Source organism: Ochotona princeps, chromosome 3, assembly GCF_030435755.1.
Source record: "Ochotona princeps isolate mOchPri1 chromosome 3, mOchPri1.hap1, whole genome shotgun sequence".
Classification (NCBI taxonomy): Eukaryota; Metazoa; Chordata; class Mammalia; order Lagomorpha; family Ochotonidae; genus Ochotona; species Ochotona princeps.
In genome coordinates this window covers 48,469,250-48,541,338 of record NC_080834.1, presented here as the reverse complement: position 1 = coordinate 48,541,338, position 72,089 = coordinate 48,469,250, and the positions used below count along the sequence as shown (strand labels likewise).

Genomic DNA, 72,089 nt, shown 5'->3' with positions numbered 1-72,089 from the left:
TTAGTGGTCTCTAAACTTTTGTGAACTTATGTTTAGAGCTGTTCAAAATGGATCACTTTTTGTTTCATAGTGGCCAACGTAAAACATTCAAGAAGAAAATGAAAACAAGAAACTGAAAGTGTTTTGGATCTTGTTTGGTGGTGCAGAGGGAAAGGATTTGAATAGATCTGCAATCCTAGTAGAATGCATGTTGTTTTATGCTAAAATATTTGCAGTTTTGCAATTGGATAAAAGCACTAAAGTTGAAATTTGATTGTATGTCACCAAGTGACAGAATTGATGTAGAGGCAATTCCTTGCCTTGTAGAACAGAAGATAAAATTGGTAATTCTGTCAGTGAGAATTAATAACCAAAGATTTCAGAGGCCTGCTATTATAAAAGCTGTCATTAATTACAAGAATCTTATTATACAAGTGGAATTATAGTAATCAGAGCAAAGTCAACTAGCCACAAATAGCTGGAATACATATTCAGTATGCTTTCCTTATGATTATTCCTTAAAATTCTTTGGAACATTTTCTTTAATTCTTGATGGTTTTCTCGGTGTTTTATTAGCTGTGGATTTATGAATTGAATACTGAAGAAAATATTGTGCTATGAATCAATCTTTGATAAGATACAGAATTTACTAACAAACATACTTTGTGTATATATTGGAGCAAAAATAAGAGTAATGTATTTCCTAGACACTTGGTAGTTGAAGGAGAAGGATACTATTCAACTGATACATGTCATCTTTTGATGCCTCATGGACCCACAAACTTCCGTCTTGTATTGTGTTTGTCCAGAGGGAGGGTTCTCCATTTTGTTTGTTCTTTTGTGTCATAGACCTATCTATTATTCTGATAAAAACCAAAGGTCTTCTTTGTGTAATTATAATGCACATGAATCATACGATGTAATATTTAAAATTTCAAAGAAAAAAATAATATAAAACTTGAAAATATATTGAAAATTTATTTATTATACGGTAATAAATGTGCTTTTTCTTTTGCATATACTTCATTTTCTTCTTAACCTTTTTTTGTCATTATTTCTGGATTTCCATGATACAGCTCTGTAGTCATAGGACTCCTCCAATTTCCTCCCTAACCTCTCTCTGCTTTTTCCCCTCCCACTTTTTCCCCGATGTTATCACGATAGCATTGTGCTTTAAAACTCTTGTAAGGTTAACAATCTGCTATTTAACTTTGAATAAGCATGTCCATGAGCACTGTTCTGATAACATAGCTTTGAAGCAGTGAGAAGAGTAAATCATGTTGTGAGACAACAGCTACAAAAAAGGACACATTTTGGGGAGAAAAAAAGATCTTCTTGTAGTCTAGTCATTTTACGGAGCTGAAAGAGGGAGTCTAATTTAAGATCTATTAATTTTGCTATGATCATAATTGTAAATTGCTCTAAAAGACTAAATTAAATCATCTCCTAGCATTTTCTTTTTTTATTATTTTTTTATTTTTTTTATTTTTATTGGAAAGATATACAGAGAGGAGGAGAGACAGTGAGAAAGATCTACCATCCGATGATTCACTCCCCAAGTGACCCCAACGGCCAATGCTATGCCGATCCGAAGCCAGGAGCCAGGAACTTCTTCCAGGTCTCCCACATGGGTGCAGGGTCCCAAGGTTCTGGGCTGTCCTCAACTGCTTTCCCAGGCCACAAGCAGGGAGCTGGATGGGAAGTGTGGCTGCTGGGATTAGAACTGGCACCCATATGGGATCCAGGTGCGTTCAAGGCAAGGACTTTTAGCCACTAGGCCACTGTGTGGGGCCCTCCTAGCATTTTCTAACTAATGTTTTCACATTTAACTTCCATGTCTTTTTATCCATTTATTGGTAATCTTAAACATTTACACTGACAAAATAGGATGTAAATAAATATAAAAACAGTATATGAAGCAAACATTTTCTTTCGGTAAACATCATGTAAGTATTTCTAAATGAAGGTGTTTACCTAGTAATCTCCATTGGTAATTCCTGTGCTTTTTGTAATCGCTGAGATGATCCCGAAAGGATTAGAATGACTGTCTTTGGAAAAGGAACAAATTACCAGTTTAAGGTGAAATTTGGGCCTGGTTTTAAGGATTGAATGGAACTTCAGAAGTCCACCTAAGGAAGTGGAATTCATTTTTTAAAAAGATTTATTTATTATTTTTATTACAAAGTCAGATATACAGAGAGGAGAGACAGAGAGGAAGATCTTCTGTCCGGTGATTCACTCCCCAAGTGACCCCAACGGTCGGTGCTGCACCGATCTGAAGTTGGGAACCAGGAACCTCTCCCGGGCCTCCCACGCAGGTGCAGGGTCCTCGACTGCTTTCCCAGGCCCCAAGCAGGGAGCTGGATGGGAAGTGGAGCTGCCGGGATTAGAACCGGCGCCCATTTGGGATCGCGGTGCGTTCAAGCCCAGGACTTAAGCCGCTAGGCCACTGTGCTGGGCCCAGGAAATGGAATTCTAAAGAACATTGTGAACTAGGGAATTGTAGTTTGGGAAGTGACAATATCCTAGGATGACTGACTATAGCACAGAAACCATGAAGGGGGAACAGAATGAGATTCAAGTCTGAAAACAGTGTGAAAGATTGATATCATAGGCAGTGTTATTCTGCCAAGGTATTAGCACTTACATACACTGTTATTGCAGCTGTCATCATCACCACCAATGTAACTTGATGATGTCGTGGAAGGGACAAGAGAAGAAAGAGAGCACATAAAAGGAGATGAGTGGTTAATCAGATGAGTTATATTTGGAAAAACATGCAATTAGGGCAGACATTTAGTGTGCTGGTTAATTTGCTGCGGAGAAAGCCCACATTCTGCATTGGAGTGCCTGGAATTGAGTCCAGGATTTGTTCCCATTCCAGCTGCTCACCGAAGTGCTTTCTAGGAATCACAAAGTGACAGTGTGCTTGAGTCTCAGCCACCCACACGGGAGATGCAGATAGAGTTCCAGGCTTCCAGGAGTCTGAGGAACGAACCAGATAGGAAGATATTCCTGGAAGATATTCCGTCTGATGGTTCACTCCCCAAGTGGTGCTGGAGCTGAGCCAATCCAAAGCCAGGAGCCAGGAGCCGCTTCTGGGTCTCCCAAGCAGGTGCAGGGTCCCAAAGCTTTGGGCTGTCCTCGACTGCTTTCCCAGGTCACAAGCAGGGAGCTGGATGGGAAGTGGGGTCGGGATTACAACCACTCCCATATGGGATCCTGGCACGTTAAAGGTGAGGACTTTACCTGCTGCGCTATTGTGCCAGGACCGAGGATATAAATCTAAAACAAGGAGCAGCCAGGGTTTGAGCCATATGTCTCCTTAGAACTACTTGAGAAACATGGATAAATTCAATTAAGAAACGTCTGTCAAGCAGTACATAAATCAATTTTGAGTCACCTAGAAAGGCATCTCCACTGAGCAATCAAGACTTTCTCATACTCACATCTTTTTTTTCTTTTTAAGATTTAATTTTTATTACAAAGTCAGATATACAGGGAGGAGGAGAGACAGAGAGGAAGATCTTCTGTTCTGTGCAATGATGCACTCCCCAAGTGACCCCAACGGCCAGTGCAACGCTGATCCGATGCCAGGAGCCAGGAATATCCTCCAGGTCTCCCACACGGGTGCAGGGTCCCAAGGCTTTGGGCCATCCTCGACTGCTTTCCTGGGCCACAAGCAGGGAGCTGGATGGGAAGAGTGGCTGCCGGGATTAGAACCGGCGCCCATATGGGATCCCGGTGCATTCGAGGCGAGGACTTTAGCCACTAAACCACCATGCCGGGCCCCAGCACCACATCTTTTTTATTAGTAGCAGTAGCAGTAGTAGTATTTAAGTAAATGATAGATGAGAACAAAAAAAATCAAAAATTTTGATGAATGTTTTATAAAACATGTTTTCACAGACATGATTAAAGCAAGACTTTATTCTCTTTTGTGTATTTATTTTGTTTTTAACTAATGGCAAATGTGTCATTATCTACAACTTTACTTAAATATTGAGTTATTTGAGACCTCTACTAGAAAATGCCTAATAAATCAAAATTGGTGTCTAATTCTCTTCTTAAACCAATCAGTAGGAAGGCAAATAGTATTATCACTAAGATTATGATTCTCTTCCTAGAGTAAGAACGTGATTTAGCTCATTGGGATATTTAGTTATATGTGGGAGTAGTTAGTGATTAACTAACAATATTAAAAAAAAAAAAAAACAGGAACTTCTTTGACAGGCTTGAACTAAAGTGACCTGCGTTGCCATGTGGCAGTCAAAGCCACTGCCTGTGTGGCATTCCATGTAGCTGCAACACTTCCTATCCAGCTCCCCGCTTGTGGTATGGGAAAAGCAGTAGAAGGTGGTGCAAGTCCCGGGTCCCCTGCCATGCCCATGGGAAACCTAGATGAAACTCCTGGCTTCAGGCTGTCTCAGTTCTGATGGTGCAGCCGTCTGGGCAGTGAATAAGTGGATGGATTTTTCTCTTTCCAAGTCTAATCATCTCTCTCCCTGCAACTCTGACCTTTGAGATAAACAAATCCTAAGAAAGGAATAATAGATTTCTGAGAATAAAACTAATATTTTGATGATCTGATGAAGAAAATAATATCAACAAAATGTTTTCTATGTATTTAAACAATTATTATTGCATCACATTCAATAATGCTCCTCCTATCTGACTAAGTAGCTTTTAAAGGATTATATCCTCAATGTTCTAATTTCGGACTTGCATAAATTATCATTAAAATTTTTCTCATATAAAAATTGAAAAATTGGGATAAATAAAAATAGCATAAATAAAAATTGGAATAGTTTAATGTATTTGTGTGATATTTTATGTATTAAAAATATAAGCTCTCAAGCAAGGACATCATTTATTTTTTCCACTAATAAATGTCTAGTGCCTGAAATGATGATTCACACACAGCAGGGTCTCAATAGACAACTGTGTGATGATTAAACAGAGAAAAACATTTCATCATCTTTATTTAGAACAAAAATGTATTTATTTACAAGATGGAAGCGAGAGAACAAAGGAGAGAGACAGCAAGGGAGTACGAGAGCCTAGCGGCTGAAGCCTTGCCTTACCCTAGTACCAAGATCCCATATGGACACCAGTTCATGCCCAGCTGCTCCACTTCCCTTCCAGCTCCCTGCTTGTGGCCTGAGAGGGAAGCAGACGATAGCTCAAAGCCTTGGGACCCTGCATCCACACGAGAGACCTGGAAGAAGCTCCTGGCTCCTGGCTTCGGTCAGCCTCAGCTCTGGATGTTGCCACCACTTGGGGTGTGAATCAGCAGAGGGAGAACATTTCTTTCTGTCTCTCCTATCTGTAAATCTGATTCTCCAATGAAAAAAATAAATAAATAAATTTTTAAAAGGGAGAGAAAGAAAGAGAAAGCAAGAGTGAGAGAGCAAGAAAGCGATCTATTTTCTGGTTTACTGTCCAAATGACTGCAATGGCTGGTGTTGAACCAGATTAAATGAAAGAGGCTAGAATTCTATCTGACTCTCCTGGTGGGTGCCATGAGTTCAGCCACAGGTCACATTCCTCTGCCTTCCCAGGTGTATTGGCAGGGAGCTTGACAGAAAGAAGCACAACTGTTAGGATTTGAACCTATGATCCGATAAGAAATGCCATTATCCCAGGCTAGGACTTGACACACTGAGACGTGCTTTAACCTCATTCTGTCACCTTCATCGTGATTCTTACACTTTGCTGCAAATGGAATTCTCCAGAAACATTGTATTTTGATTACTAGGCATTTAATTTTTCTCTGATTCCACTAGCCCATTTTACAGCGCTTTTTTTTGTCATTGCTGCTGTTTAATACATGTAATCTTCTCTTTTGTCTTTCAATTTCACCCAAAACTGTGGATTCCGTCATATGGGCTTCATGAGTCCCTTCTTGGATTTCCTGTACAATTTGTTTTGAGTGGATAAAAATATGCTCTTATTGGCAGCCAACTCTCTGAACTCCACCTTCTAAGAAATGTCCACACATCACAGTACTTGTTTTAAAATTTGATGCATTTATTTTCCTAACCTTTTTTTTATAGTTCTATCCCTTGAGGAAGCAGATTTAATTTCATCAACTTGTAATTGCTTTCTCAAGGTTTTCTTATATTGTTAGAAGTCCATCTAATTTTTTTTCCTTTTGGCAAGAATCATGTCTGTTGTCTTCCCTGGGAAATTTTTTCCCAGATCCCAAAAAATCACAACCTGGGACCTCATCGCTTCAGGACAGCCCTCTCATGAGTAGTGTGATTAGATGCAAGCCTGCAGATGTTTTTCTATCTTTATATAAAATTGCTTTAAGTCTACTAAAGAAAACATCAACAACCTTTTTTTCCTGGCATGACAGTTTACTTCAACAGCATCAAAAATTTATGGGAAGAAAAATTAAACAAATTAATTTACTGGGAAATATATTGAACATCATGCATGCTTTCAGAATATGCATTTTCCATAGAGTAGACATACCACAGTTTCCTTATCCATTCTACTTTTGGCAGGTCTCTGGGTTCTTTCCTTGACTTCAATATTATGGATTGTGTTGTTATAAATATAGCATTGCAGGCCACTTTCTTGTGTACAGATTTCATTACATTTGGATATATTCCCAGGAATGGAGCAGTTGGATCATATGGCTAGATAAATGTTCAGTTATATGATCATTCCCATATTGTCCTCCATAGTGGCTGCACTAGTCTACATTTGCACCAACAGTAGAATAAGTACCTTTTTGCCTACAACCATGCCAGCAGCTGTTGTAAGTAGATTTCTGAATGTGGTCTTTCTTACTGGGATTAGCTGGAACCTCAATGTGGTTTTATTTTTATTTACCTAGTATCTAGGGAGCCTGAGAATTTCTCATTACTTATTTGAATTTATTCTTTTGAAAATTGTCTGGTCATTCCTTTTGCTTATCTTTCTTTTTTGTTCTTATTTTATTTTGACAGTCTTTACATAGTTGATTAGGTCACCAAGGGTCAAGGGCTGCAGGAAAGTGAGTAAGACTGTTATTTCCACATTATTATTATTACTATTTCTGTATTTGGGGTAAGTGGGGAGATAAAGGGAGAAGCCCCACCCAGCCTCCCACCCTTCCCAGGTCCTCGATGTGTGTCACGCTCCAAGGGTCCTGCTCAAGTGGCTTTGATAGTTCAGCAGTTCTGAATTGTTGCCAGTCTTGCCATTCCAAGCATGACAAAATCGCTCCAGAATCCACTGGCTTACATGATTTACCGTAGAATCTCCCTTTGCCCAGATTTTCACTGCTAATACAAAGCTGAGGTAGTTGATTGATTTGTTCTGTCCTCCGTCCTCTCTTCTGGTATCACGTGTGTACTCTGCAGGTTCTGATAGTTTGTGTAGGCATCAACTATGTGCTGGGTTGACACTTTTCTTTGTAAGCACTTTTCTTGTGTAAGCTCCCACTGGTTTGTGTAAGGGGCAGGTGTGTGCTGGGCAGATCAGGTTGGACTGCAACACCCATTGGTTCATGTGGAAGACAGGGCTGGGAACAGAACTGACGCAGCAACTGCAACCACCAGCATATGCATAATCTTTGCTTATTTTTAACACAGTTCTTCATTTTCTGTTAATTGAGGTTCTGAAGCTGTTTGTAAATCCTGGATATTAGTTCCCTATCTGCTGTGTAGTTTGCGAAAATTTTCTGCCTTTCTGTTGGTTACTTCTTTCCTTTGCTATATAGACACTTCTTAGTTTGATGTAGTCCCATTTGTCTACTTTGGTTTTGTCTGCCTTTGTTTTTTGATGATTTTTCTAAGTTTATATTATCTGATATTAGAATGACTACAGCAGATCTCTTTTTTTCTGTCACCCTGGTTTGTCTTTTTTGATCCCTTCACTTTCAGTTTCCATGTATTTATATTGGTGAAATGTGTTTTCTATAGGCAACAGATAAATGGGTCAGATAAAAAGCAGATGCTAATCTGTCTTTTGATTGATGAGCTTAAGCCATTTGTGTTTAGAGTTAATTTCAACAGCTCAGGCTCTGTAATTTTAGCATTATTTTTTACATTGTTTGATTTAGTCTTTTCCTTTTTTTTTTTTTTTTTTTTTTTTTTTGGTTATTGTTGCTGTGGAGATGTTCTGCACTTTTTTCGTCTTTGAATTCAGTATGTGTCTTTCTTTTTTCCTGTCTGTAGCTGGTAGATGTGAAGCTTTCCAGTTTTAATTTGTTTTGGAAGTGTTTCATCTCATTTCAAATACAGGTGAAAACATTGCTGGGTGTGTTATTGTGGGCTCTTTTTCCTTCAGGTTCTGAAATATGTCACTATTCTCTTGTGGCTGGGCCTGTGGCATTTCTTCTGAGAGGCCGTCTGTGAATAACTGAAGCTCCTCTATAAACTTTGAAATTTGTTACATGAAAATGAAGTATGTTTTCTTTATGTTCAACTGGGGAGAGCTTGATTATGATGAGCTGTGGTGATGATTATTTGTGGTCAAGTTTATTGAAGTAACCTCATTCATGTCACCTATTCCCCTTCTTTGGTTCTTGGTCATTGCAATTCAGACTTACAGACTATTTTTCTTGGGGTTGATTTTTAAACTGTGGCATTCACAAGTCCACAGATCAACTTTACTGATTCTGCTCAGTGCCTGGTTCTCTGTTTGTGTCACATACGCCACTTTATCCAGTGAGTTTCCAGGGCTCCCATGCTGCCCTCCTGCCCACAGCCTCTGCAGCTGGGGCACTTGGGTCATACCTTGTCACCCTCTGTGATCCTGTGTCATGGCACAATGTTTTCTGCTGAGACTTTCTCCTGCTCACAGTTACAGCAGTATCTGATATTACAGAGACCCCAGCTAAGTACTGTCAGCAGTGCCTGTCTCTGTAGGTACTACATGTATTTTATTTCTTGTTTTCTTCTTGGAATTTGCTAGCACCTAGATCTGGGGTGCAAACCAGACATATTTTGGATGGAACCCATGGGATGCCAGGTCATTATTCTTTTCCTGATGGGACCAGCAAAATGTGTTGAGCCAGATATAGATTCTTTGCAGGATTAGTGTATGCACAGTTTTCCGTTATTTTCCAGGTGTTTTGTTGAAGTTTCAAAATGGTGCCTGATATGCCATTTGGGGTTGGGGTGTAAATCTGCTCCCACACTCAGTTGCATTACATTTATAACATATTTTTCATGTGTTCTTAGCGTATACATTTATCCTGGATTTATGAAGATATTAAATTCAAAATAATCATGGAATGCTTTCCTTTAACTAAGCTGCTGCCTGTGGGGCATTTTAATAGTATCTGAATAACTGATCTGGGACCATCAGACAATCCTGATGAACTGCATTCTTCAATGATTACATCAGAATAATTTACATAGTTATATGACTATTTCATCACAAATGGGTAAGATCCAGGCTCTGTCATTATGGTCATCTGGGTAGTGAATCAGTGGATGAAAGATTTCTCTCTCCCTTTCTCTCAATGTCTTTTCCAATTTTCCTATTACTCTTACTTCAAAATAAATAAGCACTTAGTTTTATTGATATAATACACAGATAGTAGTATACATTTTAATCATTGTGTGTGGCAGATTTAAATTTTTCTCTTTATGCTGTTTCTAATTTTTGTTTTAATTCATATTCTCTGTAAACTTTCTGAAATTCTCTGGGAAAGAAAAAGCTCATGTAATTGAGACAAAGTATTAAATTCATGATCAACATTTGTTATTTATCTTACAGTTTAAAGAGGCCATAAAGGATATCAAAAACACATAATTTGGGACCGGCAAGGTAGCCTAGCTCCTAAAACCCTTGCCTTGTGAGTGCCAAGATCCCATATGGGTGCCGGTTCATATCCCAGCAACCCCGTTTCCCATCCAGCTCCCTGCTTGTGGTCTGGGAAAGCAGTCATGGATAGCCCAAAACCTTGAGATCTTGAACGCCCATCAGAGACCTGGAAGAGGCTTCTGGTTCCTGGCTTCAAATCGGTGCAACTCCAGCCTTTGTGATCACTTGGTGAGTGAATCAATGGATGGAAGATCTTCTTTTCTGTATGTCTAGCTTTCCAATAAAAGTAAGATAAATATTGTTTAAAAGTATTTTTAAAAACATACACATAATCACTGACTTAGTCAAATAGAGTTGTATGTCCTAGTGCACTGACAAGCATGCAAACTCATAATAATGGTAAATAACACTTGTATTTTTACAAATAGCCATCAAGATCAAGTAGGCCTAAGGGACTACACATAGTCCAATTCCTTTCCTAATAGAATCATTAAACATTTTTAGGCCAAAGTCCCCATTAACTTTGAAATCCAGTAGCAGCTGCTGGAAGGCATTCCTTACCAGAATGTGAGGAAGAGCTTATCATTATCACCATGGATTTGTTGTGTACTTTCAGAGCCGACAGATGGAAGGCAAACAGATGGATTAAAGTGTTTGATACTGCACCTGAGCTGTCTAGAGTATGATAAGGTTAGGATGCCACAGTAGAAGAAACCACAGCACCTGTGCAGTAATGAAACTATTATTCTTTTGAATAGGATGCACAAGAATATAAGACTGTAAAACAAAGAGTAAGTGATTAATAATTGACAGTTGTAAAAGTTTTAAAAAGGCACCTGTAAATAAAGTTGAAAACCATCATCTTAACCAGGATTGGTAATGGAACGCTGACAGTTTTATTGTGATATTGTACTTTTCCTGAGGAGTTTGGCTCTACTCAACTCTAAAATGTCAGTGAAACTCAGCAAAGAAAAAAATTTCATAGATCTGTGCAGTCTCATGGAATCTGGCCAGCTGGTAACTTTTCTTTGGCTAGACTTGCTCAGGTAAAAAGCTTAACTCAAAGTTAATGAAATCACTATCTGTTTATTGAATAAAGGATTATATATTTTTAAATTTTAAAATAGAAATAAATCTTTTGGAGGAAATCATGGTAATTAGGTAGTAGTTATTTCTGTTTGACTAAAATTTATTTTTGAAAGTTTTATTTTCCTTTATAAAAGCCAAATGATAGAGACAGAGACTGGCAAATACAACCTCCATCTGTCTAATGTATACTTTGGATAGATGTGCACGAGGTTAAAGCCTGCAACTGGGAACTCAACATTTAATTGTTCCAAATAGATGGCCAGAATTCAGCTAAAGCTGCAATAGCTACTGCTGCTTCTCAGGGTGCTCAGTACCAGGAAACTGGAATCAAGAACAAAACTGGGACTCAAATAGGTACTCGCACATGAGGGACAAGCCTCTGACTGGCAATTTATTCATCAACTTAAAACCCAGCCTTGAAATGTTTGTTTCAAGTTTTACTTACAACTTCCATCTCAACAATTCTACATCCACAAATGAAAACACCAAGTGACATGAGCAAGAGACTAGAGAACAATCACTAATTGAAAGTTGGTGACTTTCCTCACCACCAGCTCAGAGTCTGAGCCAAGAGCTTTCACCTAAGTGTTGACCGCAGACTTCAGAACTGAAAGACAGTGGAAATGGAGGGAATGAGAAGGAGATATAATACATGTCTGTTGTCAAAGTCAGCAAAGGAGAGCCTACCTTAGATCCCTGTTAAGCCTATGGACTGCATCTCAGAGTTTAACTCTTTTTTTCTTTAAAGATTTGTTTTATTTTTATTGGAAATTCAGACAGACAGAGAGCAGGAGAGACAGAGAGGAAGATCTTCTGTCCGTTGATTCACTCCCCAAGTGACCACAAAGACTGGAGCTAAGCTGATCTAAATGCAAGAGTCAGGAACTTTGTCTGAATCTCCCAAAACCGGTTCAAATATTCAAGGCTTTGGGCCATCCTTGACAGCTTACCCAGGCCACCAACAGGGAGCTGGATGGGAAGTGGGCTGCAGGGACATGAACCACTGCACATATGGCATCGGGATCCTGGTACATGCAAGGAGAGAACTCTAGCAGCTAGGCTATTGCGAGAGTTCAATTCTTAAGAATCAGTGATGAGACACATTCATCCATGAAGACTGATATCCCATGGGTAGAGAATTACTCTGTAGGCATCATTTATTCTTCACTTCCTCTCCACTACTCTTACACTCTGTGTGGATTCCTGCCAGTTCCTGATGATTCTTGGACACAGTGAGAAATTCTGTCAGTTCGCTGTGAGTTGAAAGCAAACAAAATTATTTACTGAGCCTGTTGCTAAAACCATCAGTGAATGTAGACTGTGGGTGAAGGGGAAGAGTGTCACAGACATGGAATTCATACATTATGGTAATAATATCTGCAAAATTATTAAAATTTGGAAAATGATCCAATTACCTATTGTACATAAAAACAAACTTTAGTTGTTATAATGGCGAACTTATGTGACAAAATATCTGATGCCACTTCAATATATTTTAAAAGAAATTTAAAAGTTAAGGAAATTCCTCATAATGTCAAGTGAACCAAATCAATAATAAAGGATACACACATGAAACAATAATGTATGTGCATAAAATTTGAAATGTAATTAAAATATTAACTGACTATCTTGGGAAAGCAGGAATTATGATTTAACTTCATTTTTTTCTTCTTTCCAATTTTCTAAATACCTTGTAACATGATAACATTTCAGTAACTAGAAAGTTTACTTTTAGTAGATGTTGTGGCACAGTGAGTTAAGCTACCATCTGTAAAAGCAGCATCCCTTACGAACGCTGGTCCTAGTTCCATCACTCCACTGCTGATCAAGCTACTTGCTGATATTTCAGAGTAAATCAGTGGAAGGAAGATCCCTAACCCCCAACCCTGCCACTGGTAATGCTGTCATCAAATAAGTAAATATTTGGATAGATAGATAGATAGATAGACAGACAGACAGATTTAAAGATGAGGCAAAAAAATGTACCTTGAATACAGTAGTTCAACAATTCCATTGGTTTAGAAGTCTGTACAGTTTGTGAACCATGAATGTTTTGTTAAATTTTTCTCAAATATCCAATGTGTTCCCTAAGAACTCTTTGCAAATTTGACTGTGATTTGATGATGTCACTTCAGCTCTAACCTTTGCTATCTTTCATTTATCCAACAGTAACGCTGAGTGCTTGGAGACAATCAGAAATTTCTGTGTAGACAAAATTATATTTATCTAAGCATATTTTTAATTCTTTGCTTGCCCAGAAGAGATACAAAAGCCAGAATTCATAAAAAAAAAATAACAGTGCTGGCCCTGGCACAATGGCTCAGTGTTTAAATCATCATCTTACCAGCACTAGAATCCCATATAAGTGCCAGTTCATGTCCCTGCTCCACTCCCCATACAGCTCCCTTCTGATGGTCTAGGAAAGCAGTCTTTGCTAGTATAAAGTCTTGGGATCCTGCCTCTGTAGGGTAGACCTGGAAAAAGCTCCTGGCTTCAGATCATCTCAGTTTCAGTCATTGTGGCCATTTGGGGAGTGAACCAGTAGATGGAAGCTCTTTCACTATGTCTCTCTCTTCGCAAATCTGACCTTTTTTTGCAGTAAAAATATATACACCTTAATAAGAAGAAAGGAAAGAGATAGAGAGATAGAAAAAAGAGGAAAGAAAGAAAGAAAGAAAGAAAGAAAGAAAGAAAGAAAGAAAGAAAGAAAGAAAGAAGAAGAAGAAAGAAAGAAGAAAGAAAAAGAGAGAAAGAAAGCAGATGGAAGGAAGGAAGGAAGAAAGGGATGAGTATTTACTTCGAAAGCAACCCTTCCCTTTTAGGAAAATAATAAGGAAAACTTGTGGTTAAGCTTTTTAATTTGCACAAGAACCTGATGTAACATTGCAACACCTTCTAATGGCCTCCTTTCTGGTTCAGTGTCTGCTCTTCTGAAGATTCTTACATAATAAATTACCAGATGGTGAGATGTATAGCTGCTCTGATGAAGTCATATACAAGCAAGGGATGATAGTGGAAGGTCAAGGGGATAACTTGGGGTAAAGCAAGTGACAAGGATTGATTTGGGAGTAAGCAAACTACATCCCAGCTGAAAGCTAATAATAATAATAATAATAATAATAATAATGAAAAGTATTGACTTTAATCGGGTGAAGAAAAAACAATGGGAAGGAACCTGTTTGTAGCTTTGGAAATCAGTTGGTTTTTCTTGTGCAACATTTTCTTTGATGGTGAACTTTGAAAAATTTAAAATGAAAAATAATTAGGATAATACCAAGTTGACAATATAACAGAAAACATTTTACTACAAGATTCAATTCTTTGCTGTTACAATATTATGTTATAAATTTTACTTTTTTATTGAAACCTTAAAAATTATCTTCCTTTGACATAGAAGTTTCCCCCAGTCCAAGTTATTCATTTATTCAATAAATATTATTGCAGATCTATAAGGCAAGAGATAACATGCCAGATCTGAAATCAGTGTGTTAGCAAAGTTGAATAGATTATTTTGTTGTGAATCCTTGACGTAGAAGTGATGTTGAGAGATATTACTATATTATATATATTCCTACAATAATATCTTTCTTTGTATATATATATATATATATATATATACAAAATATATGTGTGTATTTACATATGTGTATATATATAAACACAAAACATATATAGGCATATTTATAAACACACACAAAGGTAAGAAAGGCAGAAGACAGCAGTGGCTAAATGCATGGGCTCTGAAACCATTTTGTCTGTATTCAAAGCCTCTTATCACAGTTTCTGTAAGATTAAGTTAATTGCTTATATTATTTCTTCAGTTTCCTCATCTCTAATAACAATAGTGCATCTTCTTTTTAATCTAAGTGAGGAAAGAATTAATGTCATTTATATTTATAAATAAATATATGTGGAGAATGCTATCTCAGCTGAAGTATTAAATGTGGGTGAGGAAAAAGAGATGATGGTAGAAAAGATTAGAACAGGAAAGGTTCCGTGGTTCTGATAGTATTACACATCATACAGGCCATTTTTTAAAGCAAATGTACAAAACTGAATGAGTGAAAATCTGAGAACTACTATAGGGGTGTGTGTGTGTGTGTGTGTGCGTTGGAGAACAGGAGGAGAGAAGATGTTCCAGGCATATGGAATGTGAGTACATTACAGCCAGCTCTTTCACTGTTGAAGTCCAAGGTACAGATTACTTCATGTTCACTTTCCTAAATTTCACCTTGATGATTTAGCTTGCTTCCTTAAGGGCTTCCTACTTCTTGTTCAATCTGAAATTGATAGTATATCAGTTACCTAGTGAGTAGCTAAGCAAATTTAGGGAAATTTTCTGAGAATTTCTATAAACAGTCATGCAGTGCAGGGGGCAACTATGCTAGCTTTTATTAAGTCTATAAGAATTAATCCCACATGCAGCATATTAGACTTAAAGCTTATCAAGGACTCTAATTTTGCTTTTTCTCATCTTAATATTCCACTCATATTCATGCGATGCTAAGTACTCTATTATGTACATTTTTACGCATCAGCTATATATAGAAAAGGTGTTAAAAGAGTGTGAGTTATCTGAGCTGCTACTTGGCGTGATGCTGATGAATGTTTCATTACTGCTATCATTCTTCAATTATTTCTAGTTATTTTGATGATTATGGGATTTAGAGTGTAGAAAACTAAAACAAAATAGACCTTAATTTAGACCCACAGCTGGTGGTTACACATGTAATTAATAGGGAAGACTGTTTACTGGTATTTATTTTAGAACTGATCCTATCGTTGCCAACGAAAGTGGCAGCACTGAAACTTCACATTTTCAGACAGTCAGATTCGGTTCCACGAACTTGCAGTTGTAACATACTTATTTAATTTTTATGCTGCACATGTTAAGATTCAGTCTTTCATAGTTTTGAGAGTTCAATTTTAATTTCATAATAGTCCTGTGGTTTTGGTCTATACTACACGTAATAAATATGTAAAGTCTAAAATATTGTTTCCCACACAGTGCAAAACATTACTAACTTAATAGATAATATAAGTTACCCTAATGAAGTAATATAATAAAGTGGGTAGTTTTTATTACATAGTCTGTGGAAATTTGATATTTTTATAATTAGCCCATGTCTATGATTTTAGATCTAAATGATTCTGTTGTCCAATTATTCATATATTGAGTGAGAATATAGAGTTTAAACTTTATATTTGATCACTTGGCTTCAGTAACTAAAATTGTGATACTGATACCATTCAGTTTCTGGCATTTCTTGAGAAGGGAATAATTTCTATAACATAAGCTGCTCTTTGGCAGTTTTACATGAGACTATTCTCTTTGAGATTATACATCTTTCTTGTTTCCTGATTTTTAGCTCAAGCATTACTTTTTTAAAAGGCCTTTCATAAAGCCCTATATGTCTCCAAGTTCTATTACTAATTACTTGAACTGCTCACAATACATTATGAGCCTACTTAACCTTTGTTTTTAGTATACCTCAGATAAATGGAAACTATCAACTGTTCTTGCTTTCGTTCTTGCTGTTGTTCTTGCTGTGTGACTTGGATAATTGTTTATTCATAATTATTAACAAATGAGCCTATGGGATGTTAGAAAATATTAATGTAAACAAATCAAATGTTTCCTAATTTTTAGATGCATATATAAGGTCAAAGAACTTAGACAACTCTGATTTATTTATATTTTGATATACAATACTCTCTATAGAAAGATTTTCAGAAACACAAACCTTCAAGACCTTTATTAATACTTTATCCACAAGAGCATTCTCGTTTTTCCCCTCAGACTCAACATAACTACCCAACTTTGTTGTTCTGTTATCTGTTATTGGCTGTGACAGGGACCTCTCAAATTATGTGTCTTGTCTTTCACACATACTTGATGTGATATGTTCATTGCTATCTCTTTGAAATGCTCTTGAGGCTTTATTCCCATTAGCCACAGTGTGCATTCAAAAGTTAGTTAAGCCATAGCTTCACCAAATGTGAATTTTTAAATTTCTCAATTGAGATGACTGCTTTCTTCTCCACAGCCTTGTGAGTACACTATCAATACTTATTACTCAGTATTTATTGCTGTTTTTCCTTCCTCTTATACAAAGTTATAAACAAATCTAAAGTTCTTATACATAGCATATTATCTGGGTCAAGTTTTATGCTTGACATATGCAGATGATATTTTAAAAATGTTTATGAATACAAAACACTGGGTTCTACTTAAAGAAATATGTAATTGAGAAAAAAGTAATATAAACATGGATACAAAAATATTCGTTTTGGTTTCTCATTTCTACATATCAGAAATGTATTACAGGTCTTTTGAATACGGTCGCTTTTGAACAGTGCAACTATCTAAAAATGTGTTATTATTTTTCATTGTCACTTTGAAAATTGAGAAAGAGAAAATTTATCTGTTTTCCTGGTTTCTAAGCCTTGGTTTTATTGAGAGCAGAATTTGAATAACACAGTAGGAAATAAAACTGTATTAATAATACAAAGTAGGGAAACAAGAGTGGGAGAGCTATAGACAGAAATTGGAAAATAGAGTCATATACAGTAGCATCACTGAGCTTATCGGAATGTCATATCAAGTGTACTCAATCTGGAACTTTTGGATCCTCTTTTAAGGAGCTTTATATTGAAAGCATTTTATTTTTATCTATTAAAGGAGAGAAAAAATGGAAGAATTGCCCATGGGCTCATGTAAGCTATTGGTCAAATGTTTTTCCACATCTGTTTCAGGATTGAGCCAGTAGGGTATACACTTAGGGGAGGGATGCAAAGTTTGGTTTATTTGATTTTCTTTGAAATCATTTGAAGCATGCATGTAGCTCATGTTGCCAACAGTCCTGCAGAACGGGTGGTAAGTAAGACTATTTGAGAGACCAGTGAAACAAATTTGATCTATGTAATAAGTGGTGAAATTCTGATTCAAATGCCGGCTGTTTGGTTCCAGATGGGCAAAAGAAAAATTCTGTAAGGAGGAACACTGATTTTGCTCTTCCAAGACTAAACAATTAGTTCAAGTAAGTTTTCTGATACTGCAAATTTTCTAAGGTACATAATTATATTATTCTTGTATATGCCCAAATGTTTTCTGGATTTCTATAAATATAATTTGATAGCGATAAAGAAGTTTTGAAAGTACTGTAGATTTGGAACAGGTATGGGTGCTCAGTAGGCTAATCGTTTACCTGGAGAGTGGCATCCCATGTGGGTTCTGGTTCTAGTGCTGCCTGTTTCACTTATGATCCTGCTTCCTGTCTGTGACACAGGAAAGCAGTAGAGGACTTGCCCAAGTCTTTGGACTCCTACAGTGCCATGAGTGTTCTAGATGACTCTCCTGGCCTCAGATTGGCTCAATTCTGACTGTTGTTCTGGCCATTTGGGGAGTGAACCAGCAGAGGAAGGTCTCTCTCTGTAAAATACCTCTCAAAAAATTTTTTTAAAAAATGAATTAAAAAAAGATCTGCAAAGTTGTCATTCTTTCATGTATCATCTTTTGCATGAGAATGTGATGAACTTTTGGCAAAGGAAAAGCTAACAGGACTTGCATCATTTTTACCTCAAACACCATTCTTAATTTTCCTACTGAAGTTAATGTGAGGGCAGTATCTTTCAAAAAACACTGTTGATTGGATACCACATTGATTTTGTTTTTTAGATGTAGTCTACCACAATTGTTATTTAAACATTTTATATTCAATAGAAATAGAAAGACTTCATGGTGTCCCATTCCTAATTTTCCCATTAAGACCAAAAGGAAAAAATATGGCTGCTATATCACCACCTTGAGGGAGTTCTCTAATGGGAATAAGCCCATTCTAAATGACAAAGTAATGATTTTAATTTACTTGACAATCATATTTTTTAAACATATTTTTATTGCATTTCATTTTTTTAAAATTAATTACATTGCATTATGTGATATATTTTTTATGCACTGGGATTCCCCCCACCCCTCCCCACACCCTCCCCCCATGGCGGATTGCTCCACCTTGTTGCATTTCCATAATTCAAATTCAGTTGACATTCTTTCATTGGAGGTATTTACCAAGCATAAAGTCCAGCATCTTATTGTCCTGGTAAGTTCAATGGCTTGTTGGTGAGACCATCTCTGTTCTGAAGGTAGAGCCGGCAGAGTATCATCCCAATCAATTAAAAGCCCCAACATAATATTTCCAACCATTTACAACATTGTGACATTAGTTGACATGGTATTGATTAACCAATATGTTACTAGGAAAATGCAGGTTCTCACCACAACCTGTGACTTCTTCATAGACATTTCAATTTTGGTTTATATTCAACTGTGTTCTATACACCTTAAAATGGGCTATAGATTGCTATTCAGCTGTCTCCTGTCTATTTTAATTTTAGTCTTTAGCAGTTTATAGCATTGAAGCATGTTTTTGCTGAACCTGGCTGCTTTTCAGGTGGTCTAACTCTATAATTCTAACAGGATATATGTGAATTGTTTAGGTGAGCATGTTTAGGAGGGGTGTGCAGAGAAATCTTCCATACCCCAGTGAGGAGTAACTAATCTTTGTGTCCCACCCAGTGAGTTATAAGTGCATCCACGCTGACCATTTCCTGTCTGTTTCTAAGCTTTTCTTGTTGTTGTCTGTCTATCTATTCTAGTTTTGTTTGTTTGTTTGTTTTGAGGGGTTTCTGGAGCGCTCCTGATGGTTATTATGAGAGGGGGTGGGGACCCAAAATTGGAAGCAGGCGAGGACCAGAGAAAGCTCCTCTCTCTAGTCCTGAAGGAAGTTTACTGTTCTTCTGTTTCTGCGGACCGCTCAGGGATCCTGGTTGTTGTTCCAATGACCTTGGATCCTGCAAGGCAGGATTTGGGCTTCTTCCATTCCATGTGGTAGATCCAAATGGGAGTGGGTGACCTCAGAGTTCTTGGTCTCCGAAGGCACTCCATTTCCCCGTGGTCTCCTTGGCAGTAGGGATGTAGTCCTGGGTGCTCAGACTGATAGTCCTTGGTGAGGATCTAGGAGTCTTCAGGTTTGGGATAAAAGCCTCCTTCTGTCTGCCTACTCCGCTCTGGGGACCCCTCCCTGCTCTATGCACATGACCTCCTGTTAAGAGGTTGTTAGGATTACTCCTGGACAATCATATTTTTATCTCCAATTTCATCATAGAAATTTCTTGTACAATTTTTAATTCCATGTTATGGAAATTTTAAAATTTTAATCTTTTGCATAGTAAAAACAAAGCTATATTTCCCATTGCATTCTCTTGAGTCATGCAAAATAATATTTTGTTACTCAAAACCCTATTTTTTGTTAATTATTTTTATTTTTTATTTTTACCTAGTTGATTAGGGTGATAATTGTCAAGGGCTACAGGAAGGTGGATGAGATCACCATTTCCACATTCTGTTTTTCCTATCTGGGGGAAGAGGGGCGACAAGGTGAGAAGCCACACCCAGCCTCCCAAATGCCTCTGCACCCTGGGATGGAGCACAGCCATCTAATACCACCCTAGGGTACCCAATGTGGAGCATCCTCTGAGGGTCCTACTCATGAAGCTTTGACAGTTCATAAGTTCCAAATTACTTCTGATCATGCTACTCGAAGCACAATGAAATCTTTCTAAGAATCCACTGATTGACATAGTCCACCTTAGAGTCTCCGTTTGCCCAGGTATTCACTGCCAACACTTGGCTGGAGTAGTTAATCAATTTGTACTGTTCTCTGCACTCTGTTGTGGTACCAGGTGTCCTCTGCTGGCTCCAATGCATTGCCATATCCTCCATGTTCAGCTGGATATGCTGTCCATTACTCCATCTATGGCACTGAGGAGACCCAGCTCTGACACATGCATTCCACGGTCAGACCATGGAACTTCCAATTCTCTCCATGGTTGGGGTTCAGCAATTCAATTGGGGAAATCCCCATAGAAACTTCATCTGAGGTGATCTCAGACCTAATTCTTATGTGTGCTTGCCAATACAAGGTCCGGCACAATCTGTTGCCCCAATCTGCTTATGCACATGTTAGTGATTGCAATTGCTGGGTCAGTTCTGCCTCCAGCCTTGTCTTCTACACAAACCAATGAGCATTGCAGCCCAGCCTAATCTGGCTCACTACACACTAAGCTTTGCAATGTCCTGGGGAAAGCAATGGAAAATAACTCAAGTTTTTGAGTCCCTGCAACCCCCATGGGAGATCTTTATGGCGCTCCTGGTTTCTGTTGTTCACCTGACTTGTCCCTGGTCATTGCAAAACTGTAAAAAGATCAGTTCAATAGCAATATAGTACAGATATAAATATATGTGTGCCTAATTCCAGAGTATTCATTTTTATAATACAAATGTCATTGAATCTAAAAAGATAACACATAAAATGGTAACAGTGAGGAACATCAGTGAACAAATACTTCAAGCAAAATCAGGGTTAAATTATACTCTAGTTCAAATGGGCCTTACAGACATCACGTAGCATTTCATGCAAAGTTGCAGAGTACATGTTGTCCTCCTTAGTATCTGGAAAATGCTCTAGGGTAGACCTTGTATCTCACAATACAAGTAGTGAATCTCACAATACAAGTCTCCGGAAACCTTTTTTTTTAAAATTAATTTAAATAATGTATCTTACTTCATAAAACAAAATAAAATATAAAAACTAGCAATATGACTTTGGAAATTGTACAAACCCGTAGAACCTGAACAATTTGTTCTTGAGGAAGTATGAAATTGTTAATGAGTCAAAAGGAAAATTTAAAAAATTATATTAACTCAGGGTAAGTCACCTCTTAATGTTAAGCTACTACCGGTAGTGCTGGCCTCTCATATAGACACCAGTTTCAGACCCAGCTGTCTAATTTATGATGCAGGCCCCCTGCTAAAGCACCAGAGAAAACAGTAGAAGATGGTCAATGAAAATTCTATAATGAAAATTATGAAACATTTATGAAAGATTGCTCAAGTCAAAAGCAACTGGAAGAAAACAACATGTCCGTGGATTGGAAGATGTTAAATTGTTAGACTGTTAAAATGTCAACTTTGCTGACAGTAATGTACAGGTCACACCTAATATCCATTAAAACAGTAAGTATATTCTTCACAAAAAAAGAAAAAAATCCTAAAATTCATATGGAAATGTTGGACTCTGAGTATCAAAATGTTATTTTTTTTGCTTGTTTGCTGATATTGCTTATTTCATTTTAAATTTATTTGATTTTCATAAAGTAAACTAATGATTTTCACAATACAGATTTAGGAGCAAAGTAATACTCCACAACGTATCCTCCCTTCCATAAATGTTCCCATCAGTTCCTCTTTTAAAAAAATTTTCTTTTTATAATGGCATACATTCATTTCCCTTAACGACAATAAATTTAACCTTCCATTAGTAATTTAATAAATCACAAGTAGGAAACAGACACAGTTCCTCAAGCGTATAGATTAACAACAATCAAATCTCAAAATGCCAATGTCACACATATAGAAAACATTTTTTGGTACTCTGTATTTTTTGAGCTAGCTTATTTTACTGAACTACATATGGTTTGAATCCTTTCATAAAGTAAAACTACCAACAGGGTAAAATACACTTTGTAAAAAGCCAAATACCATTCAAACTGTGCCATATTTTTATATAAAATGTATTTTCAGTGAAGTCACAAATATGTTCCTGATGCTAAGTTCTGACGTGGGAAGAAAACTAGATGTCCCAAAATGGAAAGTTTATTAAAGTCTTAGAAAGATTGCTCTAACTGAACTTGATCTGATGTAAGTAGAATCAGGACAGCAGCTGGGAGAAAGAGCACATGGGTGAGGGCAGTAATTCTTACCCTTCTGGCTGAGTTAGTTCTACAAACTGTACTTTCTACTGCCATTATTTGAAGGATGAGTAAGAAGTCATGACATTCACGAAACATATTTCTTACAAAATCCTTTTTGGTGCCAGACACATATACATATTTTTTCTTCAAGACAGACTGATCTGGTAATCATGACAATGTATCACATTTGCTTGACCTTTTTGAGCTACAAATATTGAGAATATTTGGAAAAACATGAAAACTTTTCAAAGTAAATGTAATAATTTGTCTGGAAAATTTAAAGATAATGAAAATTCATTGTGTGTGTGTTTAAGTTATGCCTTTTTTTTTTTTTAAAGATTTTTTTTATTATTGGAAAGCCGGATATACAGAGAGGAGGAGAGACAGACAGGAAGATCTTCCATCCAATGTTTCACTCCTCAAGTGAGCCGCAACGGGCCGGTACGCACTGATCCGAAGCCGGGAACCAGGAGCCTCTTCCGGGTCTCCCACGCGGGTGCAGTGTCCCAAAGCTTTGGGCCGTCCTCGACTGCTTTCCCAGGCCACAAGCAGGGAGCTGGATGGGAAGTGGAGCTGCCGGGATTAGAACCGGCGCCCATATGGGATCCCGGGGCTTTCAAGGCGAGGACTTTAGCCACTAGGCCATGCTGCCGGGCCCCAAGTTATGCGTTTTTAAAAGACATACTTTTATACAACTTGATTAGTTTTCACATATGGTAAGACCACACCATCTTCACAAGTAAGTGAATAAAGTGCTCAAAAACTCAATGGATTCCCCTGTCCATTTTGTATTGTTTCGTTTTAATACACCTTAATAGAAAATGAAGATTTTGGCTTTTTTTTTTTTAGCAGAGGGGAAAGAATACTTCCAACCTCATCCTGAGTTTGATTTCCTTGTGTTTTACTTGTGCTACCTTAAAGACCAGTGGTATTGGCATCTTCTCACTGGCACTTGAAGTCTCTTCAATGATTACTACTCTGCGTACTTGAAATTGAATTTTTTGTGATGTTATTGAGCTGCATGATTTCTTTGTGTATTCTAGATAACAGTCTTTTATCAAAAGGATGGTTTGTACAATTATCTCCCATTTGTGGGCTGTCATGTCACCCTGGAAGCATGTTTAAGTTATAGAAGTTTTCTTGCTTTTTATTTTTTACGAACATAAAATTTATCTGTTGTCTTCATTGTGCTTCTTATGTTCCTGATTTCATATGAGAATCCATGGTCACAGAAATACGTGTTGTCCAAGAGATATTGTAAGAATTGTGTAATTTTTCTTTTCCAAAGTAAATCCTGCTTTGCAAGCTAAAATTAAAAAGTAAAAAAAAAAAAAAAATAGGTTTTAGCTCCCAAAGTTAGCTCTGTGATCCATCTTAAGATTTTTGTGTATAGAATGAGCTATGTCTTAGTATGAGTGTACTGTAATACTTGAATCACAAATATATATTTGGCAATTTTCCACAGCTCCTGGCATAGAATAGCTAAAAAATTCAAAATCTTCTGAGGAATGGATATCCTTTTATTGTGACTTTTACATTATCATCGCCTCATTCCATGTTTGTCCATCCTCTCTTCTTCCCAGTGGCAAGTGAGGGAACATTTGGATTGTTCTATTTCTCAGTGTTTATTTCAATAATCTTGAATCATGGAAATTTGGGAAAAAATATTATTTAAAAAGTAGTACTAAGTAGTTACTTCTTTTTAACCAAATAAAAAGTTTTCATAATTTCATCATTTTAATGAAAACAGCTTGGCTGATTTTGCCTATAACATTCCTGAGAACACTTTGATTTATGAGGACAGTAGATATTTGCTTCACATTCGAACTCTTTGACCAATGTGCTGTGTGATCATCACGCTCACAAGGACATAGCTGACTGATAATTTCTACAGGAAAAAATAATGAAAGAGAGAACACAAGTTCATATTTGATTCTAATAATGCATTTCTGTTTTATGTCTAAATAAATTATAATTAATCAGAATGAAAATTGAATATTCCAGAGAAGAGTAAAACTATCACTCTTTTTTTTTTCTCCAAAAGCCTAAGTACACTTGTGTGCAGCTGCGGGGGAAAAAAAAAAAGACATTCAAAGACTCCGAACAGGCATGTCTCAATAAGACATCCTACTGTTCCAGAAAATGCCTCAACAGAAAGGTCAGTTTTTAAGAAATCACTCAAAGGAATAAGCCAAACTTAAAAGAAATTTGTCTGGGATCCTAGGTAACCTTACTTTGCCCCTTCTGAGTTGATTCTGTTTCATGTCAGGGGCACACTAGACAAGTGGGTGGGAAAGGCAAGGGTGATTGGAACTTTATTGGCTGATCCATCACGGCCATTCTTAGTTATATTTTGTCTATTGTCAACACTTCAAATAGAAATTGTGATATGGGTATTGCCAGTGAGAGGTTTGGAAAATGCATGACATCAATGGCTCCCTCCTTTTACCTCCTCTTCTCCCATCCTCTTTCCAAGAGTATATAGGAGCTTATTATCGAGATACTGTACGGGAAAGTGTGTTCAAACTAAGAGTTCCCTCCCAGCCTCATTGTTACCTTATTCAATGGTATCCTGGCATTTTTCAACGAAGCCTTTGATGGTTAGTTTAATTTAATATTCCAACTCCAGGAAGTGCAGTAGAGCATTTAAAATGCAAGTCATTTATTTCACATATTCAGCACATTTGCAATATAATCTTTTGAATATTTCAATATACTAGGTAACTAGAAAAATCTGTCAATTTAAAAATGTTAAAAAAGACAGGTTTCCTCTTTATAGCAATACAATGTTTTAAGAGAAAATACATTCTTTCAATTCTTTAATTCTTTCTACTTCCAATTCTTGTCTCCCACTATGAAAATAACTTTCCTCTATCCTGGTACAGATGTTGGAGATTTTCTTAATATTATTGATTTTATACTATGTTAATACAGTGATTTAAAGCATCGTTTAAGGGCTAGAGTTTTGTTACTCTTTATAGATACTTACATGTACAGTTGGAAAACACATACCTGCATTTACAGTCATTCATCCAAACCCATGAGCTCTACATGTTCAAATAATGTGGGTCAAGAATATTAACTATAATAATGCATCAATAAAATACGAATACATGACAATATAAAGACTACTTCTAATTTATACTATAAATTTAGAAATGACCTAAGTAATCTAAAGATAACCTAAAGTATTTGAAGTGAAATAGACAGATAGATACATGGATTTTATTCAAATATATATCTCATGTTATATACAGTACTTGCATAACTGCAGATTTTGTAATTTGTAGGGGTTCTGGAAGAAATTTTATGAATATTAAGAGATATATTTTTAAATAAATATTTTAGATGACTCTGCTCTCATACCTAACTAATGGTATTTTCAATCTAATTGTTAAGTTAGAAAATATTAAGAAATGTACAATTCTGTTTTTAAATTCTAATTCCATAATTTATTAATTCGATAAAATCACTTTATTCTAGTGACTAATTTGCTTCATTTTTAAATGCCTTGCAGATTGGGGAGATTTATTAGGTAACAATGATGTGTCCAATATGCTGACTAGCATAATACATGTGCACCATGATCATTAAGTAATGTTTGGTGGACTATTGGAAAAGATACAACCATTCCGTTCCCTGGGCAACACTCACCCAGTATCCCTGGCTTATTCTTTCAAATAACCTCAAGACTCATGTTTAGTGTAGTCATCAGATGCTTTACCTGTTGTAACAGTTAAAACTCCATGCATCTTAACACCTCAACCATTTGTTTTCTGCTTTAGGCTAAGACTACATTATTGCAAGCACTCTACTCCTCCCTAAATTCTCTCTATCACATAGTCCTCAGCATTTGAGGGGGAGGAGAGGAGATGTTTGCAACATTTTATGTTTGAAATTATCTAAATACGAGCCATAGCTGGTAAGTAGAGCTTACAGTCATTGTTAGAAAAGCTGTGTAGATTAGTAGAGATAACTCATGGTTGCTGAATATGCATATACTCCTGAATATATACTCCTGAGTGTTTGTATACTACTGGAAGCCTAACCTCCAGTGTGGTGGTGTTTGGAGTTGGGTCTTTGGGAGGTAATGAAGGCTAGATGAGAACATTGTAATGGAGACCCCTTGTAAAAGATGACAAGCCCAAAGCTCCTTCTCCATGTCATGTGGGATGCAGAATAAACATCGTCATATGAACACATGGACGTGTCCCCTCACCACTAACGTGACCATGTAGGAACCCTCATCTTGAACTCGATTTCAAAGCCTGCAGAATTTTGAGACATATGTTTGCATCATATAAGCCATTTAGAATACACTATTTTATCCTAGTAACCTAATTTATAACAGTTGTGTTTTAAAGACCATACTTTGGCAATCTCTTAAACAGATCTCTTGGTCCCAGTAGATGCACCTCTCTTGTACTGCCTTGAGACTCTCATTTTAGTTTCTATCCAGAAGATGATCTGCATTCCTCTCAGCTCTCCATATTCTCTTTATAACCCCAAAATACATCTTAGTAGACCAAAGGTAATTCTTTACCAATGTTCTCTTTCAGATTACTTATAGTAAAAATCTCAGACTTTGATTTTTATTTCACCAAAATAAATCAAGTCCATTTGATCCCCTGTGCTTAGCTTTGGGGTTTCTAAATCAGAGTTAAAACTAAGCTAGTCTCCTTTAACTTTCTCAACAATAAATCAGACAATAAACATTTGTTTCTTCCTGAAGTCCTTACCTCTTACACAAAGAGAAGGGAGGATGATGACTTATCTTCACAAACATTTTTCTCTCTAACCTCTTTTTAGATCCTTGATCCGAGTTATCCAAGACACATGGAAACAGCTCTCACAGCCATTTAAAGCATACAAAGAGGACAATCTATCGGTGCTCACTGTGGCATTGCATCATTAATCCTGAACTTCAGTCAAAATTGAAGATGAAGATTCCATTCTAGAATCATATTAAGGTTTGGCACCAGACAGGGCTACATAATTTAAGAAATCTAATATAACACAAAAATGTATATCTTCCTGATAACACATTACTAAGATTTTCAAGATGATAACAGCAGAAAATTAACATGCCATCTTCACATGCAGTCCTATGTGATAGCACAGGCTAGATGCCAATAACTCAGCTATAAAAAACAGATGAAAGAAGATGTTATTGTTGTTAGTCGTCAGTTCACTTTTCTCAGTGGTGCCTGCCTGGCCTTAGCATCACTAAGACCATTACTAATAATCCATTATCAAAATTCCCACTGTGGCATATTTGTATGTGTTTCAGAATTGATTTCATGCTGAAATAAAAAATAAGTCAATGTAGACAAGAGTAGACTTTCCCATTATTAAATGGCTACTTCTCTCAGAAAATTCAGTTCTTAATATCTTTAATAATTTATTTTTCCCAATTTCATTCAATGGATAAGTAAGGGTGGGTGTAAATGTCATAAAAAGTCTATTAACTCTTTTACTAAATTTATTGTTTTAGCTTTGAAAAAACAAGAGCAGCAATGAGACAAAAACTTAAAGCGGTAGTAAAGAATACTGAGGATAAAAGTAAACTGTGATCTCTATTAAATATATAATGTCTGTTGTTACTTCCATTAAAGCATTTTGTAAAGGGAGAAAATAAGATATTTCTTGGAAGGGGAAGTTTCTAATTCAATGGCACAGCATCTAACACCCTGGAAGTCAGGTTCAGCAGGAGCTCATTGAGCAGCACTGGGATGAGACACTGCAGATACCATCCATCTCTGTGACACACGCAGGGACTCATTGTGCGGCTGCCAGAATCAGTCGGCTGGGATGAGAATGTCACAGAATACAGAAATGATGGAGTGATGTCGTTGGGCTTGTTATCGCTCTTATCTATGAATAGCTGCGTAAGGCAGCTTGGCCAATGTTATCTTGTGAGATGAAGAATTGAAGGCTTGGCCCATGATCATGACAATCAATACAGGCAGTCAAGGAGTTAAATAAAGAATTTTCAAGGAATTTGGGCACTCCATGTCTTAGTGTTTTTAGACAGTGTTTTTTATGTAAACGCTGAGTCATCAGCTCAGCTGCCTCTCAAGATTCATGATATTCTTGTCTCCCCCATTCCTTGAATTCTAAACCAAGATGATAACGCATGCTTGATAGACAACTTCACTGCGAAACACGGTTAAAATGTGGAGTATGTGTAACAGTGGACTTGTCCAGAGCAAGAAACTCCCACTTATGGTTTCATGCTGGAGGCTTGTCATGGACAAAAGGAGAAAAAAAACAGAGTACATATCACAAGTGCCCTGAAATAGACAGAGCCTCTAAGAATAAGAGGGCTGAGCAGATAAACAGAGCAAACTGGGGCAGTACAATCACCTGTGATTCTATAAGCAAAATGTGAGTCCAGTTTGGAATGAGGCTATGCAGACTGATACATTTTCTCACTTCATTTCCATATCTGTGAACTTGAAATTTATAAAACATTGATCCAATCTTAAAAAGATATCATACCGTATAAATTTTCCTCCATTCATCTCTTGGCATATAGTTTTAAAAATTACTTCTGGGGAAGAAGACAATTAGTGTGAAATTTATCAGAAGGCGTCTCAACCTGTCCTCCAATCTCCAGCCAGGAACTCCTTGGAAAGAGGCCATGCAACTCTCATTATGTGTTAGGCCATGGCCTATTTTTCCAGGCTGTTGTATAAGGCAAATCCATTGCCTCATTTCTCATAGCCTCTCTACAAAAGAAAAAAGCAGACGGATCTTCCCAAACTCAGACAGAATGTTATGCACAGCCAAGTGGGCTGAAAAAGCACGCTGCCAAATTGGCTTGCACTGCTTCATGGATCGCTCTCTTTCCAGAGTTTCAGCAATAACAATAAAGATGCTGACCCCAATAAATGCAAGAGGGGCCTTGTGTTCTTCTATTTTGATGGAACCAAGGCTCTGAAAAGCAAGCAGGAGATATTTCCCTCGACACACAGTGATTCTCACAAGTATCAGAGAGAGGTCTGTAAATCAACATTTCAAAATGCATATCTGAGCCAGAAGAACTTTGTCAGATAGATAAACATTGAAATGGCCCAAATTACCACACACAAGTCAATTCACTTACATGTGCAGAGAGGTCCTAGGACAAGCTGTACTGCTAATACATCATCAGCATTCCTCATAAGCATGATAGGATCATCAAAATGCTAAAAAATATTTAGTAATAGCCATTCTTTCCTGAGCACTAAGTTTCTGGCATTGTGATTGGTTTTACATATTTTATCTTATTCTTACCACAACTCTGAAATCATTCCAGCTTTAGAAATGAAAACACTGAAGTTCATAGAAGTTCAGACACTTGTTCCAGCTGAACATGGTCAAGTCAGCACTTGACCTCAATACATGTTTCTATTACTACTCTTCTCTTTGCTACTTCTGATCACTTTCTTCTCTTGCTACTTGGATCACTTTCAATCGCCTTTAAAATGAACAGTGTATTGCTATTCATTCTCACAGTTTTCATCAGCACTTCCCGTGTGGAAAGCAATGAACTTCAATATATTGATTTGCATTTGGTGTTTAGAGAATCAAAAAAGTAAACTTCGAAGTTTTAAAATAAGAGAAACACTGTAACAGACTGTTCATACTTCAGACATTTCCCTTCTCCTAGTGGTATTCTTTCTGTTTCTCAGCAATCAATACTTCCCCGTCCCTCTCCTGGCTCTCTTTTCCCTGTCCCATCACACTCTGTCATTTGATCACAAAAATCCTTATGTTCATGCAGCACGATGTGAAGCCAGGCTCCCATCTGCCCTCTTTTCTCATAGACCGAGAGCAAGGCTTTCAGATTGTAAGAATCATATTCCTAGTGGCTGCAGGGCTTCTGACAGTGGCCAGGAGATTGGAAACTCTACAACCTCAAAACACTCCATCAAGCCATTCAGCCACTGGCATTTCACATAATGCTACATGATTAAAGACCACGAAGGTTAAACATTCTAACCAGACACATATGTCTAGCAATAGTCTTTTGAAAGCCACCATTCTGAGGAACCATCTGGACATTCCAGGTGATCTCCATGCCTACTGATGGTAGTTTACGCCATTGTACATAACAGTTTGGGCAAACCAGCAGAGAGTTTGTTTGATGGCCCCCTTTGTTTTAGTTTCTTTAAGAGGAGAGCCAAAGATTGACTTCATTTCCATCAAAAGAATATTAAGTTACACAAGACAAGATTGCCTTGGCTCTTCAAGTGTGTTAGAAATTGGAACTTGTTCTTTAACATCATAAGGTTTCACATTCCACTTGAGACGCTGAATACTAAGATATAAAACAGGGAGCATATTTTGAAATTATACAAAGACAAGTTTTTGTGGAACCTAAAATAAGAATATTCAAATAGCAACAGCTGTAAAAGATTTGAGTGAACTACATGGCTTTCAAAGAATGAGATACTCATAACATCAGAGATTTAAAGGAAATGTTAGTAATTATTTTTCCACCAAACTCTTTACTTAGAAAAGAAAAAGAGACAAAGGCTTACAGTTTGAAGGTTCAGTCTAAGAGTCTAAGAATTCTACCTTGTAGAACAGAACATTTTCATTGACAAAGAAAAATTGCTCAGAATGATCAAGTTACAATTCAAAGTATAGATTGGAGAAGGAAAGTTAATATTAACGTTATTTATGTTTAATTTTTTAAATTTATTTGAAAGTCAGAGTTAGGGGTTGAGAGACAGAGAGATCTTCCATGAATTGGTCCACTCAAGATGACCAAAACAATTATAGCTGGATCAGGCTGAAAACTAATCTCCCACATGGATGCTATTGGCCCAAACACTTGTGGCATCTCCTGCTATCCATCAAGGCCATCATGGAGGTCTGAATTGGAAATGGAGCAGCTGTAACACAAACGAGCACTCAAGTGGGTTGTTGCTGTAGGTGGTGGTTAATCTTTTATGCTAAAACCTTAGCCCCACAAAATTAATGGTTAATTCCAGTGCTTTATGATTTCATGTCTAACTACTCAAGGAAAATGTCATAATCCTGCTCATCAACAACATACAAACCAACCTAAGGATCTATTCCCTAAAAATCTGTACAAACAGAGGTTATCATTTGTGAAAAAGAAATAAAAATCATGCAATGGGAGACACCTGACATGTAGTTAAGGTGTCTTTTATATCGCTAAATTCCACTTCAGGTATTGGTAAATCTTCACTACTGACTCTATTCTGCTTGTCCATACCCCGGAAGGCAGCACTGATGGCTGGATAGTTGTGTCCCTGCCAAGCACATGGGACACCTGGATTGAGTTGCCTGTGCCAGATTTTGCTTACTCCTTCTATGGCTGCAGTAAGGGAATACGGAACACACCAGCAGGTAAGAAATCAACTTGTCTCTCTGCTTGTCTCTGCCTGATGAGTGAGAAAAATATTTTAATCAAGAAAAAGTACTCAGAACACATCACATCAGTAGAGACCTACAAAACAAATCCAAATACATTTATCTGCATATATGTACATTTCTAAATAAAGTTGTAGATACATAAGTCAAACACAGTATTACCCAGATAATTTTATTTAATTAATAAACAAGCCCTATACCAAACACTGGCTCTACTTTAAAAATATTTAATACATGTATTTTCTATGCAGTGCATTACTTTATTTTTTTTGAATTTTTATTTTGAATTTTTGAATTTTATGGTACAATTTCTTAGAGTCTGGGATCTCTCCCACCCCCAAGTACACTGATTTCTTAGGAACATTTAATTTCACTGGAACATCACTGATTTCTTTTTCTTTTTTTTTTTTTTTTTTTTTTTGAGATGCAAAATGTACTTATAGTTCTCTGTAGTAGAACACCCCATTTGTTGATTTAATATTTGAGGTTATGGATTCTTTAAGCTAAACCCTGGACAGAGAGCATTAATACTATTAAGGATCACTTAACGAATGGAGAATGTTTTATTCTATCTTATGTGAAGAATTAGATGCTATATTGGGAGTTGTGAATTTGAGGCTTATTGCACAAACAGAAACTTAACCTTAGTGAAAACACAGGGCATGGGGTTAATAGAAGAGTTGTGGAATGAAGAGCATAGGCTCATGAAAATATTTGGTGTTCCCATTCATACACAGTGAAAGCTTTTACTGTGATTTCCTCAAAAATTTTTTATATGACTGTACATAAATGTCAATATTTCTTGAAATTATCAGTCTCACTCATTCTGACGATAAATCTCATATTTCATGTTACACATTTTTACTTTCTTTTCTGATACATAGGCTATCTTTACATTTTACCTAATTATTTTCATAGGGTAAGCACAAAGCTTTTTCTAATTTATACTAAATATTATGATCCACGTCTTTAAAAAAATATAAATTGCCTAGTTTGGGTCATAGTTAGTCACTGTATTTTTTTTAAATGAGTTAACTTAGCTCTGATGACTACAGTGTGTCAAGAAAGTTCTAATTCCATAGGTATGGATCATAAAATGCATTATCTCCTGATAGACTATGAGTTGAAAACATTACTTCCTCATCCTATGCCAATGTGCTGTCATTAGTATCACCAAAATCTCCATTTATAGTCTCCATTAATTTGCCAGTTTGGTCAAAAAGCCCTGTCTCTTTATATTAATCCCCTTCCTCCTTTAATTTCTACACACAACGCCAAGAAATGTGGATTACATCAGGTTCCAAAAAAAAAAAAAAAAAAGAAAATCCAGGTAATAACCCTTTCGATGTAGGCCCTGCTGAGAATAAGAACTTAGGCCCAAGTTAGGCCTTTGATGTTTCAATAGGTATTCAAAAGACAATTTAAAGCTCCAAGATTTCCATAGTCACTACACAAGTTTTCTCTGTGAGTGCCAAGTCTGTAAGCTATGACAGTTCATTTTACAGTTTTGTAATTTAAAGGAAAATATAGACATCATTATTGCTGGTCTGTAATGGCATGATCTTTGCAAAGTAACCGAATGTTTAGTGCATTTTATTGTGTTGGCTTTTCTCTAGATACTTTCATTCTTTTGTTACAAATTAATTGAAAAGTAAGAGCCAGATTATGAATAGATTTTTTTTTTCTTTTCCTATGTCTGTGGCCAAATGGCACTACACCCAAAAGAACTAAGCCCTGGTTGTTATTTAACTAGTGATCCTAAGGGTGTTGATAGCATATCAATTTTAAAATAACACAAACTAATCTTGCTTTGTTTATTATCTTGCATGACTGTATAGAGTAGGACTCAAAATGATTAATTTAATGGAAATGTTTGATCCCAGCTCTACTAGACCTTCCAAAAGTGTACTATTTATGCAGATCCACATATGATGGTATAATAATATATTTCTTTATTTCAAGGTTGGTACACTTGCATAAACAATGTTTCAAAATCAATCAGACATACTCAAAGTGCTCTGGTGTAAGAAGTGCTGAAGGCTTCCTTTATGCATTATTTTAGCCAGAGTAATGAATATTGTATGATCCTTTAATGTTGAGGTAGTTTTGTACTATTTTTGTGCCTATTATTCTTAGAAAAACCTTAAGTAATGTAATTGAGCTAAGCTTAAACGCTATTTTGCTGTCTAGGCCATTATTTTTCCTCTTCTGCTTCATTTCATGTAATAGAAAATCCTGTCTCGCCAAGAAGGTACCTTAAAGGTACAGTAGAGTAAGCACTGATAACTTCTAACATGAACCTTTCCTGGGAGAAGCACAAAGCACTTTCACTGATGGTTTCTAATCTTAGTTCAGGTGTGTTTATATTGCTAAAAAACTGATTCATTGCATAAAATAATCAGTCCTTATTTTTCCAACGAAGAAATTTAGGGAGCATTTTAAGAAACTGGTTTAGAAACACATAAATATGTCAACACATACACATATATAAAGCACACATTGTCTAACTTTACAATACATGTACATGTATGCGAGATACAGTGAGCCTTCTCCATGAGACAATTAAGTGTGCATCAAAATGTTTTCTTAAATGTCATCTGCATGAACACTGACACAACAATAGAATTTTTCTTGTCAGTTTCCCCCAAAACACAGCATAACAACTGTTTGCATTGCATTCAGCTTGTACTGGGTATTATATGTATTCTAGAAATAATTGAAGATACATGGGAGAATTGCATGGGTTATATGTAAACATTACAATATCATTTATGTGAACGATTTGAGATTCTGCAAATTTAGATATCCATAGAGTTGCAGGGAGATTCCTATAACTTAACTAATCCTTAAGGATAAAAGAAATTATATGGGGGTCAGTGCGGAGTCATAATAATTAATCCTCCACCTGCTGGTGTCGACATCCCTTGTGGGTACTGGTTTGTGCACCAGCTGCGTTACTGCTGATCCAGCTACCTGGGAAATCTGGAAGAAGCTCATGGCTCCCAGCTTCAGATTGCCCAGCTCTGGTCATTGCAGTCATTTGTGGAATGAATCAATGGATGGAAGATCACTCTCCCTGTCTCTCCTTCTTTCCCTCTATAACTCCAAATTTCTAAATAAAATTAACAATTAAAAAAAGAAAAGTAATTAGATAGTAGGGAGGCTGAGTTCTGGTCGGGTCACAGTTGTAATCCCTTGGCACAAATATCAATTCGGCTTTGACGCACCATGCCGGATTAGACCACAGCACAGTTTGGTGCTCTGGAGGACCAGGATAGACGTTGGACGGGCTCGGCTAGGCCTCAACCCCATCTGAGCCATATATGAGATATGCGTGGGTATGGACGAGCCGTGGCTGGGCTGAAACTCTCAACAGCAGGAACCAGAATGGATTGAAGAGCGGTGCTGGCCGAAGGACCTGCTGGAATGCGTGAAGCCCGACACCATGAAGGAGTCGGAGGGAGGAACCTGAACAGATCCTCTGACAGGACACTGACTCTACAAATAAACGCAAGAAGCATGGAGGTAAATAACCCAGAAGAGGCTTTGGAATGTGACCCACTGGAATACACTTGGCTCGGGTTGGGGCAGACCAGGCTGAGTCGGTTCACGTCATCCACTGGCAAGCCCAAGTGCTGAAACTGTGTGGGGGCCTGGCCATGTTTGGTTGCGATTAAAAAAAAAAAAAAAAAAAAAAAAAAAAAAAAACAGTACAAAACACAAAATGCCAAGGTGAAATGGCCTGTGCTAGCAGGGAATGCAACACCCGACCAGCACTCCTCCCACTGGTTTAGGTGAGGGACAAGAGTGTGATGGGCAGAGCCGGGGAGAGATGCGATACTCATTGGTTCCAATAGAGGTCGGGGCTCAGAAGAGAACCAACCCAGGGGTTAAAACCATCAGCTGATCGGAGTGATGGACGGTGGCGAGCACTGTGCTTACTAGTAGTACATGTAGGAGCCTGGACTGGGAATGCCTCAAAGTTTTTTTTAGGGGGATTCCCCTGAACAAAATGGAGGAATCAAAGCATTAATCAAAAAAAGATGGAAAATGGAGTAGATGAATCAACCACCTCAGCTTTATGCTTGCAGCGGAAAACTGGACAAGGGGAAACCCTAAGACGGACTATGTCAATCAGTGGACTCTGCACCAGCCTCATCATACCTGGACTGTTGCTGATGATATGTTGGTGCTTCTAATTGATCGAGGTGACGCTCTGCTGGCTCTGCCTACAAACCTGAGAGGGCCTCCCTAAGAGGCGGTTGAACTTGAACTGGACAAGTGGGATGCTGGACTCTATGGTGTAAACTTTTAATTAGGGAATCTCAACAGAACTTGAGCTGTGGTTATGCATCAAGGTGAAGGAATTCATGATGGGGGAAGGGTTTGGGGTGAAGGGGGGGGAATCCCAGTACCTATGAAATTGTGTCATGTAATGCAATGTAATTAATGAATAAATGAATATTTAAAAAAAAAAAAAAAGATAGTAGCTTTCTTTCAAGTGCCAAGAAACATGTGTATGTCGTAAATTCATCCACGTAGTATTTATTGGTTTCTTTAAGTAAAGCACACTTGCAAAATAGGAAGCCTCTGAAATCAAATTGCTTCATTCATAACCCATAAATTCAGCCACTTTCCCTTTCAGCCAGGCAAAGGCATTGACACGGTACCTCACGACTCAACTCACTAGGGAGCCTAAAACCCTCTCCAGTCCTACTCAGAAGTAAATCATTTTATCCTCTATGTTGCTGGGATCTAAGAATCTCTTGTCCCTTTCTGCTACATTCTCTCCCACTGTCTCTTTTTGTCACTTTCCTGTCTACCAGCAGTTGCTCGAACTATGTTTATGTCATTTGGACATCTCTTCAATATTTTTTAACCTATCTATAGTAACAATAGTTATCTAGGACATTTATCTGTTAGAAGAACACAATAACAAGAGTCCACATAGTTTCCATCCATGTAAAACATTTTTGTGCACATGGATAAATGTTTTTATTTCATAATCATTGTGTGTGACTCTAAATGAAGATGATTCTCTTTCTGTTTTCTAGATTTTCTGTAACGTTCCACTTCTTCACTTTCCCCAACATAGATTTTTATACAAATGCAGTTAAAGTCATATTTTCACTTTGTACAGATATAATGCCATCTTATAAATGAATGATTTTATAACCTGATATTACCACTTATTTGAAACTAATATTTGTAAACATCTCATACACACTGTTTTTAGTATACTTCAAATACATTTTATATACTTGGTTTTAATTGCTATTTGATTTTTAACAGATCAATTAAGACTTCTGCATTGTATTGATTTTCCTTTAGCTGAAATGAAAACTTTTAAAATTCAATTTATGCCTAGTAGGGCTCCATCATATATAGGAATCTACTTTAGACATTTTTCCTGTCCTCATTAAGAATTCATCTTCACCCTTTTAGAACGGAATTGTACATTGGCTTGATGTATTGATGTTAATCAGGTATGTGAATAATTCTAGAAGCAATTTATTAGACTTTAGATTTTAAAATAATGAATGTCTCTTTTTCCAGTCATTTGCTTTTTTTCTTCATGTATAGACTTTAACTTGATTGGCATCTTCCTTTATAATTCACTGATTCTTCTCATCTCACACTCCTTGCTGCATATTGTTACTTTAAACCATGTGCTTGAATGATAATTTTCCTCAAAATCATATAAACTATTTTTTGTCATAAAACTGAACTTTATTTTTCCACACCGTAAAGGAATGTGTATGGCATATTAGTCACTCTCCCTCTCCTTTCTGTTTCCTATCCCACTTGAGTAACACCTTGAAACATTCTTCCCCATATTGGGGTCTCTAAGGCATCATCAAACCGCCCCCTGCCTCCTAGTGCTGATGCAGTTCGACAACAAGAAGTGCCCTCTCCTCTTCTTTCCCGTCTGTGAACACAAGATGACAAAAAAGGAACATTTGTCCTACCCACCTTCCTCCATGCCCCTACCTCTCTTATCCTAATCAGACACCCGCATGGGCAGGCAACCCCATATTAAAAAATTTTTAGTTAAAATATTAAAAAACAGGAAAAAAAAGACCCTAATACATTAACAGACAACAGGATTATGCTGTCAAGGAGTTTATGCAGTATGATTCCAAGCTAATGAGACTTGAAATATGAAAGTACACGCTAAATGCAATAGATATGTGTCCTATCTTCTCTTTGAATGCATAAGGCAAACATTTAAAAAATCCTTCCTCTGTGCTCTCATCTGTAGAGTTCCCTTTTAATATACACCAAGAACATAGATTCTTCTAGTTTATTTTCTCTTTGCAGCTTCCCAGGCTCTGTGTTTTACTGCCTGAATAAAACAGTTACTAATTTTAAAAAGTAACTTTTATTCACATACTCAGAGAGAGTTAAAAGTAAATTCACTAGCATAAATAAAATCCACTATGAGGGCATTTCAATAAATGTATGGAAAATTGAATAGGATTTGTGTGTGTGTGTGTGTGTGTGTAAAATTTTATGATCCTTGCCCAGTGCGGTAGCTTAGCAGCTAAAGTCCTCAAATTGCATATGCCAGGATTCGATATGGCCGCCTATTTGAGTTCTGGAGGCCCTGCTTCCCATCCAGCTCCCTGCTTGTGGCCTGGGAAAATAATCACGGACGGCCCAAAGCCGTGGGACCCTGCACCCACATGGGAGACCCGGAAGAATCTCATGGCTCCTGGCTTTAGATCGGCTCAGCTCTGGCCATTGTGGCCACTTGGGGAGTGAATCAGCTGACAGAAAATATTCTTCTCTGTCTCTCCTCCTTTTTGTATTCTGCCTTTCCAATAAAAATAAATAAATCTTAAAAAATTAATCCATGCATATGAGGCATCTTCATGAAAATGTATTATGAAAACCCTGCATAGAATTCAAAACTTCTTACACCAAAACAAACTTATCTTTCAAGTTTACTTTTCCATGAAATTGCTGAAGCATCAATTCTGTGCCTCACAGTTGCCTGACGGTGTTGTTTGTTTTGTCTAGCTTTGTTTTGTTTAAGCCGAGAACTAAGTTAGTTTTGACGGAATCTTTTCCCTCATTTTTTTTCTTTCTCTTTTCCTATTTCAAGAATACAGAGCTTCCTGACAAGGAAAGGAAAGTAGGTTGTGATGAGAACCCTCAAAGCTGAAGGAAGTCAGTTGACTGCCTACAGAACACAGAAATGCAGCAGGTCCATGTGGAAGCTGACAAGTAAGGCTTGGTACTGCTACTTTAAATCATATAAATTAAATTGGAGAACATTTTGGCTGCTGCTGCTTTCCTAGTGCTATCCAGATGAATGATAAAAGACAAGCAGGGATCTACAATTCTGCATGCACTATGTCTGTCTTTTATGAAGAACATTTGGAAAGAAAACCGGTTAGCACTTGTTGTTGGTAGGGAATTACCACAGAGCGTTCAGTTGTGGTTTCCAACTGCGGATACTCAGCAGGATGGCAACCATTTGGTTCCCAAGAAATATATGATTTATTTTAATGTTTCCATTTTGCCATTGACATTGTAGATTTAACATTTATTACTTGAAAAACCACAAGAAAAATCGTATTTCAAAACTGTCCAAATAAATAAGATTAAAGCAGAAAACATTTCAAACAAAAGTAACTGAGACTATTTCTCAACCAAAGAATTATTTTACCAGTTGGTCACATAAGGAACAGGAAAATGTTTAGCCTATAAACATGCTTTGATATTGCCAGCTTCCCTTTCTCTTATCACTCCAAGGGGAAATGTGTTTTTATCTGTTTCAAAGAGAACAAAATACAGTGTGTGTTCCTTACATACCCTTTGCTTGGTTATCAAATGCATAATACTGTTTAAAAGACAAAAGAAATGAAGTTAGATAGAGGAAATTATTAGAAATCTAAAAGATAGCATTTGAAGAAGAAAAACAAAGTACCTAGTAGATTGATACTTTAAACTTAAAGGCAGAATGCATTGATGACTTAAAAAAAAAAGAGCTTTGCCACCAAAATATTACACACAATGTTCTCTCTGGCCAACAAAGAAATAATTGGTCACAACTGTCCTGTGAAAAAACTGTGCTAATGAGAAAGCAACAAGTTGAACTCCTGGGGCACGATTAGAAAGCAAAGTTTTAAAGATGGTTGTATTTCCAGGGAAACTGAAATGGAAAATCTGTTTGAATGAACATCAGATACTTCTTCAGGATGTCAGAGTGTCTTCTCAGTGGCATATAGTATGAGACTTAAACATTATGAAACATCTCTACTTTGAGACCCCGGCACAGTAGCCTAGTGGCTAAAAGCTCTCAGCTTGCGTGCACCGGGATCCCACGTGCATGCCGGTTCATGTCTGGTCAGCTTCAGTTCCCATTCAGTTGCCTGCCCATGGACTGGAGAGGCAGTGGAGGATGGTCTAAGCCTTGGGACCCTGCACCTGCTTGGGAGATTCAGAGGAGGTTGCTTGACCCAGCTCCGTCCACTACAGATGCTTGGGCAGTGAGTCAGAAGATGCAAGAACTTTTCTCTTTGTCTTTCCTTCTCTCTGTAGATCTGACTTCATATTAAAATTAATAAATCTTGAAAAAATATCTGATTTGAGATGTAACTTCATGGATGACACACGATGAAAGTTCTCGAACTTGACTAATGTTTCAATTTTTAGCACTTCAGTCTCCTGCAAGTAGAACTTTGCTCTAGAACAGAAAATTATGTCAAAATTGAGGCTTTAGAACATTCTTTTCATTCAATTATAAAAAGTTCATTCAAAAAATACAATTTGTTAAGCTTTGAAACTTGGGAAAAATAAGTCTGAAATCTCAAAAGCAGCCTAGGAATCAGGTATAAGATAGTTAATGCCATCCATGTTGTCATTACGTTTTGCTCCTTCTGTTTGTTTCATCTCTGTGGACACTTTTATAAGCTATTAATTAAGAGCATTTAAAATATAGATACATTTGCAGGGCCTGGTGCGGTTGCCTAGCAGCTAAAATCCTTGCCTTGAATGCACCATAATCCCATATGGGCACCAGAATCCCATATGGACACCAGTCCTGGCAGGTCCACGTCCCATCCAGCTCCCTGCTTGTGGTCTGAGAAAGCAGTCAAGGAGAGCACCAAGCTTTGGGGCCCTGCACCCATGTGGGAGACCCAGAAGAGGCTCCTTGCCCCTGGCTTTCGGATTGGCTCAGCTGCAGCCATTGCGGCCACTGGAGGAGTGACTCATTGCCCAGAAGTTCTTCCTGTCTCTTCCTCTCTGTATATCTGCCTTTCAAATAAAAATAAATAAATCTTTAAAAATTATCTTATTTCTATTTTTTGAACATTATAATAAATAGTAAAATTTGTATTTTTCTCACATGTGATTAGATCAAACATTTTTATTTGATGTTTTAGGTTTTCTAGCAGTAATACAAATTAATAGTTATATAACAATTGATGTCAATAGTGCTCATCAAAAACATCATAAGTAATGAGAACTGATATTTTTAAATTCACAAAGATTAATAGAAAGTATGTTTTTCTTTTATATTACAGTTCAAGGAGGAAGTGATGATAAACTGAGAAGTTTCTTAAAAACTTCATTTCCTGATATTCCATTTTGACTGATTCATATAAAAGGAAATTAAATTGAGATAATTAACATAAAAATACATTATTTCTGGGCCTTGTGCTGTATCCTACCAGCTAAAGTTCCTGTTGAACATGCCAGGATCCCATATCGGCACTGGTTCTAAAATTGACAGCCTTACTTCCCATCCAGCTCCCTGTTTGTGGCCTGGGAAAGCAGTCTAGGGTCGCCCAGATCCTTGGGACGCTGCAACCGCATGGGAGACCCAGAAGAAGCTCCGGGCTCCTGGCTTTAGACCGAACAGCTCTGGCTATTGCAGCTGCTTGGGGAGTGAATCATCAAATGGAAGATCTCCCTCTTTGTCTCTCCTCCTTTGTGTATCTGACTTTCCAATAAAACTTTTTTAAAAATTAAAATACAGGGCCCGGCAGCGTGGCCTAGTGGCTAAAGTCCTCGCCTTGAATGCCCTGGGATCCCATATGGGCTCTGGTTCTAATCCCAACAGCTCCACTTCCCATCCAGCTCCCTGCTTGTGGCCTGGGAAAGCAGTTGAGGACGGCCCAATGCATTGGGACCCTGCACCCACGTGGGAGACCTGGAGAAGTTTCCTGGTTCCCGGCTTCGGATTGGCGCGCACCGGCCCATTGCGGCTCACTTGGGGAGTGAATCATTGGACGGAAGATCTTCCTCTGTGTTTCTCCTCCTCTCTCTGTATATCTAACTTTGTAATAAAAAATAAACAAATCTTTAAAAAAATTAAAATACAGTATTTCTACTTATTATTCTATCATGGATAATAATTGAAAACTGACATCCTCTTTAATAGCATACTAATTTTTTTTCTTGAAAACATTACATATCAGTATAAATCCAGAGATGAAAAAATATTTATACTTACACAAAATAGAGCTGTAATATCATGTCACCTTTAATGTTACATAAAAATAGAACAATAAACTGAAGGGTTTTTTTTACAATAATCATTTTACCTCTGAGTAAAAGTCTATAGAAGGGCACACATGTTGCATACCAAGAAAATGTCAATTTTATATTGATTCCATGTTGTGAATACTAATAAAGAAAAGAAAACATAAAAATTAGACAAATTTAAATATTGTGGATAAAGGATTGTACTAATTGGTCTATATCTGAAAAATTGCTATGCTAGTATTTATTCTGCCAATCAAATTACATCTAACAAGGAGTCTCTCAAATGTTATCATTATATGGAAGCACTAATGTGAACATTTGTTGCCTATCAATAGTAAGATTCTAGATTATGTCTCTATAATTCAATAAAATCTTTTAAGAGGTGTTGACCAAGTAAGTAGATTTGAATGGGCAAAGGATTATTGAGGCAGTGGAGAATTGCTTAGATTCTGTGTACCATGAGAAGAAAAACAATCACATCACTATTTTGATACATAATGTTCATTATTTAGCCACCCTTAGATTCCATACACGGGTTAGTGTTGTAAGCACTCCATGGGATGCAGGAATACAATTTTTAAAAAGATGAAACATAGATTGTAGGAAGTGATGCATGAATCATCCTACAGAACACCTAACTTCACACAGTGTTAACATGACATGAGGCTTCTTTATTTCTTAACTGAAAACACATTACTGTTAGAATTCAGATTAGAAACTAGTATGATAAACACATGCCTAGAAGCACTTTTCATCTTTCCCTCTCAGGATTCATGCAACAGCCACAGTTTTAAGACTCCCACAAAGTGCGTTTTCTGGAAAACAAAGAAGTGGAAACTCAAAGTGTACAACAGAATTACATGTTCGATTTACATATAGAAGCTACAATAGAGAAATTATAGAAAATAGCGTAGAGTTCTAAACTTGCTCAGCAACAGCAAATTTCAGTAAGCTACAGAAAAGACATATTTCCTGAAGGTGAGTGTCTTGCTGTCAATTGGGGCATTACATCTCTTGTGGCATTAACAGGAGAGGGAGATTGTCCAGGCACAGCTAATGACAAGTCTGCTCCTGTCTCCATGCAAAATGGTTCAGAAGAAATAAGCACGGGAGAGGAGCTACATTAAGTAATGTCCCAGAAGAGATCTGTAATGATACTTATCAGAAAAGGAATGTAAATTTGAACCTTAAAATGAGAAAGATGCTTCAGAATACCCAACTCGACAGAAATCATTTGCAAGTGCCATTTCCAGTAAAATTCCAATTCATTCATGAATGAGTAACGCAAAGAAAATAGAGAAAATGCAGCATAAAGCACAGCACAGAGTAAAAGCATGACACGAGTACTTAAGGAAACTCTGAGCAAATATTTCAGTGTGAATTGAGAAAAGCAACCCCATAAAACAACAGCCTACATATTAGGCTAGAAATAAAAATGAACTGTCAGGAAAACATATGAGTTAAAATATGAGCTGACTTACCTCAGCAAAAAATGCAAAATGTAAATTTTACAGAAATACAGAGAAACCAAAAAAAAGTAGCAATTGTCACATATGCAGATACATGCACACAAACAAACTTGGAAAATGAAATCACAAATTAAAAAATGAGAAATAAAAGATAAAATCTGAAAATGGAGTGGCAGTACCTATAACATGTGGTATTTTCTCTCAAGTATGCAGAATTGGAATCCATACTGAAGAAAGTATATATATTCAATAGCCTACTTTTAAAAAACCTATAAACAGGATCTGACATTGTGGCATAGTGTGTTAACCTCCTGTTTTGGATCTCATATTTTAGGCCTTGAGATCAAATCCCACCCCTGATCTGGCTTTCTGCTAAAGCAGCTGGAAAGCAGCAAGTGATGGTGAATACTTGCATTTCTGTCACATGGGGGACCCAGTGGTGCATCTGGTCTGCCTTGGCCCTGCCTTGGTCGTTGTGGGCGTTTGATGAAAGAACCAAAAGATGGCTGATCTCTCTCTCTCGTGTCTTTCTCTTTCTTTGCCCCTCTTCTGTCTTTCTTTCTTCACCACTCTGCCTTTCCAATAAATAAATAAGACTTTAAAACATCATGAAAGGTCACAAATAAACAGTGTGATTGCACTTAGGTGATGCACCTAAAAAGTCAAATTCATGGCAACAGAAAGCAGAACTTTGTGGGGGAGGACTTCTTAGAAACTGAACTAATAGACTAGTGGATAAGGAGTTTCTTCTGGGAGAGAAGAATATTGCTTTAGACAGGTGCTGCTCAATATGGTGCAACAATGTGAATATCCTTACTAAGAATGAACTGTGCACTGAGAAAATTATCAATATGTTAAACTTTATATTAAATGTACTTTGCATCCCCAAATTTGTGAGAGAGTCAATATTTATTGACTCCTCATAGTAGAAAGGAGTAATTTGTGCCATAGAGAACTGGTGGAGAGCAGGAAAACTCACCGTCAAACATGTATTGGACTTTAAGGAAGAAACAGGCAGAAATATTAAGACATTGCTAAAGGGTAGAACAAATAATTCAGGTCTGAAAGTGTAGAGATTTCCAGCACCAGAATCCTTGAAGCCATACCTAAGAATCAAATACATGAAAAAAAAATTTCATATACAGATATATCATCTTCAAATATGAAGTTGCAGGTAACTGATTTATACATGTGAAAAGCTGGAATTTCATTTTCCAGAGAGGTTTAAATGACAAGTACTAGATGAATTGATTTCAATTAAGATTGGTGAAATATGAAAAAAAGGCTGACAGTACTAAAAACTGAAATCTAAATACTAAAATTAATCCCTTTAGTTCTAAATAGCCTAAAGTGTGGCTAGGGTACACATAATTTGAGAAGAAACTATGGGCCACCAAATCATCCCTTTATGTCTACAACCACTTGGGGGACAAGACAGTTATCGACGTATGAGTCTGTGGTTATAGCACAGGCTCAGAAGGGTTGGTGAAAACAGAAGGCTTTTTGCATCTTAGCATCCAAACAAGCCTAGCTAATCTCCTTGTGATTATGAATGTGTTTGAAATTCAGACAGAAAGACACAGAGAGATCCATCCATCTTCTAGTTCTTTACCTAAATGTCCACACCTGCTGGAATTGGGCCAGCGTGATGCCACACACAAAAATGCAATCCCGGACTGCTATGAAGGGCAGAGACCTGCAGCCCTGAATCAGCATTGTCTTTCTCATGTGAGATGCATTACTAGGAGACAGAAATCAAACCTGGCCAATCCAATATGGAACGTGGGCCTCCTTGCAGCATCTTTTTTTTTGAAGATTTATTTATTAATACAAAGTCAGATATACAGAGAAAGAAGGAGAAACAGAGGAAGATCTTCCGTCTGATGATTCACTCCCCAAGTGAGCACAACGGCGGGTGCAACACTGATCCGAAGCCAGGAACCCAGAACCTCTTCCGGGTCTCCCACGCTGGTGCAGGGTCCCAATGCATTGGGCTGTCCTCGACTGCCTTCCCAGGCCACAAGCAGGGATCTGGATGGGAAGTGGAGCTGCTGGGATTAGAACTGGTGCCCATATGGGATTCCAGGGCGTTCAAGGCGAGGACTTTGGCCGCTAGGCCACGCTGCCGGGCCCCTCGCAGCATCTTAGCTGCCATTCAAAACACTGTCCTTGAGCTCATTTGTTTCTCATGTCACTTAATTAAGCAGCTGAACTCTGGAAAAATGTGCTCTGACACTCTGTCTGGGACCAAGTAAAATTATAAGATGGTAACAGTACTTAAGTCAATTAAAACATATTAAGTTTGTAATTGTGCCAATAGAAAAAGAATACATATTTTAAAACATTAAATACCTGATTGCCAATGCATTATACACACATGAAAATGTCAAATCTGTGCAAATACACACACCAAATCAGATAAATCTGCTGTTAAAGTGTTTAAGAAACATGAAAATGAAATCCAGAAAGTGTAACAAAGTAAATTTTAAAAATGAGCAAGCTCATATCACAAAATAAAATTTTATCTTAAGTAAGGATATGATTTGTGTCAGCTAAGACAGAACTTGTAAGGTGGTACCAAAGGACGACTAAAGAGCATAACAACCCTATTCAAAAAGCACAAATCATAGAATATTCAGGTTGTTATATATTGAACACCTCAGCAGCTAAAACAGCTGCTAGCATTAACTATTTGATTGAACTCAAGACAGAAATAATTATTGTTCACTAAGCACTACTGTTATGGCCTTATTCTATGTATATTTCCCTCCAACTTAAAGAGAAAAATAGGGCCCAGCGCGGTGGCCTAGCAGCTAAAGTCCTCGCCTTGAACGCCCTGGGATCCCATATGGGTGCCGGTTCTAATCCCAGCAGCTCCACTTCCCGTCCAGCTCCCTGCTTGTGACCTGGGAAAGCAGTTGAGGATGGTCCAAAGCCTTGGGACCCTGCACCCGCGTGGGAGACCTGGAAGAGGTTCCTGGCTCCTGGCTTCGGATCGGTGCAGTACTGGCCGTTGTGCTCACTTAGGGAGTGAATCATCTGATGGAAGATCTTCCTCTCTGTCTCTCCTCCTCTCTGTATATCTGATTTTGCAATAAAAATAAATAAAACTTTGTAAAAAAGAAAAAAATAAATGAAAATAAGCAAAACATACAGTTTGAAAGGAGATAATCAATTCAACAAATAAATTAAACTAGGGAAAAAGGATTAGAAATCACTTGCTACTTGGGTTTGATTTTTACATCAGATGGGCTGTGGAGAAATGCATGAGATGGGGATTTTAAGCAATACTTCTACAAGTTATCTAGATATGAGAGTGATCAGAAAAAAGGGAAGGAAGTCATTGCATGAGCAAAGTATGAAAAATAAACTATTGACTCTGTGGCTTTTGGAAATTGGAAATCTTGTGATTATATTCATTTCTCCAAAAAGTTAAAATATACTATGTTGAGAACTAATATCATCTGGAGAAACAAACCAAACCATGAGGTAGAATATTTGGGTTTTGGTTCAGGTTCAGTTACTTACTTGTTGATTGTAGATGAGCCATTTAACCCCCCGGGCTTAATTTTCTGATCTGTAAAAATGATGGGGCTGGATTGGAAGACATTCAGCTATTTTCCTCCTTTAATATTCTGTGAGTCCATGATTTAACACAGTGTTCTCTAAACTGTGGCTTAGAAAAATAATTTTGAAGGACAACCATTTTTAAACCTTTTCATAAGCACTTCTGACTTCTGACTCCAGCAATACAAAAATTATTTCTTTAAGTTTCCCCAATTTTAAATTTTTTTGATTCAAATTATGTAAAGGATAGATGAAAAAAAATTTTAAAAGTAGTGTACTTTGAAACGGATCCAAAACAATATGACAAGGTACCCTGAAAACTAATATTAAAACAACATTTTAGCTATGATAGAAGTGATAAAGCCATTCACATGCTTTAAATGCATATGTAGGGGCCCGGCGGCGTGGCCTAGCGGCTAAAGTCCTCGCCTTGAAAGCCCCGCAATCCCATATGGGCCCCAGTTCTAATCCCAGCAGCTCCACTTCCCATCCAGCTCCCTGCTTGTGGCCTGGGAAAGCAGTTGAGGACGGCCCAATGCCTTAGGACCCTGCACCCGCGTGGGAGACCCGGAAGAGGTTCCAGGTCCCCGGCTTCGGACTGGCGCACATCGGCCCGTTGCGGCTCACTTGGGGAGTGAATCATCGGATGGAAGATCTTCCTCTCTGTCTCTCCTCCTCTCTGTATATCTGGCTGTAATAAAATGAATAAATCTTTTAAAAAATGCATATGTAATAATAATCTTTAAAATAATTATCTGTATTCATTTGTAGATTGTGATAAGATCTTGAGGAAACCTCAGATTTTTTTCTTATTATAAAGTTAAGCTCAGCTAAATCTCAGAATGCAATATTCTTCCTTTCCTTTATATTGTCTAGAAGTTCATGATGTAGCATGACATATTGAACTTATAGCTACAGATCTCAATTCTGCATCCTATTTTAATATTATTTCATGGCATAGCGTAAGATCCTACTTACTTCAAAAACTTCTACATACTAGCTGCAGGGTTTTGTACAAATATGTGCTCAATTCAGTTCTCTTTTAAGTGATGAAAACAATCAGATGTACTACCACGTGCAGCATTCTTAGAGGCTAATGACTTCAAAGTTCTCTAGTCTGGACGTGAAGGAGCAAATGAAGAAAAAGAATAAAGCAAAGCCTTTCCGATCTACAAGATCAGAAGACCAACATAAGAGAATGAATGTCCAAAGTTTGAGACCTATCACTGATCGAAGTAAAATGAAATAGTTTTAGATAAAACTGGAGTTAAACTCTTCAGGGTAAAAGATAAGTATATTGACATATGGTGCCAGCCTAGCAAAGCAATGTGAATGGCTGTTCCACACACGTAGGTCTCAAGAACATTTTTTATTCCCTATCAAACAAGGAATATGTGCAGGAAGCCTGTGTGTGTGTGTCAATGTGTATCAGTCATAATTTCAAAGAAATTTTCCCCAGTGTAGAAAATCAACCTTACCAGTGCTGTGTTTGCAGAGGAAGAGAAAAGCAGCGGGGTGGCTAGCTTTTTAATTAATTTATTTATTTTTATTACTTCAGAAGAAAGTAAGTTTTTTTTTATTTCTTCTCGAGATGTGAGGCCCAGGCTTCCATCCCTTTTTTACTGTTCTCCTTAAGCTTCAAGCTGGGTTTCTGTGGCTGTGGGGTGAGAGGTTGCTGGAGCCTTGCTGACACAGTGGAAAGCCCAGCTATGTGCCTTCTGCACAGCACAGGATTAAAACATCCTAACTGACCTTGCTCTCTGCAGCCTTTTGTGCACTGCGAAACCACCAAGGAAGCTGTAAATCCTCACTGCAGTTTAAGTAATGAAAACATATTGTGCTATTGCTCCCCCCAAAAAAGAGAATTGGATCCAGATATTTCCTTTAGTAGCAAGGGAAGGATGACTATGAATATCCTTTGCCTTAAAATGCAGATAGGATGAGGCTGCTTGCAAACACATCTACAACAGTCAGTACAATCTCCTTATCTCCTCTGGAAACAGGGACCAAGGCTGGTTAGCATGCCATTGTGACAAAGTGTCTTGTTAAATTTCTTATTTCATTAATTCAAATAAACCAACTGTTTGCATAAGAAGCTTGCTGAAACTTGGATTTTCCACATAGGAAATCTAAAGACTATTCTGTAAATAAATGCCCCCACATAGCTCCACTCCTTTATGGTTACAAGTTGTTCTCTATGCTTTAAAATATATGTTTTATATTTTTTTCTAAGAGACTATCTCCTATAAGACTGTCATGCCCTAAAAAGCCAGAGTGGTAGAATCACACATTTATCTTAAGCCATGGAAGGATCATGTTAATAAATCAAGATGCAAAGATGGCAATAAAACTTCCTGTCACTTCTTGGTAGACCTCAGATAACTGAACTGTCCCAGGAGCTAACAGAAATAGGGTTATTCTGGCTTCAAGAACTTCTATTTTAATAACTTTAGTTACTGTAAAAATGCCTGTTGTGAATGTCTTATTTTTTCATTTGTGTTTTATATGATACAACAATGACTTAAAATTGTATCTTAACATACTTTTATATTTTCCTTCTCTATTTTTTTTTAATTCTGTAAGATGGCTATATTATTGCTTGCTAGGATTCATTACAACTAGAACAAAGGCATTACATGAATTCCAAAATAAACAACTCTGAAATAATTATTTCAAAATTATGTTTTATCCTCTCAGCTTTATAGAAATTTCCCACCAAGACCAAAAAGAGAGCCTAAAATATATTTCTCTACTCTTTTCTGACTGTAAGCATTTACACATATTATAAAATTCAATAAAATTTTATATTTATGTAGATAAGCAGACACATAGGAATGAAGGCAGTAAAATATCAAAATTTAGATTAGTTTTTGAGAAGGTGAAATCCTACAACCTGAAAAATTCTTGGTTTTATTCCTGGAAAATAATTAAATCAAGACTGTTCAGCTAATGGTGGTCTGAACTCCACCAACAACCAGTGGGAAGGGACTTTCACCAGGAGCTTGGGAGGTAAACCCAGACAAAGAACTGTCCGTCCTGCTGGTCCGTTTGATTTGACCTGGAGGAGAGACAGAGCAGCAGATCTCAGACACGCAGTGTGAGAACAGGGTGGATTTCACAGCCCAGTCAGCCCCCTTGAACTGAATTGGGTGCCATTTTTGTGTAAGGAGGCAAAGGAAAGGGAAAGGACTGAGCATGCGCTGAGCTGGGAGTGAGTTTATTTCTGACTCAGTGAACTACAACAATGTGGCATTCTACGGGTTTCACCCAGGGCAGGTCTGGGTAGCCCTCACACCTGACAGCCAGCAGATCAAGAACTGACATAGTGGTACGTGAGGCGCCATTTTGCGCACTGTGGCAATAGCTTTGGGACTACAGGGGACAACAGTGAACTGTGCATGTGCTAAGCTTGGGAGAACTCACTGAGTTCCATGGATCACACTGGTCCCGCAAGAAAATAATACCAACTTTGGCATCGTACCAGTCAAAATAGGTCTGTGTGGCACCCAGACCTAACGTCCAACAGGTTCCAGCAAGATCAGTGCCACCAACAACCTAATTATATAGGACACCTGGTGTCTCTCTAATCCTGGGACCTGTTCCAACTGGAAGTGGGAGAAAGGTTGTAGAGACAGTGGTGCAGCCTCAGCATGGTATCACAGGAGGTAGAGTGGTGAGCCAAGAGCTAGTGCTGTGGGGACCAGGGTGGAAATATGACATAAGAACCCAGACCTAGAATTCGCCTGAGGTTGTGGCACAATTGGCTGCAAGCAAAAAGTTGTGTACCAACCGCAATAAGTAAAATCAAACTGTAGACCTGTGGGTGACACAGCTTAGAAATTTGCCCCAAGGAGAAGACTCTGCTAACCAGAAGTACAATGACCAAAAGCAAAAGAAGAGACAAAGGCACAATGAATATTACCGGAAACTCCCCTGCAAAAGAGCAAAACCCTATGCCAACCTCAGAGTTAACTGAGGAAGACATTGAGAAAATTGGGCATATAGAATTTATACAACCCATTTTAAAGCTTGTGATCAAAAACAAAAAGCTCATGCAAGAGTTCAAAGAATTTAAGGAAGCAATAAAGCAAACCAAGGCTTATATATCAGAAATTAAGAACACAGTAGAGCAAATTAAAAGTACAGTGGAGAGTCTCCAAAATAGAATGAAGCAAGCAGAAGAAACAATCTCAGAATTGGAAGATATTTCCTGTCATCAGGGGGAAGCAAACAAAAAGCTGGAAGCAGAGCTGGATCAGGCCAAAAAAAGTATTCAAGAATTGAAAGACTCTATTAAGAGGCCAAATATAAGAGTGATGGGTGTCCCAGAAGATGCAGAAAGAGAAGCTGAGTTTGCAAATGTATTTAATGAAACAATAAAGGAAAATTTCCCTAATCTGGAGAAAGAATTGGGAAACAAGATCCAGGAGGGGCACAGAACTCCCAACAGGCTTGATCAAACATGATCTTCACCACGACCTATGATAATCAAGCTCTATTCAATTGAACATAAGGAAAAGATCCTTCAATGTGCACGTGAAAAAATCAATTGACATATAAAGGAATGCCAATTAAACTCACAGGGGATCTCTCACAGGAAACTCTACAGGCAAGAAGAGAATGGAGTGACATATCCCGGATTCTAAAAGAAAAAGATTGTCGTTCTAGGATGACATATCCAGCAAATCTTTCTTTCATCTTCGAAAATGAAATAAGATTCTTCCACAGTAAAAAAAAGCTAAAAGAATTTGCCTCTTTCAAACCTGCCCTACAAATGATACTTCAAGATGTTCTCTTGACAGAGAAGAGGAATAGCACCAAACAAAACCAAAGGCAAATGGGAAGAACAGCCCAGTAAAATGACAACAGAAGACTAAACCAATGAACAACCCATTCCTAAAATGACAAAGGAAGAAAGTAACATCCATACATATTAAACTCTGAATGCATATGGCTTAAGCTCAATCAAACGTCATAGATTAGTAGACTGGATTAAAAACCAAAACCCATCTGTTTATTGTCTGGAGGAGACACACTTCATCAATAAAAATCAGCGGAAACTGTATCACATGGGTTTTGTTGTTTTCTGTTAGTTTCATCTCTTCAAAACACTTTCTACTGATTAAATCATTCAATGACTTGTAGATCATGCAGTGTCATAATTTTCTTCAAGAAGGTTCTTGCTTTTCATTTTTTCAACTACACGCTAGTCATTTAATAGCATGTTATTTAACTTCTTGGTGTTGTTAATTTCTTTTTTCTCCCGGATGTTGATTTTGTTTTGTGGCTCTTCATTTAAGGGGATGTATAGTAGCTGTGAAATGGAGACTGTCATACCTAGTAACATGTCATTTAACTTCATAGCATTGTAAAGTTCTATTTTTCTTTCTATTGTTGATTTTGTATTATGATTTTACATTTAAGGGGATGTATAGTAGTTGTGTTATGGAAACTGTCATATCTAGTAACATGTCATTTAACTTCATGGCATTGTAAAGTTCTATTTTTCTTTCTATTGTTGATTTAGTATGATGATTTTACATTAAAGGGGATGTACAGTAGTTTTGAAATGGAGACTAACATCCAGATGTGAGGATGCAGTGTAGTAAGCATCTCTGCTTCCAAAGATGGACTTACAACGAAACTGTTTACTATATCTTGACAATAGGATTCTGGACTCTCTGCCATTGTCCATGCCTACAATGATGGACATATGACTGTGTATGAAGAACTATATGTTAGTAATGATATAGAGGAACTAGGTGGGGTGGGAGGGAATTGGGGAGGGGATCAAGGAATGTGGAACTGTATCATAAAATGATAATAATAATAAAATGTAAAAAAAGAAAATTAAGTTAGACTATGGTAAGAATGTACATATAAAATTTCTCTTCTCCATAAAATACAGGCACATTAAAATATAAATAAATGATGCTGCGATAGCTGTAGATACAGATATAAACATTGCGATAGCCTGACCAATTTAATAGCAAAAGATTAAGTAGTAGGCTAAGGACACTACCGAAGATTGGTTCTGTCTACCTAACACTGATAATTGCATTCGGAGTGCATACATTTTAGAAGCATAATCTACATATTTAGGCATCTGCTCAGACGAAATAGAATTATGTGAAGATAAAGATGGGATAAACAGATATGAGTCAAGAGACCATCGTTGAGCACCATGTATCTTTCATACCACACCATTAATTTGCTTTGCTAGCATAAATTAGGTAAATTTAGTGAGTGTAGAACCCTTCACTATCCATTTTGAAAGCCCAGCAATTGAGAGCATGGTTTATCTTAGATAATCAACAAATCTGAATTGATTTAATCACAAATGGGTAGTTACTGAGACTGTCTTGTGGTTTATCTCAGGAGGACTGTTCCCAAATTAAATGCACACTCTGTCCTAGGAAGATCTGAGACCATAATACCTCAATCATGCTTTTATAGTTCAGCAGTCTCTGTGGTTTAATCTAACTACAGGTGGGGGGGAAAGTGACTAATCAAGGAACCTCTCTCTTGCTGTAGTAATAAGTATAATATTTTATGTTACACCTGCAAGGACATAGTACATTTGCCAATAATGTTTTCTTAGCAAAATGGCAGTAATGATGCATATAAAGTTCCAAAAAGCACTAAATTGATTATTCAAGAAGTGAAATGTAGATTCAGAAAGCCAAAGCAAATAAGACACTGATTCATTTATGCCTTTTTAAAAATTATATTCTTTCTTTGTGTAAAGCAAGCTGGGTAATATGTATGACTAGTACTTTAAAAAATCCTATTAGCTACTACAGTTTGCAGGTTTGTTCTGTTTTTTCCCCAAGAGATTTTTATCATAATTTTGATATATACAGAAATTACCTCTTGGAAGATTTTTATCTTGAATATTGGCTACTATACTTGAGATAGCCACTGTGCAGCTTTTTTAAAACCCTTGTAATTTCTAAAGTGATTTTTAAATCAACTGTTTCGACTTCCCCCCTCTCTTCCCATTGCAAATTCTAAAGTAATTGAACAGCATTAGGACAATAATTATCTAATTTGAATTGTTAAAATATTAAAGTTGTTAGGGAAATGTCTTTCAGCGATGTGGAACATTGAAATGACACTTATGATTCACAACCCTTCTCTTTGGTATCTACACATGACAGGATCTACCGTTCCTACAGTCAATTCAGTCAAAGAAACTACTTGATCTAAAGGTTTGACCAAATGACCAGTGGTTTGACTGAATGCACAGCCCTTGTGGCTGCTCTGTCCATGCGTGTCCACCCGGGCTTTGTTTGCTGCCTGGCAGTCTCCACACAGAGAACAAACAGCATATGCCAGGTGGCCATGTGTCAGAGGCAGAGGGAAGGGAGAACAAAGCAAAAAAGACTCCATTTGGATAGAGCTCCTTTAAGCCATTAGACTGCCAGGAATGTATTAAAAAGAAGAGGAAATACAATTATGCTTGAATATATTCAACAGTAAACAACTTCAAGCCGGAGATTCAGATCACAAATCTCCCTCTGCTGCCCTGACAGGCTGAGGTTTACTGTGGTTACAGGAGACAAAGGAATAGGCTCCAGAAGAAAAAGGGAAACTCCCCAGCGGGATTTTAATCTGTCTAAGGTAACTGTTTCAGGACCTGTTTTAGCAGGATCACTCTCGTCTCATGTCAGAAACCTGTTCTACGAAGGTGAGCCTGGGGGTAATAAGGTTCTAGAATGGAAAAAAGGCAAGAAGTTGCTTCCTGTTTATCCATCTCCCTTGTTTCAGCTGTCTACTCAGCACTTACAGCAATGCTCACGGCCTCCTCACTCACAAACCGTGTCTGAGAGATGGCAAGCCCTACGCCACCTCAGGTTTCTGGAGACTACAGAATACTCTTACTAAGGAAGCAGGAAGTGGAATGGATACTTTTCTCATACACATACATGATAGTGCTAACTCCCAGCTTCACGATATAACATTTTCCTCCTTATCATTTTCCCATTTTCCTTAGTGGGTAGCTGTTTTTGACTACCATGTGTGATGTAAGCCTTGCCTCTCATGTTTTCAGTCTTTGCTGTAGTGCTGCTGAGCCCCATTATGTTCACTGCACATGTTAGAATATTTACTCTCATAGCAGTATGTTAACTTACCTGGGTTCACTTGATCCATAACGGTGAGTCAGACTTAGACTAAAGGTGATCTGATTCCTAAACCTGTACTAATCACATTGACCAAACTACAACTTCATGAACAGTCCATTTGCAAGGATGGCTCCTAGACGCCTTCCAGCTCTATAGACTGTGCCTTTTTTTTTAATCAACTCAGAATGCATCCTCTAGTAAATTGTTATTTTTATGATTTCAGCAACCAACTAGCCCAAGGCAGGGTTAAAATTCAAACACGTGAGTCTTCTCCAATGTAAATTTAGGTTAGTCCCTAGACTCCATTGACCTGAACTCAAGAGAACATAGAGTGTTGTTCAGTTAATATATAATTCTCAGAACCAATCAGATTGGGGCAAATGTAGATGGACTTTATTGTCATAAGATGGTGTTAGTATACTTCCACACATTGTACTCCTTCTCTGGAATATGTTCTACTTCCTATTATATTTTAGAGATTCCATTCATTTTGTCTTCAAAATTTAGATCTATGGTACTTGTTTGGTCTATTTTAATTCCGAAAGACAGAACCAGTGCTCTGTTCTTTTTGCTGTACCTATATTAACACAGTGTGCCATGTTGTCCCTAATCATTCTTTGTCTCTGGGTATGTGTCCTTCAGGCAAAGCCAGTCACCCAGAAGACACATTTTCTATCTTGTTGATTTTTGGACTTCTAGCTTCCAGTGAGTACCTTGTTGTGGCACAAAAGTGAAAACATTTGATATGAGACCATGTAACTAAATAATATAATAGATAGAAGTCACTAGAAAACCATCTGTATGTTAAAAGGCAGGGTGGAAGAGGAAAAAATGTCATGTATAGTGAAGGGACAAAGTTATATCATTTCCCATCTGGCTGTTTAAGGGAATTTTGCTGAGCTAAAAATTCTATATTCACAGAAAGCCTTTTTCTGAGAAGCCAATACCATCTCTGATTATTACAAGAAGGATTTGAAAGATCTAATTTACCTTTTGTCACGCGCTGCTTGGTATTTGCATTCTGCTCTGGTTGAGCATAGAAATGAGAGGAGCCTTTAACACCTTTGTGTCTGGCCATGTCTGCTTCCCAATCTTCCGTGCTAGCACAGTACTGCAGCCCCAGGCTGTAAACACAGCAGAAAAATGACTCAGGAGAAGCAGACGACTAAGAGACAGGAAAAAAAGAGAGCTACTCTGGCTCTCAATTGTATGAAAACATATTTAATGAAAACATTTCTATTGGATGCAGGCTTTTTATAAAATCTCTTGTGCTTCATAATTAGATTTTCTGAAATTCAGACATTTGGCACTGAATATCTCATCGATACAATACTGGCATCAAAGCAGTTCAATTTGTTAGCCAAGCTTAAAAGGGAAAGCATAATGTGGAAATATCATGATCTTCTAATTGTTATAAAAGTAAGGAAAGCACAACTTTAAAAAAGCCTCAGTAGTAGGTGTCTAAATGTGCTCAAGGAGACACTGAAGTATATGGTTTCAGTTTGAGCACTACCCTAAGAAATCTATGTGAGGTCTATTTCAGTTTTCTGTAACATAACTATACATCTATCTTAGCAAACAGATGTGCCAAACATGAACTTTATGTTCATTGGCTCAGGAAATGGAAGTGAGAATTTAAACTAATTTCCATTTTTGTTATGTACCATGACTTTTGTTTCTTTGTTCTCTCATAATCAACTTCAGTCCCCCTGAAAATACCCTAACCGATTGTCTCTAACACGGTTAGATTGTGTGAGCTGAATTGAGACTTGTTTCTTGCTGTCTTATCGACATATGCACCTGACAAACTTTCTCCCAGGGGAATAACAAATCAGATTTTTCAAGAGTAGGAGAGAAGTACACACTCTCCGTAATAAAGTAAATATGATAGCACTTGCGTGTGGCAGAATCTTTTGAAGTGAATTAAAATTGCATTTTGGAGACATTCGGCATGGAAATCTCCAGCAACAGCTTTGCTGAAGACGAGCTTGTGCTGTGTTCCCAGGTCGTGCTGAAGAGGACGATGTCTGAGCATTTGCACGTTCTCATTCCATTTTCCTCTCCTGTTGGCCTCTCTTTGCTCCCATGGCCCTTTGCTGTGGATGGCAGTTTCTCAGCACTACTGCAGGCTGAACTTTGTGAGGTCTGGTCAAAGAGCGGCAGCAGGAGAGGGGGCTGGTGAAGAAAACCATCTGCACTTTCTCTTTCTTCCTTGTTTTGATGCCACAGCTGCACTGATGACTGTATCTCCACTTCCCCATAAGCAATGCTTCTGTTAGTGTCACCCTCCATGTTGTGCATTCTAGGGACTCACATGTGTCCCGGAGTGACCAGTTCTCCTAACATGGTTAGTATTTGGTGTCTCAACAATTCCGTATTTGTGCTCTAATTCCTGTTCACAATCTTTGTTATTCCTCTGTTTATAGCATTCAGTTTATTTTGAACAAATCCAATGCCCTGCTGGGCCTCATTGATAAATAATACAGCTGCTTTCTTCCTTTCTTCCTTCTTCCTTCCTTCCTCTCATCTTTCTTTCCTTCCTCTCTTTATTTACTTCCTTCTTCTCTTTCTTCCTTCCTTCCTTTCTTCTTTCTGAACAGTAAACTTCCTTCAGCACTCAGGAGAGGAGTTTTCTCTGGTCCTTACTTAGTTCCAGCCTTGGTTCCCCACCCTCTCTTGCAATGACCATCAGGGTCGCCTCAGGAACATTTTAAATTCCTCCATCTTTTAGTGTCTTCTTCTATTTATTTTTTAAAATCTTTTGTAATTTTTATCTTAGATGTCTTCCGTGTCTTTGGTTAGATGTATCCCAAGACATTTAACATGTGAGCCCCTAGAGTGCAGAAGATGTGCACTGTGAAAAAACTGTGTCCTTTTATTTCATTTTTTCTTTGGTACAAAAATAAATTTACATTTTAATTCCATATTTGCTTGGACTTTTAGAATATTCTTGCATATTTTTATTGGATTTGAGATTATGCTTAGTGTTTTGGAGTTTGTCATAGTAATGTTGGTGTACACACCCAAAATCTACTAAGTAGAAGAGAATATTCAATATATTGAGGAAATTCCAGTGAATATTTGAGAAAAACAAATAATTCAGAAATATCTTTGACTGTCAATATCAATACTTATTGTATGAAGGGATTTCATCAAGCACTAAGATTTTGAATTGAATAAGATTTTCATGCTTGAACAGTAATAGTTGGAATAGTTATGAAGAAGTTAAGAATTTACTTAAGTATCTGATAGGATGATTGAGATATCAAAATACTTCTGAAAGAAGGCTTGAAAAATGAGAAATAGAAAGTAAAGGTTTAATAGACTTACCATAGATTCTAAATGAAGTAAAATATTATATGTAAGCAAGGGTTTGGAATATTAATAATTGAGGTAGGAAGAAAAACATTAATAATTGAGGTAGGTAGAATCGTGGCTTCCTGTGAATGCATTGTGCCTTCCACACATTTTCTTTCTTACTGTTCTGTTTCTGAAAACTGCTCAGGGTTCGGAACTGTTGTTCCGATGACATTAGAACCTGTGAGGAGGAATTTGGGCTTCTTCCATCCTATGAGACAGCTGAATAGTACCGTATAACCATTTTACGGTTTATAGCAGCCAGTTATGTATAAACTAAAATTGAGATGTCAATGGAGTAGTTACAGGATGTGGTTAAGAACTTGTATTTCCTAACACATTGGTCACTCAATACTATATCAATTAACTTCATGATGTTGCAATTTCCATGTTTTTTCCTATTGTTGAATTTGTGTTGTGACTTTTCATTGGAGGGGATGATATTCTGCCAGCTCTACTTTCAGAGCAATGATAGTGCCCCAATGAATCTATTGAATTTATCTGGACAATAAGATGCTGGACTCTCTGCATGGCCCATGTCCTCAGTGATGGAATTATGAAGGGTTATGAGCTGTACTAATGTAATAATATGGAGGAAATAAAAGGGGGTTTGGGGAGGAGTTGGGGGAAACCCAGAGCCTATGGAATTGTGTCAAAATGAAATAATAATAATTAAAAAAAATTTTTGTACCAACATTATTCACAATATCTAAAAGAAGCAACTTTGATATAAATGAATGTATATCTGTGCATACATGCAATTCATCATTCAAAAAGAAATAAAATGTTAATGCTTAATGAAAAAGAAAAAGTTCCTGGATTCATAGAATCAGCTTCATCACAATATCCATATTACCAAAAGTAATATACAGATTCAGTGTGATCCTAATCAAAGATCCCAAAAACATTATTCTGTATATATTTCTCTTTTTTTTGAAGATTTATTTATTTTTATTGCAAAGCCAGATATACAAAGAGGAGGAGAGACAGAGAGGAAGATCTTCCATCCGATAGTTCACTCCCCAAGTGAGCACAACAGCTGGAGATGAGCCAATCCGAAGCCAGGAGCCAGAAGCTCTTCCAGGTCTCCCACATGGATGCAGGGTCCCAAGGCTTTGGGCTGTCCTAGACTGCTTTCCCAGGCCACAAGCAGGGAGCTGGATGGGAAGTGGGGCTGCCAGTGTTAGACCTGGCACCCATATGGGATCCCGGCGCGTGCAAGGCAAGAACTTTAACCACTACGCTATCATGCTGGACCCTCTGTATGTATTTCTGAGACTGATCCCCACATCTCTGAGAATCATTCATGACTACTCTCTGGAGCTAAATGAACTTCACCTTTCTATCATGTAAACCACAATGCACTCTAATTCTCAGGATTTTCCTTGAAATTCTCATGTTGAGAATTTTTGAACTTTTCTTTGCTATTGGTATTTTTGCTGCTTTTCTTACAGAAAATCTACTGTATATGTGTTTACTGTTATATGAATAAGTATATAACATAGATTTATGCACATACTCATGCATATGTATACGCATATGTATAATACCCTCATGTATTAAGGGAGATGGTTATAATGATTTTAGAAATTGCATTTAACTTTAATTTTCCATATGATTATCATGAGAAGGAATAACTGTTATATCTGTGATAAAGTGGATCTAGGTTCAGGGAGTGTAAGGTGAGAAGTGTTACATGGAAGCGTATTTGGGAAGAACTCAGCCCCAGCCCCCAGCTAGTGAATGTCAAAGTAGCACGATTTAAATATAACATAAGTTTAGTTTGAAAATCATAAGTAGAAATCATTCCTCTGAGATAGCTCATTACAGTTTTCACATTACTACAATTTGTCAGCCAAGTTCAAAGATTGAACCAGATATTGAACTTATCAACCATATCTTAAAAGGCACAAGTTGCATTTTGGAGATGTTTGAATTTCTGACAAATATTCTTATAAATGGGTTCATACACTTCATGCTGATTATTAAGCCAGGATTCTGAAGGCCCATTTAAGAAGTTCTCCTTACTTTGGGAATGTTTGTATTGACAAGCTTATCAACTGTTATGGAGTACAGCCAGTGATGGTAGAAGTCTCTGTGAAGTCTCGCTTTATTGCTCCTTCACCTCTCCTTGTATACTCTTCCCACCACATACTAATTTAGTCAGGCTATTGGATACAGATGAGTCCAATTAGTCTAGGTGTTTTTAGCTACAAGTCCAGTTCCTGTTCCTGCCCACCTTAACCCAATGACACTGATCAACTCCTGAGCCCACAACACTTGGGTATTCACTGCTGCCCACCTGTGACTCACCTATCAACTTAGAGGAGACTGTATTGTATTGTTGTATAACCACTTCCCTCACAAACCCCTTTGAAAGGCCTGTGAAGCAGGGGCTCACTCTCTTTCTGGTCAAGTGCTTCTGTTATTCTGGCACTTCAACTCTTGGCTGACCCAGGAGAGGTAATCCCCTGAGCATGGTCCCTGTGTCCTGCTTAGATGGGACAATGGATATAATAATGTTGTTTCTGGTTTGTGTGCTGTCAGAAGTTCCAGGAGAGGTGAGGCCTAGCAGTAGTGGAATGTGGGCACAGAAGCCAGGGAAAGGTGAATGTAGCTTTGTGAGTGTGTCCAGGTAATTCGTTGCATGTCTGTTAGGATAACTTATATTGTTGGGGAAGTTGGGACATAGGTCGTCAGCTTAACAGATGGATTAGGTGTAATGACCATTTGTTCCCCTTTGGATTATGTTTAGTTGGATTGTGATTGGTTGGATTGCCATATGGACTTGTGATTTGCTATTTCTAATATGTTCTATTATCACCAAGCTTGGTTAATAAAGACTCCTTAATAAAACCTTAGACATGTCTGGTGTGATCTCGCTCGCACCCCATAACAGCAACTAACTGCATTCTCCCTTTAACTCGCTTTGTACTTTGAGACAGTTTTTCATCAGTTTTTGGTGAATTTTGCACCTTTTCAAAAAGTTAAATTTAAGAAACTGTAGAAGATTTTCTGAAGAAAACTTGCCATAATTTTTACATATTGTGTTTCAGCCAGCAAATTGTAATGTCCTTTTTTCTGTTGCTTTCTTAAAGATATAAGGTTAAGACTATATTTTTTAAAGGGTAGTAGTCATTGAACACCTGTCGCAGGCAAAAATTGCTCCTTCAGAATGAGACAAGATAGATTTTCTATGAGAACTTTACTTTCACACTAAATAATAAAATTTCATTCACTACTTTTATTAATTAAAATAACACTTATTTGCAATACTTTAAACTTTTTAATGATTATGAAAGCAAAACAATTTCATGGGGCTACACACTTATTCTACAAAATCCCTTTTGCTTCATTCTCCATCTCATATTGCAAACTTTATTAAGCCTGTGTGTTCATTTCATCAGTGGGTTATTATGATCTAATCAGTGGAATAACTGGAATCTTGCTCAAGGGATTTCTCCAACTTTTATTACAACACAGTTTCTAACTTTTCCTCAATATGTGTATGCAGTTATTCCAAAATTCTGCTTCCTTAACAGTTTCATTTTTATTCTGTGTAGCCAAGTGAGGGAAGTAAAAAGCCAGAATTATATTTCAGACATTCCCAACTGTCAGTTTTGTACTCAAACAAACTAGTCATTGCTGTCCCTCAGAAGGAAAGCTGCCTCTCACATGTAAAGGACTTTCTTCTTGGAAGATTCTGTATCTCAAAAGGTTGTTTTGAAATGTTGATGTGCCATATAAGTAAAAAAAAAAAAAAAAAGAAAGAAACTCTGGGCAGATTAAATGCATATGTAAATTATAATAGCCCACTGACTCCAGTTGGCAGAGTTAAGCTTTAGGATAAGATAAGTGGCAAAACACTTTCCAGAGAAGTTTGGAGACTCTTTTCTGTCCATATGCCAAATTCTCCCCACTCAGTCTTGCACACTGAGTAATGCATATGCTTGTTTGTGTATGGTTTCAGGGAATGGTCTTTACCAAGGCTGGTAGGTGAGAAAACCTGCAAGCAAAGAGCATCTGGATTTCTGGATGACACAAGCTTGGCCTACTGCAATATTTCTGATGGTTTTCCTGTTGTATAACATCAACAATAGCAAAAATAAAATCTGCACCTTTCAATTCACTTTCAGTAGAATCTTAAATGTTTTATAAATCTTAATTTTTCTTATAATGTGACACACATATATATTTTAAAAATAAGTAGAATAAAACTATTAGCCATTTTAATTTTTTGGATGTTTTAATAGTACTCTTACACTTAACATTTTTTTTACTGATCCATAAATACTGGAAACTCTTTATTTGCTCATTTACACAACAATGAGAAATTAGAATTCTAAAAGTGAGGGTTAAAAGTTGCTATCTGGGCCAGCAGCGTGGCTCAGCGGCTAAAGTCCTCGCCTTGAAAGCCCCGGGATCCTATATGGGCCCCAGTTCTAATCCCGGCAGCTCCACTTCCCATCCAGCTCCCTGCTTGTGGCCTGGGAAAGCAGTTGAGGACGGCCCAATGCATTGGGACCCTGCCCCCATGTGGGAGACCCGGAGGAGGTTCCAGGTTCCCGGCTTCGGATCGGCTTGCATCGGCCCGTTGCGGCTCACTTGGGGAGTGAATCATCGGATGGAAGATCTTCCTCTCTGTCTCTTCTCCTCTCTGTATATCTGACTTTGTAATAAACTGAATAAATCTTTTTTAAAAAAAAGTTGCTATCTGTACTTACTGGCCTATAACTTCTGTCTGCCAATTTTCTTTCTGAATACTGTAAGAGTTCACTGTTTTGCTATCATTCACTGCTGCTATACATTCTTTTATATAAATCTACCGAAAAGTATTTGTTCATTCTCTTTCTTATTAGCGATCAAGTTGTCTTAATTTGGGGCTTTAATAGATAATGTTAACAGGAAATTTTTCCATATATCTACATTGATCAAAGCAATCAATTTTAAATGCTTACATATTTTTGTCTTATTCAAGAGGCAGAGAAAGCGATTCTCCATCCGCTGGTTTACTCTTCAAATATCTGCAGCAGCTATGTAACTGTTCAGACTAAAGTCAGGAGCCTGGAACTTTATATACATCTTTCACATGGATGGGAGGAACCCAGATACCTCTATAATAGCTGCTGGCTCCCAAAGACTGTATTAGAAGCAAGCTGGATTGAAAAGTAAAATTTATTCAAACACAGGGCTTCTGATTGGAGTGCAGTCATCCCTAGTAGCATCTTAACCACTGTAGCAAATGCCTGCCCCCGGAAATTATTTCTATTATTCATTATATTAATATATATTATATATTGTATGTTCTATATATAATGCAGATCACAATTAGTTATTTTTAGTTTATATATACAGTCACTTTTCCAACCAAGTGATTAATGAATTATGAAGGGTTCTTTGCTTTAATTTTTATAAATCGTACTAAGACATAACCATATTAACAGTTGACATTTTCAGTCTTTTGAAAATATGGTAATTATGCTTAGGATGTAACAGGTGGCTTTCTATTCATCTAGACTATTATTCATATGAAAATATACTTTTGGTGAATGACTATTTAAGTATTTTAGTTATTTTTATGTTTAACTTACTGATTCATTGGCTTTATGTAGATATCTTGCAATTAATACACATATGTGCATTGCAAAAATCTGTACAAATACAATTACATGTCCATGCATATATACCTAGAGTGCTTGATTTATAATGTACTGACTTAATGGTTTTTCAGCTTTATGAATTTACAAAAGTACAATGTATTCATTAGAAACCATACTTTAAATTTTGAATTTCAAGCTCTTCCTGAGATAGCAAAATGCCCTGTGATACTCTCCCAATGCAACTATCAAATTATGTAACAATGAAGGCAAGAAACTGAAAACCCCACAGTATACAATGTTGCTAACTTATGATGTTCAGGAGGTAAGGTCTATTAAAATTATTCTCAATTTACAGTGTCTTCAATTTAGTATGAGTTTATCAGAATAGAAGCACATATAGGTCAAGCTGATCTATCTGTATATGTATGTCAGATAGAGAAAAGGAATGAGAGAAAGACAGAGAAAGCAGGAGAGTGAGAGACAGAGAGAGACAAAGATTTTTCTGAGTAGCTAAGGTAATTTTGGAAGTCAGGAAGTCAAAACTCATAGGGTGGGCTAGCAGGTTAAAGACCAAGAGAGCCCATGCTATAATTCAACTCTAGATGCCATCTGCTTTAAAATACTCTTGTACTCTGAGGAGGCCAGTCTTTCTCTCCGTTTTCAACCTTCAACTGATTGGCTTTAGGGTACCTATTTCTCCTCAAAGTCCAGCGACTTAAATGCTAACAAAAACAAAGAAACACTCAGAATGGTTGATCCAATACCTGAGTATCCACAGATTTAGATAATGAACTGTCACATCTACCAACAAGACTCCATGAAATTCTGATTTCAGAAAATATTTGGATCAAAACTGTAAAAGCTGTATTTTCTTCTCCTTGGTTACAAAATGAATAATAAATTTAATAAATTTACATATAATAAATTTACATATAATAAATTTACATATCATTCTAAGCAGATCAAAAATATGGAAAAATATATGGATATAGATATAAATATGGCTATAATAAATCTACTATCTTGAGTTGGAATCTTCTGTTTTAATTTCTTTCTTGGGAATAATAGTTTAAAAGTCTAACATTCACATTATTATTGCAAAGGTAAGGTTGATAGGTAGATTCCTGTAGTGAAATAAATTCACTACTTTAATTGGGGAAAATAAATTAAGATTTACAAATGCTTTTTTTGGAAAGATTTATTTATTATCATTGGTAAAGCAAATTTACTGAGACAAATATTGCTGTTCCACTGGATCACTCCCTAAGTGGCCACAACGGCCAGAGCTGAGCTATTCTGAAGACAGGAGCTTTTTCCAAATCTTTCACATGTTTCCCAAGGCTTTGAGCCACTCTGTACTGCTTTCCCAAAGCAGGGAGTTGAATGGAAAGTGTAGTAGCCAAGACATGAACTGGCACCCATATGGGATCCCAGGATTTGCAAGGTAAGGAGTTAGCTACTTAGCCATCTTGTTAGGCCTATAAATCAAGATTTTAATTATTTGAGTGAGGCCAACTATACAACTCTAGTCTCAGTCCCAGTCTTCACAATGGAAATGCAAACTTTCTTGCATTATAATACTGTTCTGTAGCAAGTAGTGATTGGGCATGTTGAGAGAGTTGAGAGTTACTGCAGATTACAGAAGCCTGACAAGGATCTTACTTATAATGCAGAAGAAGTCTTCTATTTTGCTGTGTCCCAGAAGTCACAAATATACATCTCCAATATTACTGGAATAATTATCTGTATGCTTTTATAGCAAATTTGTAGGCTGATAAAAATCCTGGTACATTCTTGAAGAAATATGTCAGACTTATGAAAATCAAATATAAAACCCTAGTATCTGGGATTCCAATATTGAGAGGAACAAAGCTTGATGCAAAATACGCACTAGATTCCACATATGATTGAGATCATGCAACATTTGTCTTTTTGTTATTGGCTTATCTCACCTAACAAAAATCTGTTTCATTTATGTAGGAACAGAGCTACAAATATGTGTGTGTGTGTGTGTATATATATATATATATATACATATATATATATATATACACACACATATAAAATGATCATATGTAGTATGTATGATCAATTGTTTCTTCCTGGGATAAAGATACTGGGAATCTTCAGTAGGAGGAAGGCTTTTCTTTTATCAAACTCCAGTTGACACACTGGCCTTATTTATTTATTTATTTATTTATTTTTAATTATTTATTATTTAACTTCAGTAATTACATTGTATTATGTGACACAATTACATAGATACTTGGGTTCTCCCCACCCCTCCCCAAACCCTCCCACCATGGTGGATTCCTCCACCTAGTTGCATAACCACAGCTCAAGTTCAGTTGAGATTCCCCCATTGCAAGCATATACCAAACATAGAGTCCAGCATCTTATTGTCCAGTCAAGTTCAACGGCTTCTTAGGTATACCCTCTCTGGTCTGAAGACAGAGCGAGCAGAGTATCATCCCAGTCAATTGAAAGCTCCAACATACCATCAGCAAAAATTTACATCATTATGGAATTAATTGACATAGTAATGAGTAACCAATATGTTAAAAGTAAATGCGAGTTCCCAGTCACCTTCTGTGACCACCTCACCTATACTTCAATTTTAGTTTATACACAACATATAACATTCAAAACATAACATGTTATACATAACATCATATCATCTTAAATTAAGGCAAACATGTGGTATTTAACCTTTTGGGATTGGCTCATTTCCCTTAGCATTATGGTTTCCAGTTTGGCCCATTTGGCCACAAAGAACTGCATTTTGTTTTTTTTAATAGCTGAGTAGTATTCCATGGAGTAGATGAACCATAGCTTTCTTATCCAATCCTCTGTTGATGGGCATTTTGGTTGCTTCCATGTTTTTGCAATTACTGATTGTGCTGCTATTTATTTATAAGTGATCTCCAAATAAAACTCAAACTCATTTTTTTAAAAAGTGAGTTAGTTGATCCTTCCTGGAATTTGTTTCTGGTCTAAGCACAGTCGTTTAGCCTCTCCAGCAACAGATGGAAGAAGCAGCAAATGAACACAGTGAGGCAGCAGCACAAGATCTTGACCATAGATGCCACCAGCTGAGACCCAACAGATTATTCCTAAGCATAAGATCAATAAGTAGGTAAGTTTCCAGACTCCTGAATAAAATCCATGGAAAGAGTTTTTAGCGTTCTTGTGCTTCTTCAATGTAATTAGCTCCTGTGGTGCAAAAAGGATAAATGTTTATTGTAGCAAACATATTCATCTTGTTAGATCTGGCTCAAGTTATTGAGAAATTATCAGCATTTACTATTTTAAGTAAGCAGAACTTGCAAGTGAATTATTTATAAGCTTTTGTCAATTAGCTTTACTTGTGGAATGTATTATATATTTTTTAACTGTATTTTAATATCTTCAATTTTTTCTATCTACCCTACTGAAATACGTTTTCTTCAAGATTATAAATTAACTTTAAACTCAAGACAATTTGTATAACTGCTTTAGGAATTTAATTCTACAGAAAATATTTCTAAATTTTATTGAAATTGTTCCAGAAACAATAGAAACAGAGATGACTCTTTTTTCTGATGCATTCAGGGTTCTGGTATGAAATTTCTGCCATTTGCACTGTACGCTAATGACAAGCTGGATGTTTGCATGAAAGCCAATATGTTCTTACACTGCTTTTTGAGACAAGTAATAATCAGTCTGTCATCAATGTCATTCTGCAATTAGGCTTTGACAAGGTTTGCAAATAAGTTGAAAGGAATTGCTCATCCCTGAACACTGCAGATCAAAACCAGCCCCGAACAGAAACTAAGTCTGCCTTGCATCAGCTGCACAGTCCTTGGAAACTTGCTACGTATAAGCAGAAGCAGCAGCGGAGGGAAAACCAGAGCTTGTGAGGTTTTGACCTAATGGGCCGCCTCACTCACAGTTCAGATGTGTGTGAGTGCCGAAGAAGAATTTCACTTAATCACTACTCCTGAAAATTCAAAACAATGATGCAGTTGCTAAAGTCTCCATCCTGACAGTACCATATGTACTATTCCTAAAGGTACTGAAAGAATAAAGAACACACCTATCCTTTGTGTGGCTTTTTCTCTCAACTCAAGGCTGAGCACCAGCAGGATTTCTAGCCAGTTCTAATACTCTTGTTGGTAAAGAGATTGCATGTCCAAAGATGGAGCTTCTGATTGCTATCTTTTCTCTCTTCCTTTTTAATCCACTCCATCGAGGGGGTGAAATTGTTGTTTGTTCAACACTGCTCCTTATATCATTAGTATGCGGGTTTTCTTTTTCCTAAGAAAGAAGAAAATGTGCATAGAAGATTTTAATTATGAAAAGTTTTACTAAAAATAAACGCATTTTTCAAAAATAATAATGGTAACAATTCTGCTCAAAGTTTTATACCATGCTTCATACGAATAGATGGATAGACATGTAACATACATACAGGCTCAAGTAATGTTAAAACACAAGTACATATTTGACAAATAAGTTATTGTTGATTTTATCTTAGCATAAGAAAATAATTTAGTTCAGACTTGTCTTGATATTCTTCAGAAGCTACCTGAAAACCAGGTGCTTTTGAAAGGGTTTTAGACATAAAATGGAAAGCATCAATAAATCAAAGTGAATGTATTATAAGTGAATAGTGCACATTCCAAAACAGGAGCTGTAATATGCATGAAGATTTTATTTGTGGTTGGATGTCATGGTACAGCAAGTTGGGCATCCGTTGATATGCCTACATCCCAAAACAGAGTCCTAGGACTCAGTATCATCTCTGCTTTCTAAGATTTATTTTTATTGGAAAGGCAGATCAGATTTTTGGAGAGGAGACAGAAAGATCTCTCATCCACTCCCTAAAATGCTGCAATGGCCAGAGCTGAGCTGATTCAAAGCCAGGAACCAAGAGCCTCTTCTGGGTCTGCAACGTGGATGCAGGATCCTAAGGTTTTGGGGTCATCCTTCACTGATTCCCCAGGCCATAAGCAGGAGCTGGATGGTAAGTGGAGCAGCAGGGACATCAACTGGTACCAGCACGGGGTCCTGGTGCTTGCAGGTGAACGTCCAGCCTTTGAGCCATGGTAGCAATCTAAGTTTCCACTAATGCATATGGCAGACAGTAAACTGATTCAAGTACTTGAGTTCCTGTCACATACAGGACTCTGATGGAGTTCCTGGTTCTTGGCTTCAGCCTGTTCCAGTCAGCAACTGCAGGCGTTTGGCGTGTGAACCGCTGATGAATGATATCCCTGCTCCTGTATCTCCCTCTCTGCCTTTCAATTAAAGGGCAAAGCTTTATAAAAAGTACCACATCATAAGATTTCAGTCACTAAAGACTCTATGCTTCAGAACCCAAATATTGTCCAATAAAGGGTCCATTTTGAAAATATGTATAGCCATCATAATGTTTTCTCAGTATTTTGTTAGGTACTATGAGAGATAAGCATGACATGAAAAATTCAGTTTCAATTTTCAAGAAGTTTCTCATCTGGGTAGGCAGAAAACTGCTGGATAGGAACTTCCTAAATGTGCATAATGTGAAACCTGAATATAAGACCTGAGCCATGCTTGAATGACACTGAAAACTTTCAACAAATATTCAAAAGTGTATCTTCAAGATACATTTAATAACCTAAATTTTCCAACTTTTCTGAAGTTAACCTTTCCCATTTGATTAAAATCCACAGAACACTTTCATGCTTACAGCAAATCTGGCTCACACCTCTGCTTTTTCTGAGGTCCCCAACACACAACTGTATTTTTCTATCTAGGTGGCCAACTGTTACCACTCTTCTTGGATCACAAAGATGGGATTCTTCAACATTATCTCCACCCATTCCATTAGTGGTTCTGGGCTGGAACTGTTTTAACTAGCCAACTTCAGTTTAGGGCATGAATATATACTGATTTTTTATCTTCCTTACCACATGTTACTCAAAACTATATTGGTTTAATTAACTGACCTACAGTCTGGAAAAGCTGCGTCAAGAAATTTCAGAAAAAATAGTTATTTATTTTAAGACAGTATATCCTACAGTTGTGTTTACACCTTGAGACTTCATGAAATTACCATCATCTGCTGTAATCTGATATCTTTCTTTCTCAACTACTGAACTCTCCAATCTCCTTTCCCGAGTTTCTGCTTTGGTGAATTTCAAAATCGATCAATTTTATAATATCCCAGATGGTTGGGCATACCCAAAATGAAGCTAGATAGAAATCTTTAAATTCACTCAATTCAAATACTTGCTATAGGGCAAGTCCTGGTCTATATATAACATATATATATATATATATATACACACACACACACACACACATGTAATGTATTATATATGTGTAATGTGTATTTGATACATAATATACATATATAGTTATATGATATACCTATAATATACAATCACATACACATATGATATAATAAATGTATATGATACCATATATAATATATGCATGCATGCATATACAACATTACAAACGTTATATATAATATATATTTATAAAGTTATATATAATATATAGTATATATGATTTGATATATATATGTAGAATCTCTGATGCACTGCAGAGGAAAACAGACTTATTTCTGAGGCTCTAATAACTGACTAACAAGGTTAGAGAGATGCTGAAATCACAAGTCTTCAAGTTTGTTTGACAAAATTAAAAACATTATTTGTGGAAATTTACACTAAAATTCATTAATAGTCATGTATTCCTGATGTTGATCAAATATATTACAAATCTTTATGACCCATGGAAATAATTTATTCACTGCAGGGTAGGATGCATTTGACCTTTTAAGTTATTATTTGTTTTAGCGCTGGAACTTGAAGTTTTTCTCTGTAGCTTTGAAACACTTTGCATACCTGAAAGCTGTAGATTCTCATGCAGTGACAAAATTCAGCAGTATAAATTGTGTTTTTCATTTACTAGAAATGGCGGTTTACAGGTGAACATTTATTATTTCCATACATACTAAATGCATCTTCACTTCTCCTTGTGTGACAATATTGAAAATCTTATTAAACTGAAGTTGCATTATGATGCAGGGAAGGTGAGAGCCAGAGGAGCCAAGCCCTTGTTGATGACTTACCTGTCCCATGTATCCAGTTGCACCAAACAAGCACCACATCCCCCTTTTCTGTAACCCAACTTTCACCAGATAAATAAATTAATATGACAGTTGGCTGTATCACTGAACAACTGTAATAATAAAAATAGTGGCAGTAACACACTAACTCTCATCATGCACTTAGGAGTTTTCCAAAACAGAGCAAATATCTCAGCTTCCTTTGAATATGTAATTAAATCCAGACAACACCTACTGTTCCTTTATGTCATGGAAGAGTGGACCCTGTTCCTGTCAATTGCCTCTGTCTTCAGCTTTGTCACACTCCTTTCTGAAAAATTGTCATTTTTCATGAAAA

General features: G+C 37.2%; 1 long non-coding RNA gene across 1 annotated transcript; it reads left to right on the top strand.

The window, feature by feature from the left end:
* Nucleotides 1-16,796: 16,796 nt before the first annotated feature.
* LOC131479908 (uncharacterized) lies at nt 16,797-68,615 on the top strand. The gene is made up of 3 exons (XR_009245160.1): nt 16,797-16,887; nt 67,677-67,792; nt 68,386-68,615. It is a non-coding gene; the product is annotated as an uncharacterized LOC131479908 (long non-coding RNA).
* The last annotated feature ends 3,474 nt before the right edge of the window (nt 68,616-72,089 follow it).